Genomic DNA, 63,223 nt, shown 5'->3' on the forward strand with positions numbered 1-63,223 from the left:
CCTAACCCTAACCCTAACCCTAACCCTAACCCTAACCCTAACCCTAACCCTAACCCTAACCCTAACCCTAACCCTAACCCTAACCCTAACCCTAACCCTAACCCTAACCCTAACCCTAACCCTAACCCTAACCCTAACCCTAACCCTAACCCTAACCCTAACCCTAACCCTAACCCTAACCCTAACCCTAACCCTAACCCTAACCCTAACCCTAACCCTAACCCTAACCCTAACCCTAACCCTAACCCTAACCCTAACCCTAACCCTAACCCTAACCCTAACCCTAACCCTAACCCTAACCCTAACCCTAACCCTAACCCTAACCCTAACCCTAACCCTAACCCTAACCCTAACCCTAACCCTAACCCTAACCCTAACCCTAACCCTAACCCTAACCCTAACCCTAACCCTAACCCTAACCCTAACCCTAACCCTAACCCTAACCCTAACCCTAACCCTAACCCTAACCCTAACCCTAACCCTAACCCTAACCCTAACCCTAACCCTAACCCTAACCCTAACCCTAACCCTAACCCTAACCCTAACCCTAACCCTAACCCTAACCCTAACCCTAACCCTAACCCTAACCCTAACCCTAACCCTAACCCTAACCCTAACCCTAACCCTAACCCTAACCCTAACCCTAACCCTAACCCTAACCCTAACCCTAACCCTAACCCTAACCCTAACCCTAACCCTAACCCTAACCCTAACCCTAACCCTAACCCTAACCCTAACCCTAACCCTAACCCTAACCCTAACCCTAACCCTAACCCTAACCCTAACCCTAACCCTAACCCTAACCCTAACCCTAACCCTAACCCTAACCCTAACCCTAACCCTAACCCTAACCCTAACCCTAACCCTAACCCTAACCCTAACCCTAACCCTAACCCTAACCCTAACCCTAACCCTAACCCTAACCCTAACCCTAACCCTAACCCTAACCCTAACCCTAACCCTAACCCTAACCCTAACCCTAACCCTAACCCTAACCCTAACCCTAACCCTAACCCTAACCCTAACCCTAACCCTAACCCTAACCCTAACCCTAACCCTAACCCTAACCCTAACCCTAACCCTAACCCTAACCCTAACCCTAACCCTAACCCTAACCCTAACCCTAACCCTAACCCTAACCCTAACCCTAACCCTAACCCTAACCCTAACCCTAACCCTAACCCTAACCCTAACCCTAACCCTAACCCTAACCCTAACCCTAACCCTAACCCTAACCCTAACCCTAACCCTAACCCTAACCCTAACCCTAACCCTAACCCTAACCCTAACCCTAACCCTAACCCTAACCCTAACCCTAACCCTAACCCTAACCCTAACCCTAACCCTAACCCTAACCCTAACCCTAACCCTAACCCTAACCCTAACCCTAACCCTAACCCTAACCCTAACCCTAACCCTAACCCTAACCCTAACCCTAACCCTAACCCTAACCCTAACCCTAACCCTAACCCTAACCCTAACCCTAACCCTAACCCTAACCCTAACCCTAACCCTAACCCTAACCCTAACCCTAACCCTAACCCTAACCCTAACCCTAACCCTAACCCTAACCCTAACCCTAACCCTAACCCTAACCCTAACCCTAACCCTAACCCTAACCCTAACCCTAACCCTAACCCTAACCCTAACCCTAACCCTAACCCTAACCCTAACCCTAACCCTAACCCTAACCCTAACCCTAACCCTAACCCTAACCCTAACCCTAACCCTAACCCTAACCCTAACCCTAACCCTAACCCTAACCCTAACCCTAACCCTAACCCTAACCCTAACCCTAACCCTAACCCTAACCCTAACCCTAACCCTAACCCTAACCCTAACCCTAACCCTAACCCTAACCCTAACCCTAACCCTAACCCTAACCCTAACCCTAACCCTAACCCTAACCCTAACCCTAACCCTAACCCTAACCCTAACCCTAACCCTAACCCTAACCCTAACCCTAACCCTAACCCTAACCCTAACCCTAACCCTAAAGCCTAAGCCTAAAGCCTAAAGCCTAAAGCCTAAAGCCTAAAGCCTAAAGCCTAAAGCCTAAAGCCTAAAGCCTAAAGCCTAACCCCCAGTGTCTAAGTCTAAGTCTAACCCCCAGTGTCTAAGTCTAAGTCTAACCCCCAGTGTCTAAGTCTAAGTCTAACCCCCAGTGTCTAAGTCTAAGTCTAACCCCCAGTGTCTAAGTCTAAGTCTAACCCCCAGTGTCTAAGTCTAACCCTTAGTGTCTAAGTCTAAGTCTAACCCCCAGTGTCTAAGTCTAAGTCTAACCCCCAGTGTCTAAGTCTAAGTCTAACCCCCAGTGTCTAAGTCTAAGTCTAACCCCCAGTGTCTAAGTCTAAGTCTAAGTCTAACCCCCAGTGTCTAAGTCTAAGTCTAACCCCCAGTGTCTAAGTCTAATCCTTAGTGTCTAAGTCTAAGTCTAACCCCCAGTGTCTAAGTCTAAGTCTAACCCCCAGTGTCTAAGTCTAAGTCTAACCCCCAGTGTCTAAGTCTAAGTCTAACCCCCAGTGTCTAAGTCTAACCCCCAGTGTCTAAGTCTAAGTCTAACCCCCAGTGTCTAAGTCTAACCCCTTAGTGTCTAAGTCTAAGTCTAACCCCCAGTGTCTAAGTCTAAGTCTAATCCCCCAGTGTCTAAGTCTAAGTCTAACCCCCAGTGTCTAAGTCTAACCCCCAGTGTCTAAGTCTAAGTCTAACCCCCAGTGTCTAAGTCTAAGTCTAACCCCCAGTGTCTAAGTCTAAGTCTAACCCCCAGTGTCTAAGTCTAACCCCCAGTGTCTAAGTCTAAGTCTAACCCCCAGTGTCTAAGTCTAAGTCTAACCCCCAGTGTCTAAGTCTAACCCCCAGTGTCTAAGTCTAAGTCTAACCCCCATCTAAGTCTCAGTCTAAGTCTAACCCCCAGTGTCTAAGTCTAAGTCTAACCCCCAGTGTCTAAGTCTAAGTCTAAGTCTAACCCCCAGTGTCTAAGTCTAACCCCCAGTGTCTAAGTCTAAGTCTAACCCTTAAGTCTAAGTCTAAGTCTAAGTCTAACCCCCAGTGTCTAAGTCTAAGTCTAACCCCCAGTGTCTAAGTCTAAGTCTAACCCCCAGTGTCTAAGTCTAATCCTTAGTGTCTAAGTCTAAGTCTAACCCCCAGTGTCTAAGTCTAACCCCCATCTAAGTCTAAGTCTAAGTCTAACCCCCAGTGTCTAAGTCTAACCCCCAGTGTCTAAGTCTAAGTCTAACCCCCAGTGTCTAAGTCTAAGTCTAACCCCCAGTGTCTAAGTCTAAGTCTAACCCCCAGTGTCTAAGTCTAACCCCCAGTGTCTAAGTCTAACCCCCAGTGTCTAAGTCTAACCCCCAGTGTCTAAGTCTAAGTCTAACCCCCAGTGTCTAAGTCTAACCCTTAGTGTCTAAGTCTAAGTCTAACCCCCAGTGTCTAAGTCTAAGTCTAACCCCCATCTAAGTCTAAGTCTAAGTCTAACCCCCAGTGTCTAAGTCTAACCCCCAGTGTCTAAGTCTAAGTCTAACCCCCATCTAAGTCTCAGTCTAAGTCTAACCCTTAGTGTCTAAGTCTAAGTCTAACCCCCAGTGTCTAAGTCTAATGCCCAGTGTCTAAGTCTAACCCCCAGTGTCTAAGTCTAAGTCTAACCCCATCTAAGTCTCAGTCTAATCTAACCCCCAGTGTCTATGTCTAAGTCTAACCCCCGTCTACCACCCTCCACACCTACCTTTCTCACCTACCTTCCAGTGTCCTTCCAGTCGTTGCCGTGACAAAGCAAGACACACAACATACGTGCATTGTTTAACTGTTTGTTTATTACAGTGCTGTTTCCACAAGGCATGACTCATACAATCATATACATACGCGCTATACCAGCAACTACACATTGAGAAGCAGAACATGTCATGAATATGGGTCTCTGATTCCAAGACTTAGTTTATAGGCGCAGCATCCACACATTCTGTACATGGCACAACACAGTTTACAGGCGCAACTTAACACATATTGCATACATGGCACGACGCAATTTACAGGCGCAGCACACGCATACGCAGTACACTTTAAGACATGGTTCACATAGATGTCAGACCAACCAGAGAAAGGGTACAAAGCCTCCACACCCCATTAGTGACACCACACTTGTGAGAATGTTGCATAGTGCAACCACCTCAAAAGCAGTGCAGATCTCAGCCCACTCAAAGACATTGCAATTCTCAGAACGGCCACAAAGGGGCGCGAGTCTCAGACTGGCCGGGAAGGAACAAAATCGCCTCCGACGGCCCTTGGTTACGGGGTTGGGTTAGCCCTGCCTAGGAGCAAACAAAGCAAGGCTAGCCCAACCCCGTAACCAAGGCAAAGCTAAAGCCAATTTGGCTTACATTAATTGGATGTAAAGCTAAAGCCAATTTGGTTGAAGCCAATTGAATGCAAGGCTAAAGCCAATTTGGTTGAAGCCAATTGAATGCAAAACCAAAGCCAATTTGGTTCAAGTCAATTGAATGTAAAGCTAAAGCCAATTTGGTTGAAGCCAATTGAATGCACATGCTAAAGCCAATTCGGTTGAGATAAATTGAACGCAGATGCTGAAATCAGCACAACTCTCAAAATGGCCGCAATGGGGCGCGAGTCTCAGACTGGCCGGAAGGAACAAAATTGCCTCCAACGGCCCTTGGTTACGGGGTTGGGTTAGCCCTGCCTAGGAGCAAACAAAGCAAGGCTAGCCCAACCCCGTAACCAAGGCAAAGCTAAAGCCAATTTGGCTTACATTAATTGGATGTAAAACTAAAGCCAATTTGGTTGAAGTCAATTGAATGTAAAGCTAAAGCCAATTTGGTTTACATTAATTGAATGTAAAGCTAAAGCCATTTGGTTGAAGCCAATTGAATGCAAGGCTAAAGCCAATTTGGTTGAAGTCAATTGAATGCAAGGCCAAAGCCAATTTGGTTGATGCAAAATGATTGCAAGGCTAAAGCCAATTTGGTTGAGATAAATTGAACGCAGATGCTGAAATCAGCACAACTCTCAAAATGGCCGCAATGGGGCGCGAGTCTCAGACTGGCCGGAAGGAACAAAATCGCCTCCAACGGCCCTTGGTTACGGGGTTGGGTTAGCCCTGCCTAGGAGCAAACAAAGCAAGGCTAGCCCAACCCCGTAACCAAGGCAAAGCTAAAGCCAATTTGGCTTACATTAATTGGATGTAAAGCTAAAGCCAATTTGGATGAAGTCAATCGAATGTAAAGCTAAAGCCAATTTGGTTGAAGCCAATTGAATGTAAAGCTAAAGCAAATTTGGTTGAAGTCAATTGAATGCAAAGCTAAAGTCAATTTGGTTGAAGTCAATTGAATGCAAAGCCAAAGCCAATTTGGATTGAAGTCAATTGCATGTAAAGCTAAAGCCAATTTGGTTGATGCAAAATGATTGCAAGGCTAAAGCCAATTTGGTTGAGATAAATTGAACGCAGATGCTGAAATCAGCACAACTCTCAAAATGGCCGCAATGGGGCGCGAGTCTCAGACTGGCCGGGAAGGAACAAAATTGCCTCCAACGGCCCTTGGTTACGGGGTTGGGTTAGCCCTGCCTAGGAGCAAACAAAGCAAGGCTAGCCCAACCCCGTAACCAAGGCAAAGCTAAAGCCAATTTGGCTTACATTAATTGAATGTAAAGCTAAAGCCAATTTGGTTGAAGCCAATTGAATGTAAAACTAAAGCCAATTTGGTTGAAGTCAATTGAATGCAAGGCTAAAGCCAATTTGGTTGAAGTCAATTGAATGTAAAACTAAAGCCAATTTGGTTTACATTAATTGTATGTCAAGCTAAAGCCAATTTGGTTGAAGTCAATTGAATGCACATGCTGAAATCAGCACAACTCTCAAAATGGCCACAAAGGGGCACGAGCCTGAAAATGGCCTGGAAGGAACGCAGATGGCATCAGAAGGAAGCGTTGATTGGCCTGGGAGCAGAAGGGCCCTCAGGAAGGGTGCGGGTGGGTTGGATCGCTGGGCTGAGGCCGATGGGATGAACTGCAATGAGACCGAGCGCCGCATCCCACACGCTGCCTGCGATGACCTTGGTAGGGGCTTGTGGCAGAGTGACGGGAAGATCATGGAAAGGGAACGGAGCGGGGATTCGGGTAACGGTTGACCGAACCGAGCTGGCGGTGAGTGTGGGAGGCCTGGAAAGCCAATGGCGTCGCAGGGGGGAAGTCATCGACTGGAAGCGTCGAAGGCATCTTCACCTGTAATACAGAGACACGCTTTAGAAGGAGGAACGCCGAGACCCAAACTGTGCTCACCGTCAGCCCACCCCCACAAAATGTGGAAGCCAAACACCGCTTGAAGAAAAGGCTTCAGAGTAAGGTTAGGAGTATTTAACAGGAAAGGTGTTAGGGTTAGGTACATCAGGATTAGGGTTAGAGTGACCGTTAGGGAAGGCCAAGGCAAAGGCAGGAGCAAAAGGCAAGGAGAACAGCCGAGGGAACGCCAAAACAGAGGGCAAAGGGATGGGAAAGACATGGAGAACGCCAAAGGTCGCGTCAGAGGTCAGGCCCAAGGAGAAGGCCGCAGAGAACGCCAGAATGGAGACCAAAGAGATCAACGCAGAAGGCCAAAATGGAGGGCGAGGTCCGTGAGAACGCTGCAGGGAAGGCCGATGCAGAAGGTCAAGGGCAATGGCCAAAGAGAATGCGGCACAAAAGGCCAAAACCAAAGGCAAAGAGAATGCTGTAGGAGAAGACAAAACAAGAGGCCAAAGGGAATGGGCAAAGAAGGCCAGGAGCAATGGCCAAAAAGAACATGGAAGGGAACGCCAAAATAGAAGCCAAAGAGAACGCCGCAGGGAACGCCAGAACAGGAGGCCAAAGGGAATGGGGCAAAGAAGGCCGAGGGCAACGGCCAAAGAGAACGCAGCCAGGAACGCCAGAACTGAAGGCCAAAATAATGCTGTAGGGAACGCCAGAACGGGAGGGAAAGTGAACGTGGCAAAGAAGGCCAAGGACAAAGGCCAAGGGAATGTGGCACAGATGGCCAAAGCCGAAGGCCAAAGAAAACGCAGTGAAGGTGGCCAAGGGCAAACGGCCAAGAGAATGCCACAGGGAACGCCAAAACAGGAGGGCAAGAGAACGCAGCAGGGAAAGGCTGGAGGCGAGGAGAACACAGAAAGAAAAGGACAGGCAGCATCCAGGGCACCGTGAAGTGCAGAAATGAGCTCTGTGAACCCTACCTTGTGCCTCGCTAAGTAATGAGTAAACACCGGTGGGTGAGCATCGCCCTTACCTGCTGGGCAGACAATTACCGGCCAGCAAAGCGGGGTTCCGGGCATCCCAGGAAATGCAGATTCCGGTTCCTTGCTGCTGCCTGAAGAGCCGCGCATCTCCGTGCTGTCCTTACAGCGCTCAGGAGCAACGCAACTCTGCTGCCACCTGTGGGACACAACGCAGTAATGAAGGCGCTGCCCCGCATGTGTGGGGCTGCACCCTGAGCACAATGCTGTAATGATGACACAAGGGTTGTAATTAATTATAATTAACGTTAGGGATAGAATTAATGGTATTGATAGGGTTGAAGTTACAGATGGTCTAACATCAGTATTCTGCACTACAATTAGGGTTATTTGACAAAACATGGGGCATTATTTTTACAGCAGCATTCAGGGTAAGAGACATTTTCAACACTGGGTTAAGGGTTTGGTCTACAGATACGCTGCAGGTTAACAAAGTTATCGTTAGAACTCCCATTCAGCTGTGGGTTCAGGTTAATGTTAATGTTAATGTATCCTCGCAGCTAATCCCAGAGTGCCAAAGGCAAAGGAAAGCAGAACTCCCGTGGAAAGCCAAGGTAAATGCAAAGCAAACAGCCAAGCTAAGGCAAGGGCAAAAGCAAAGAGAGCACCAATGGAAAGCCAAGGGGAGGGCAAAGAGAACGCAACAGGAAAGGCCAAAATATACAGCCAAAGAGACCGCAGCAGGAAAGGCCAAGGGCAACGGCCAAAAGAACGCAGCACAAAATGCCAAAACAGAAGGCTGAGGGAGCACGGCATGGAATGCCCAGGAAAGGGCTAAGAAAACATGGCAGGAAGTGCCAGAACAGGAGGGCAAGAGAACGCTGCCGGGAACGCCAAAATCAAATGGTGAAGAGAATGTGGCTACAGAAAGCCAAGGGCAATGGCCAAGAGAACATAGCATGGGACACAATAACAGGGGGGCAAGGGAATGCCCAGACAAGGGCAAGGGCCAAGAGAACGTGGAAGGAAATGCCAAGGATGATGGCCAAGAGAACACGGCAAGAAACGCCAAAACAGGAGGGCAGGAGAACGCAGCAGGGAACGCCAAAACTGAATGCTGAAGTGAATATGGCAAAGAAAGCCAAGGGCAACGGCCAAGAGAACCCAGCATGGAACACAAAAACAGGAGGACAAGAGGATGCCCAACCAATGGCAACGGCTAAGAGAACATGGAAGGAAATGCCAGAACAGGAGGGCGAGAGAACGCGGCACGGAACGCCAAAACTGAATGCTGAAGTGAATGCGGCAAAGAAAGCCAAGGGCAGCGGCCAAGAGAACGTGGCATGGAACACAAAAACAGGAGGGCAAGAGAATGGAGTAGGGAACAGCAAGGGCAAAGGGAATGAAAACGCTGCAGTGAAAGGCCAGAGACAAGGAGAACACAGAAAGAAAAGGACAGGCAGCATCCAGGGCACCACGAAGTGCAATGAAGAGCTCTGGGAGCACCGTGCTGTGCCATGCTAGGGAATGGGTAAACACTGGTGGGTGTGCATTGCCCTTACCTGCTGGGCAGACAATTACCAGCCAGCAAAGCGGAGTTCCGGGCATCCCAGGAAATGCAGATTCCGGTTCCTTGCTGCTGCCTGAAGAGCCACGCATCTCCATGCGGTCGTTACGGCACTCGGGAGTGCCGCAGTCTGCTGCCACCTGTGGGACACAACGCAGTAATGAAGGCACTGCCCTGCAGATGTGCCTCTTTCACAAACCTGCACTCCTTTCTCTGATCAACGTGGCTGCGCTCTGCACACGATGCTGCTTACCAGCAGCACTGAGCTGGGAACAACAGACAAGGAGAAGGCTGAGGTACCCAACAACATCCATCTTCCATCTTCTCTGATAACTGCTCATTATACACCGCCCTCACCTTTGGTTTGGTAGGTGGGGATTGAGGAAGCAATGCTGGTCCCATAGACCCCTCCCTATCCCACACTGTGATGAGAGATCAGGTTCTGGACAACCTGAGGACCCGAGCATCCAGGAGTCTTTGGGTCCTGATGAGACGAGTCCCAGAGCTCTGAGGGAATTCAGTGCTGCAGTCACCGAGCCACTCTCAGTGGTATTTGAGAAGTCGAGGCAGTCAGGTGAAGTCCCTGGTGAGCAGAAAAAAGGTGACAGCACAGCTGTTACTGCAGATATAAAGTGTGACCCTGGGAACTGCCAACATGTCAGTCTCACCTCTGTGCTGCAAAAAGTCATGGAGCAGATCCTCCTGGAAAGGACTCTGAGGCACGTTCCAGTGCGTCAACACCCTCTGTATGAAAAGCTTCCTCCTAATAACCAACGTAAACCTCCCCTGTCTCAGTTTAAAACCATTCCCCCTTGTCCTATCACAATCCACCCTCGTAAACAGCCATTCCCCTTCCTGCTGTTCCCCCCTTCAAGTACTGTGAGGCTGCAATCAGGTCCCCCCCAAGCCTTCTCTTCTCCAGTCTCAACAAGCCCACTTCCCTCAACCTTTCCTTGTAGGAGAGCTGCTCCAACCATCTGATCATCTCAGTGCCTCCTCTGGACCCGCTCCGTGAGCTCCACGTCCTTCCTGTGCTGGGGGCCCCAGGCCTGGATGCAGCGCTGCAGATGGGGCCTCACAAGAGCAGAGCAGATGGGGACGATCACCTCCCTCTCCCTGCTGGCCGCTCCTCTTTTAATGCAGCCCAGAACACAGCTGGCCTTCCAGGCTGCAAGCCCGCTCTGCTGGCTGACGTCCAGCTTCTCACCCACCAGGATCTGCAAGTCCTTCTCTGTGGAGCTGCTCTCAAGGTGTTCTTTGCTGAGTTTGCACAAACATCTGGGATTGCCCCTTCATCAGCGACATTGACAGTAGGGTGGAGTGCACCCTAACGACACCAAGCTGTGGGGTGCGGTGACACACCAGAGGGACGGGATGCCATCCAGAGGGACCTCAACAGGCTGAGTAGTGGCACTCAGCAACGCGCCTTCCAGCCCAGAAAGCCAACCGTATGCTGGGCTCCAAAGATGTGCGGTCAGCAGGCGAAGGGAGGCGGTCCTGCCCCTCTGCTCTGCGCTGGGAGGCCTCACCTGCAGGTGCTGTGTGTGGATGTGGATGCCTACAGTGCAGGACAGACGTGGAGCTGTTGGAGCACATCCAGAGAATGGCCACAAACATGAACCGAGGGATGGAATGCCTTTCCTATAAAGACAGAGAGCTGGAGCTGTTCAGCCTGCAGAAGTGAAGGCTCCGAGGTGATCTGGTAACAGCCTTTCAACACCTGAAGGGAAGAACAAGGAAAGATTTAGCCTAGATATGAAGAAAATCTTGTACAGTGATGGTGGTGACACAGCAGAACAGATTACGCAGACACGATGGATGCCCTGTCCCTTCCAAGGTGACGCTGGGTCAGGCTCTGGGCACTGATCTGGCTGTGGATGTTCCTGTTCGTTGTGTGGCAGTTGGATGAGATCACCACCAATAGTACCAAGTACTCCAGCTGGGATAATCCACATCCATCAGAGCCTCTCTGGGCCAGTCCCAGTATTCAGCAGAGCAGGGGCTTCACTTCATCACACTGTTGGGAACCAGAGCTGCAGAGCATTGAATGCGGGTCAGGGGGTGGGAGGAAGAGGAATTGGGGTTTGGGTGTCATACAGATTAGGAAACTAACAGCATCTCCAGACAATTAGGATGGAGATATCTGGGGTGATGCTGAGTACAGCGGTCCAGAAGAGGACAAACCTTGGCTTCCTATAAAGATGAAGACTTATTACACCTAAGGGTGCACAGAATGCCCTCAAACAACTCTGCACGGTTGGAAGCAGTGCATAACAGCCCTGAAATAAAGGAAGAAGAAGTTACTCCATTCCAAAGATGAACACTCAGCCCACGCTGCCAGGGAAGCAGTCTCCAGGTAGAGATGCTGCCCTTATGGCTTCCACCCCTTAAATGGGGTCAGGATACTAAATTATAATAATAAAAAAAGAAAAGAAAAAATGGAGATTGCAGCCTGAAATAAAGAAAAAACAAAGAAACCACTTACACCCTTCTCAAAGGCCAAAACTCACCCATGCTCCACAGGAGACAGCCTCCAGAGATCAACGCTGCCCTTACATCTGCCAGCACTCAAATGTGGTCAGGATGCCCCAAAAACAGGAAAGATCACAGCCCTAAAACAAGAAGGAATCACTCATCCTTTCTCAAGGACCGGCCCTCACCCCACGCTCCCAAAGAGACAGTCTCTAAAGACAGATACCACCTTAAAGGCTGCCAGCCCTTAAGTGGGGGCAGGATCCCCCAAAAAACAAGATGTTGCAACCCTGGAATAAAGACTCACTCACCCCGTTTCAAGGGTTCACCCCACGCTCTGAAGGAAGCAGCCTCCAGGTGCAGTTGCTGCTCCTTCTGCTGACAGACCTTAAATGTGGTCAGCAGCCCCCAGAAAGTGAAATTACAATCCAGCAATACATAAGAAATCAATGACCCCATCCCAAAAACAAACACTCAGCCCACACCCCAAAGGAAGCAGCCTCCATACAGAGATGCTGCCCTTACAGCTTCCAGCCCTTAAAAGCAGTCAGGATCCCCAAAACCAGAAAGACCAGAGCCCTGCAACAAAGCATCAGTCACTCACCCCATTCCAACGAGCAGAACTGGCTCCCAATGCTCCCATGGAGGCAGATCCCAAGCTGAATGCTGCCCTGGCTGTTCCCAGCCCTTAAATATGGGCAGGGAGGGGGTGGAGCCAAGCTCAGCCCTATCCGGTCCCACAGGCAAATTGCTTCCACCTGTGCTGGCAGGGCTGCCCACACCCCTCACCAGGTGCTCCATCACTGCTTCAGGCTGTAAACAACAACAAAAGACTGATTACAAGCAGGTGATTGGGTCTGCCTGTCCGGCAAGGGGAGTTTGATCAAAGGATGAGCGACAATGGCACGCGGATTTTGATTGAAGTCTGTCCTCAAAGGCATTGGGTAAAATTGCTAATAGATAGGGGAGCACAAATTTCAGTACTGATAGAGTGACACTGAGGGTAACACTGAGCTGACCCTGGGATGATGTGGGGGGTGATGCTGGGGAGTGATGCTGGGGACTGATGTTGGAGCATCATGGGGGGACATCAGGGAGTGATGTTGGAGCGATACTGTTGGGGGGGGTAGCGGAAACCCGAAGTCGTGGCTTGAAACAATGATTGAGAAGGGACAAACCATAGAAGCTCAGGTGCATGAAACGCACCTGAGTGATGGAAGGGGGCGGAGCCAGGCTCCACCCACTTCCGGGTCTCATTTAAGCACTGGCATCAGAAGGGAGGGGGTTTTGGCTGGAGGTCTGTGCTTGCATGAGGTCTTCGAAAGGTAAGCAGGTTTTTGTTCTGTTGCTGTGTTTACGGCTGCTGTGTTTGAGCACATCCTGACTTACTACAGCCTGGGACTTTGATTCTCTGCTACTGTTGTTGCGTTTTCCATCATGCTGCAGGATTACAGTAGGTAATTAATGGTAAGGGGGATTTCTATTTCATAGAAATCCCAGTTTTTCTCCTTAAATATCGCTTACTTTCACAGAAATCCCTGTTTTTCCCCTGAAATATCGCTTATTTTCATACAAACCCCTGTTTTTCCCCTAAAACATCGCATATTTTCACAGAAATCCCTGGCTTTCCCCTAAAATATCCCTTATTTTCCATGAAATCCCTGTTTTTCCCCTAAAATATCGCTTATTTTCACAGAAATCCCTGTTTTTAACCATAAAATATCGCTTATTTTCACAGAAATCCCTGTTGTTCCCTTTCAATATTGCTTATTTTCATCGAAATCCCTGTTTTTCACCCCAAAATATCCCTTATTTTCACAGAAAACCCTTTTTTATTAACCCTAAAATATCGCTTATTTTCACAGAAATCCCTGTTCTTCCCCTAAAATACCCCTTATATTCACGGAATTCCCCGTTTTTCCCCTAAAATATCCCTTATTTTCATAGAAATCCCTGTTTTTCCCCTAAAATATCGCCTTATTTTCATAGAAATCCCCGTTTTTCCCCTAAAATATTGCTTATTTTCATGGAAATCCCTGTTTTTCCCCTAACATATCCCTTATTTTCATAGAAATCCCCGTTTTTAACCCTAAAATATCCCTTATTTTCACAGAAATCCCTGTTTTTAACCCCAAAATATCACTTATTTTCACAGAAATCCCTGTTCTTAACCGTAAAATATCGCTTATTTTCACAGAAATCCCTGTTTTTAACCCTAAAATATCCCTTATTTTCACAGAAATCCCTGTTCTTAACCCTAAAATATCGCTTATTTTCACAGAAATCCCTGTTTTTCCCCTAAAATATCGCTTATTTTCATAGAAATCCCTTTTTTTCCCCTAAAATATCGCTTATTTTCATAGAAATCCCTGATTTTCTCTTAAAATATCACTTATTTTCACAGACATCCGTGGTTTTCTCCTAAAATATCGCTTATTTTCACAGAAATCCCTGTTTTTCCCCTAAAATATCCCTTATTTTCATAGAAATCCCCATTTTTCCCCTAAAATATCCCTTATTTTCACAGAAATCCCTGTTTTTAACCCTAAAATATCGCACTTTTTCATGGAAATCCCTGTTTTTAACCCTAAAATATCCCTTATTCTCACGGAAATCCCTGTTTTTCCCCTGAAATATCGCTCATTTTCATAGAAATCCTTGTTTTTAACCTCAAACATCACTTATTTTCATAGAAAACCCAGTTTCTAACCTAATACATCGCTTATTTTCACATAAATCACTGTTTTCCCCATTAAATATCGCTTATTTTCATAGAAATCCCTGTTTTTCCCCTAAATATGGCTTATTTTCATAGAAATCCCTGTTTTTCCCCTAAATATCGCTTATTTTCACAGAAATCCCTGTTTTTCCCTCAAATCGCTTATTTTCATAGAAATCCCTGTTTTTCCCTCAAATATCGCTTATTTTCACAGAAATCCCTGTTTTTCCCCTAAATATCGCTTATTTTCACAGAAATCCCTGTTTTTCCCCTAAAATATCGCTTATTTTCATAGAAATCCCTGTTTTTCCCCTTTAATATCGCTTATTTTCATAGAAATCCCTGTTTTTCCCCTGAAATATCGCTTATTTTCATAGAAATCCCTGTTTTTCCCCTTTAATATCGCTTATTTTCATAGAAATCCCTGTTTTTCCCCTAAAATATCGCTTATTTTCACAGAAATCCCTGTTTTTCCCCTAAAATATCGCTTATTTTCACAGAAATCCCTGTTTTTCCCCTAAAATATCGCTTATTTTCACAGAAATCCCTGTTTTTCCCTTAAAATATCGCTTATTTTCACAGAAATCCCTGTTTTTCCCCTAAAATATCGCTTATTTTCACAGAAATCCCTGTTTTTCCCCTAAAATATCGCTTATTTTCACAGAAATCCCTGTTTTTCCCCTAAAATATCGCTTATTTTCACAGAAATCCCTGTTTTTCCCTAAAATATCGCTTATTTTCACAGAAATCCCTGTTTTTAACCTAAAATATCGCCTTATTTTCATGGAAATCCCTGTTTTTAACCCTAAAATATCGCTTATTTTCATAGAAATCCCTGTTTTTAACCCTAAAATATCGCTTTATTTTCATAGAAATCCCTGTTTTTCCCCTAAAATATCGCTTATTTTCATGGAAATCCCTGTTTTTCCCCTAAAATATCGCTTATTTTCATGGAAATCCCGGTTTTTAACCCTAAAATATCGCTTATTTTCCATGGAAATCCCTGTTTTTAACCTAAAATATCGCTTATTTTCACAGAAATCCCTGTTTTTCCCCTAAAATATCGCTTATTTTCATAGAAATCCCTGTTTTTCCCCTAAAATATCGCTTATTTTCATAGAAATCCCTGTTTTTAACCCTAAAATATCGCTTATTTTCATGGAAATCCCTGTTTTTAACCTAAAATATCCCTTATTTTCATAGAAATCCCTGTTTTTAACCCTAAAATATCGCATTATATTCACAGAAATCCCTGTTTTTAACGCTAAAATATCCCTTATTTTCATAGAAATCCCTGTTTTTCCCCTAAAATATCGCTTATTTTCATAGAATCCCTGTTTTTCCCCTAAAATATCCCTTATTTTCATAGAAATCCCTGTTTTTAACCTAAAATATCACTTATTTTCATGGAAATCCCTGTTTTTAACCATTAAAATATCCCTTATTTTCATAGAAATCCCTGTTTTTAACACTAAAATATCGCTTATTTTCATAGAAATCCCTGTTTTTCCCCTAAAATATCGCTTATTTTAATGGAAATGCCTGCTTTTAACCTAAAATATCCCTTATTTTCATAGAAATCCCTGTTTTTAACCCTAAAATATCAGTTATTTTCATAGAAATCCCTGTTTTTCCTCTAAAATATCGCTTATTTTCATAGAAATCCCTGTTTTTCCCCTTAAAATATCGCTTATTTTCATAGAAATCCCTGATTTTCCCCTTCAATATCGCTTATTTTCACTTAAATCCCTGTTTTTCGTCTAAAATATCCCTTATTTTCACAGAAATCCCTGTTTCTAACCCTAAAATATCCCTTATTTTCATAGAAATCCCTGTTTTTCCCCTAAAATATCGCTTATTTTCATAGAAATCCCTGTTTTTAACTTAAAATATCGCTTATTTTCACTTGGAAATCCCTGTTTTTAACCCTAAAATATCCCTTATTTTCACAGAAATCCCTGTTTCTAACCCTAAAATATCCCTTATTTTCATAGAAATCCCTGTTTTTCCCCTAAAATATCGCTTATTTTCATGGAAATCCCTGTTTTTAACCTAAAATATCCCTTATTTTTTCACAGAAATCCCTGTTTTAACCCTAAAATATCGCTTATTCTCATAGAAATCCCTGTTTCTAACCCTAAAATATCACTTATTTTCATAGAAATCCGTTTTTCCCCTAAAATATCGCTTATTTTAATGGAAATGCCTGTTTTTAACCTAAAATATCCCTTATTTTCATGGAAATCCCGGTTTTTAACCCTAAAATATCCCTTATTTTCACAGAAATCCCTGTTTTTCCCCAAAAATATCGCTTATTTTCATAGAAATCCCTGTTTTTCCCCTAAAATACCCCTTATATTCATGGAATTCCCCGTTTTTAACCCTAAAATATCCCTTATTTTCATGGAAATCCCTGTTTTTCCCCTAAAATATTGCTTATTTTCACAGAAATCCCTGTTTTTAACCCTAAAATATCGCTTATTTTCATAGAAATCCCTGTTTTTAACCCTAAAATATCGCTTATTTTCATAGAAATCCCTGTTTTTCCCCTAAAATACCCCTTATATTCATGGAATTCCCCGTTTTTAACCCTAAAATATCGCTTATTTTCATAGAAATCCCTGTTTTTAACCCTAAAATATTGCTTATTTTCACAGAAATCCCTGTTTTTAACCCTAAAATATCTTTTTTTTTCATGGAAATCCCTGTTTTTAACACTAAAATATCGCTTATTTTCATGGAAATGCCTGCTTTTAACCTAAAATATCCCTTATTTTCATGAAAATCCCTGTTTTTCACCTAAAATATCGCTTATTTTCATAGAAATCCCTGTTTTTAACCCTAAAATATCAGTTATTTTCACAGAAATCCCTGTTTTTCCCCTAAAATATCCCTTATTTTCACAGAAATCCCTGTTTTTCCCCTAAAATATCGCTTATTTTCACAGAAATCCCTGTTTTTCCCCTAAAATATCCTTATTTTCATAGAAATCCCTGTTTTTCACTAAAATATCGCTTATTTTCATAGAAATCCCTGTTTTTAACCCTAAAATATCGCTTATTTTCACAGAAATCCCTGTTTCTAACCCTAAAATATCGCTTATTTTCACAGAAATCCCCTGTTTTTCCCCTAAAATATCGCTTATTTTCATAGAAATCCCTGTTTTTCCCCTAAAATATCCCTTATTTTCATAGAAATCCCGTTTTTCCCCTAAAATATCCCTTATTTTCACAGAAATCCCTGTTTTTAACCCTAAAATATCCCTTATTTTCATAGAAATCCCTGTTTTTAACCCTAAAATATCGCTTATTTTCACAGAAATCCCTGTTTTTCCCCTAAAATATCGCTTATTTTCATAGAAATCCCTGTTTTTCCCCTAAAATATCGCTTATTTTCATAGAAATCCCTGTTTTTCCCCTAAAATATCACTTATTTTCACAGAAATCCCTGTTTTTCCCCTAAAATATCCCTTATTTTCATAGAAATCCCTGTTTTTCCCCTAAAATATCCCTTATTTTCATAGAAATCCCTGTTTTTCCCCTAAAATATCGCTTATTTTCATGGAAATCCCTGTTTTTAACCCTAAAATATCCCTTATTTTCATAGAAATCCCTGTTTTTAACCCTAAAATATCGCTTATTTTCATAGAAATCCCTGTTTTTCCCCTAAAATATCGCTTATTTTCATAGAAATCCCTGTTTTTCCCCTAAAATATCCCTTATTTTCATAGAAATCCCTGTTTTTAACCCTAAAATATCGCTTATTTTCATAGAAATCCCTGTTTTTCCCCTAAAATATCGCTTATTTTCATAGAAATCCCTGTTTTTCCCCTAAAATATCGCTTATTTTCACAGAAATCCCTGTTTTTAACCCTAAAATATCGCTTATTTTCATAGAAATCCCTGTTTTTAACCCTAAAATATCGCTTATTTTCACAGAAATCCCTGTTTTTCCCCTAAAATATCGCTTATTTTCATGGAAATCCCTGTTTTTCCCCTAAAATATCGCTTATTTTCACAGAAATCCCTGTTTTTAACCCTAAAATATCGCTTATTTTCATAGAAATCCCTGTTTTTCCCCTAAAATATCGCTTATTTTCATAGAAATCCCTGTTTTTCCCCTAAAATATCGCTTATTTTCATGGAAATCCCTGTTTTTAACCCTAAAATATCGCTTATTTTCATGGAAATCCCTGTTTTTCCCCTAAAATATCGCTTATTTTCATGAAATCCCTGTTTTTCCCCTAAAATATCGCTTATTTTCATAGAAATCCCTGTTTTTCCCCTAAAATATCCCTTATTTTCATAGAAATCCCTGTTTTTAACCCTAAAATATCGCTTATTTTCACAGAAATCCCTGTTTTTCCCTAAAATATCGCTTATTTTCATAGAAATCCCTGTTTTTCCCCTAAAATATCGCTTATTTTCATAGAAATCCCTGTTTTTCCCCTAAAATATCGCTTATTTTCATAGAAATCCCTGTTTTTCCCCTAAAATATCGCTTATTTTCACAGAAATCCCTGTTTTTCCCCTAAAATATCGCTTATTTTCATAGAAATCCCTGTTTTTCCCCTAAAATATCGCTTATTTTCATAGAAATCCCTGTTTTTCCCCTAAAATATCGCTTATTTTCATAGAAATCCCTGTTTTTAACCCTAAAATATCGCTTATTTTCATAGAAATCCCTGTTTTTCCCTAAAATATCGCTTATTTTCATAGAAATCCCTGTTTTTCCCCTAAAATATCGCTTATTTTCATGGAAATCCCTGTTTTTCCCCTAAAATATCGCTTATTTTCATAGAAATCCCTGTTTTTAACCCTAAAATATCGCTTATTTTCATGGAAATCCCTGTTTTTCCCCTAAAATATCGCTTATTTTCATAGAAATCCCTGTTTTTCCCCTAAAATATCGCTTATTTTCATAGAAATCCCTGTTTTTAACCCTAAAATATCGCTTATTTTCATAGAAATCCCTGTTTTTCCCCTAAAATATCGCTTATTTTCACAGAAATCCCTGTTTTTCCCCTAAAATATCGCTTATTTTCATAGAAATCCCTGTTTTTAACCCTAAAATATCGCTTATTTTCACAGAAATCCCTGTTTTTCCCCTAAAATATCGCTTATTTTCATAGAAATCCCTGTTTTTAACCCTAAAATATCGCTTATTTTCACAGAAATCCCTGTTTTTAACCCTAAAATATCGCTTATTTTCATAGAAATCCCTGTTTTTAACCCTAAAATATCGCTTATTTTCATGGAAATCCCTGTTTTTCCCCTAAAATATCGCTTATTTTCATAGAAATCCCTGTTTTTCCCCTAAAATATCGCTTATTTTCATAGAAATCCCTGTTTTTCCCCTAAAATATCGCTTATTTTCATAGAAATCCCTGTTTTTCCCCTAAAATATCGCTTATTTTCATAGAAATCCCTGTTTTTCCCCTAAAATATCGCTTATTTTCACAGAAATCCCTGTTTTTCCCCTAAAATATCGCTTATTTTCATAGAAATCCCTGTTTTTCCCCTAAAATATCGCTTATTTTCATAGAAATCCCTGTTTTTAACCCTAAAATATCGCTTATTTTCATAGAAATCCCTGTTTTTCCCCTAAAATATCGCTTATTTTCATGGAAATCCCTGTTTTTAACCCTAAAATATCGCTTATTTTCATAGAAATCCCTGTTTTTAACCCTAAAATATCCCTTATTTTCATAGAAATCCCTGTTTTTAACCCTAAAATATCGCTTATTTTCATGGAAATCCCTGTTTTTCCCCTAAAATATCCTTATTTTCACAGAAATCCCTGTTTTTAACCTAAAATATCCCTTATTTTCATAGAAATCCCTGTTTTTAACCCTAAAATATCGCTTATTTTCATAGAAATCCCTGTTTTTCCCCTAAAATATCGCTTATTTTCATGGAAATCCCTGTTTTTCCCCTAAAATATCGCTTATTTTCATAGAAATCCCTGTTTTTAACCCTAAAATATCGCTTATTTTCATGGAAATCCCTGTTTTTCCCCTAAAATATCCCTTATTTTCACAGAAATCCCTGTTTTTAACCCTAAAATATCGCTTATTTTCATAGAAATCCCTGTTTTTAACCCTAAAATATCGCTTATTTTCATAGAAATCCCTGTTTTTCCCCTAAAATATCGCTTATTTTCATGGAAATCCCTGTTTTTCCCCTAAAATATCGCTTATTTTCATAGAAATCCCTGTTTTTAACCTAAAATATCCCTTATTTTCATAGAAATCCCTGTTTTTCCCCTAAAATATCGCTTATTTTCATAGAAATCCCTGTTTTTCCCCTAAAATATCGCTTATTTTCATAGAAATCCCTGTTTTTCCCCTAAAATATCGCTTATTTTCATAGAAATCCCTGTTTTTCCCCTAAAATATCGCTTATTTTCATAGAAATCCCTGTTTTTCCCCTAAAATATCGCTTATTTTCATAGAAATCCCTGTTTTTCCCCTAAAATATCGCTTATTTTCATAGAAATCCCTGTTTTTCCCCTAAAATATCGCTTATTTTCATAGAAATCCCTGTTTTTCCCCTAAAATATCGCTTATTTTCACAGAAATCCCTGTTTTTCCCCTAAAATATCGCTTATTTTCATAGAAATCCCTGTTTTTAACCCTAAAATATCCCTTATTTTCATAGAAATCCCTGTTTTTCCCCTAAAATATCGCTTATTTTCATAGAAATCCCTGTTTTTAACCCTAAAATATCGCTTATTTTCATAGAAATCCCTGTTTTTCCCCTAAAATATCGCTTATTTTCATAGAAATCCCTGTTTTTCCCCTAAAATATCGCTTATTTTCATAGAAATCCCTGTTTTTAACCCTAAAATATCGCTTATTTTCATGGAAATCCCTGTTTTTCCCCTAAAATATCCCTTATTTTCATAGAAATCCCTGTTTTTAACCCTAAAATATCGCTTATTTTCATGGAAATCCCTGTTTTTAACCCCTAAAATATCGCTTATTTTCATGGAAATCCCTGTTTTTAACCCTAAAATATCCCTTATTTTCATGGAAATCCCTGTTTTTCCCCTAAAATATCGCTTATTTTCACAGAAATCCCTGTTTTTCCCCTAAAATATCGCTTATTTTCATAGAAATCCCTGTTTTTCCCCTAAAATATCGCTTATTTTCATAGAAATCCCTGTTTTTCCCTAAAATATCCCTTATTTTCATAGAAATCCCTGTTTTTCCCCTAAAATATCGCTTATTTTCACAGAAATCCCTGTTTTTCCCCTAAAATATCGCTTATTTTCACAGAAATCCCTGTTTTTAACCCTAAAATATCGCTTATTTTCATAGAAATCCCTGTTTTTCCCCTAAAATATCGCTTATTTTCATAGAAATCCCTGTTTTTCCCCTAAAATATCGCTTATTTTCATAGAAATCCCTGTTTTTCCCCTAAAATATCGCTTATTTTCACAGAAATCCCTGTTTTTCCCCTAAAATATCGCTTATTTTCATGGAAATCCCTGTTTTTCCCCTAAAATATCGCTTATTTTCACAGAAATCCCTGTTTTTAACCCTAAAATATCGCTTATTTTCATAGAAATCCCTGTTTTTAACCCTAAAATATCGCTTATTTTCATAGAAATCCCTGTTTTTCCCCTAAAATATCGCTTATTTTCACAGAAATCCCTGTTTTTCCCCTAAAATATCCCTTATTTTCACAGAAATCCCTGTTTTTAACCCTAAAATATCCCTTATTTTCACAGAAATCCCTGTTTTTCCCCTAAAATATCGCTTATTTTCATAGAAATCCCTGTTTTTCCCCTAAAATATCGCTTATTTTCATGGAAATCCCTGTTTTTCCCCTAAAATATCCTTATTTTCACAGAAATCCCTGTTTTTAACCCTAAAATATCGCTTATTTTCATAGAAATCCCTGTTTTTTCCCCTAAAATATCGCTTATTTTCATAGAAATCCCTGTTTTTCCCCTAAAATATCGCTTATTTTCATGGAAATCCCTGTTTTTCCCCTAAAATATCGCTTATTTTCATAGAAATCCCTGTTTTTCCCCTAAAATATCGCTTATTTTCATAGAAATCCCTGTTTTTCCCCTAAAATATCGCTTATTTTCATAGAAATCCCTGTTTTTCCCCTAAAATATCGCTTATTTTCATGGAAATCCCTGTTTTTCCCCTAAAATATCGCTTATTTTCATAGAAATCCCTGTTTTTCCCCTAAAATATCGCTTATTTTCATAGAAATCCCTGTTTTTCCCCTAAAATATCGCTTATTTTCATAGAAATCCCTGTTTTTCCCCTAAAATATCGCTTATTTTCACAGAAATCCCTGTTTTTCCCCTAAAATATCGCTTATTTTCATAGAAATCCCTGTTTTTCCCCTAAAATATCGCTTATTTTCATAGAAATCCCTGTTTTTCCCCTAAAATATCGCTTATTTTCATGGAAATCCCTGTTTTTAACCCTAAAATATCGCTTATTTTCATAGAAATCCCTGTTTTTAACCCTAAAATATCGCTTATTTTCATAGAAATCCCTGTTTTTCCCCTAAAATATCGCTTATTTTCACAGAAATCCCTGTTTTTAACCCTAAAATATCGCTTATTTTCATAGAAATCCCTGTTTTTCCCCTAAAATATCGCTTATTTTCACAGAAATCCCTGTTTTTCCCCTAAAATATCGCTTATTTTCATAGAAATCCCTGTTTTTCCCCTAAAATATCGCTTATTTTCATAGAAATCCCTGTTTTTACCCTAAAATATCGCTTATTTTCATAGAAATCCCTGTTTTTCCCTAAAATATCGCTTATTTTCACAGAAATCCCTGTTTTTCCCCTAAAATATCGCTTATTTTCACAGAAATCCCTGTTTTTCCCCTAAAATATCGCTTATTTTCATGAAATCCCTGTTTTTCCCCTAAAATATCGCTTATTTTCATGGAAATCCCTGTTTTTCCCCTAAAATATCGCTTATTTTCATGGAAATCCCTGTTTTTAACCCTAAAATATCGCTTATTTTCATAGAAATCCCTGTTTTTCCCCTAAAATATCCCTTATTTTCATGGAAATCCCTGTTTTTCCCCTAAAATATCGCTTATTTTCATAGAAATCCCTGTTTTTCCCCTAAAATATCGCTTATTTTCATAGAAATCCCTGTTTTTAACCCTAAAATATCGCTTATTTTCATAGAAATCCCTGTTTTTAACCCTAAAATATCGCTTATTTTCACAGAAATCCCTGTTTTTCCCCTAAAATATCGCTTATTTTCATAGAAATCCCTGTTTTTCCCCTAAAATATCGCTTATTTTCATAGAAATCCCTGTTTTTCCCCTAAAATATCGCTTATTTTCATAGAAATCCCTGTTTTTAACCCTAAAATATCGCTTATTTTCACAGAAATCCCTGTTTTTCCCCTAAAATATCGCTTATTTTCATAGAAATCCCTGTTTTTCCCCTAAAATATCGCTTATTTTCACAGAAATCCCTGTTTTTCCCCTAAAATATCGCTTATTTTCATAGAAATCCCTGTTTTTAACCTAAAATATCGCTTATTTTCACAGAAATCCCTGTTTTTAACCCTAAAATATCGCTTATTTTCATAGAAATCCCTGTTTTTCCCTAAAATATCGCTTATTTTCATGGAAATCCCTGTTTTTCCCCTAAAATATCGCTTATTTTCATAGAAATCCCTGTTTTTCCCTAAAATATCCCTTATTTTCATGGAAATCCCTGTTTTTCCCCTAAAATATCGCTTATTTTCATAGAAATCCCTGTTTTTCCCCTAAAATATCGCTTATTTTCATAGAAATCCCTGTTTTTAACCCTAAAATATCGCTTATTTTCATAGAAATCCCTGTTTTTAACCCTAAAATATCCTTATTTTCACAGAAATCCCTGTTTTTAACCCTAAAATATCCCTTATTTTCACAGAAATCCCTGTTTTTAACCCTAAAATATCGCTTATTTTCATAGAAATCCCTGTTTTTCCCCTAAAATATCGCTTATTTTCATAGAAATCCCTGTTTTTAACCCTAAAATATCGCTTATTTTCATAGAAATCCCTGTTTTTCCCCTAAAATATCGCTTATTTTCATAGAAATCCCTGTTTTTCCCCTAAAATATCGCTTATTTTCATGGAAATCCCTGTTTTTCCCCTAAAATATCGCTTATTTTCATAGAAATCCCTGTTTTTCCCCTAAAATATCGCTTATTTTCATAGAAATCCCTGTTTTTAACCCTAAAATATCGCTTATTTTCATAGAAATCCCTGTTTTTCCCCTAAAATATCGCTTATTTTCATAGAAATCCCTGTTTTTAACCCTAAAATATCGCTTATTTTCCATGAAATCCCTGTTTTTCCCTAAAATATCGCTTATTTTCATAGAAATCCCTGTTTTTCCCCTAAAATATCGCTTATTTTCATAGAAATCCCTGTTTTTAACCTAAAATATCGCTTATTTTCATGGAAATCCCTGTTTTTCCCTAAAATATCGCTTATTTTCATAGAAATCCCTGTTTTTAACCCCTAAAATATCGCTTATTTTCATGGAAATCCCTGTTTTTCCCCTAAAATATCGCTTATTTTCACAGAAATCCCTGTTTTTCCCCTAAAATATCGCTTATTTTCATAGAAATCCCTGTTTTTAACCCTAAAATATCGCTTATTTTCATAGAAATCCCTGTTTTTCCCCTAAAATATCGCTTATTTTCATAGAAATCCCTGTTTTTCCCCTAAAATATCGCTTATTTTCATAGAAATCCCTGTTTTTCCCCTAAAATATCGCTTATTTTCATAGAAATCCCTGTTTTTAACCCTAAAATATCGCTTATTTTCATAGAAATCCCTGTTTTTCCCCTAAAATATCGCTTATTTTCATAGAAATCCCTGTTTTTCCCCTAAAATATCCCTTATTTTCACAGAAATCCCTGTTTTTAACCCTAAAATATCGCTTATTTTCATAGAAATCCCTGTTTTTAACCCTAAAATATCCCTTATTTTCATAGAAATCCCTGTTTTTCCCCTAAAATATCGCTTATTTTCATAGAAATCCCTGTTTTTAACCCCTAAAATATCGCTTATTTTCACAGAAATCCCTGTTTTTCCCCTAAAATATCGCTTATTTTCATAGAAATCCCTGTTTTTCCCCTAAAATATCGCTTATTTTCATAGAAATCCCTGTTTTTAACCCTAAAATATCGCTTATTTTCATAGAAATCCCTGTTTTTAACCCTAAAATATCGCTTATTTTCATAGAAATCCCTGTTTTTCCCCTAAAATATCGCTTATTTTCACAGAAATCCCTGTTTTTCCCCTAAAATATCGCTTATTTTCACAGAAATCCCTGTTTTTCCCCTAAAATATCCCTTATTTTCACAGAAATCCCTGTTTTTCCCCTAAAATATCGCTTATTTTCACAGAAATCCCTGTTTTTAACCCTAAAATATCGCTTATTTTCATAGAAATCCCTGTTTTTCCCCTAAAATATCCCTTATTTTCATAGAAATCCCTGTTTTTAACCCTAAAATATCGCTTATTTTCATAGAAATCCCTGTTTTTAACCCTAAAATATCGCTTATTTTCATGGAAATCCCTGTTTTTCCCCTAAAATATCGCTTATTTTCACAGAAATCCCTGTTTTTAACCCTAAAATATCGCTTATTTTCATAGAAATCCCTGTTTTTCCCCTAAAATATCGCTTATTTTCACAGAAATCCCTGTTTTTCCCCTAAAATATCCCTTATTTTCACAGAAATCCCTGTTTTTCCCTAAAATATCGCTTATTTTCATAGAAATCCCTGTTTTTCCCCTAAAATATCGCTTATTTTCATAGAAATCCCTGTTTTTAACCCTAAAATATCGCTTATTTTCATAGAAATCCCTGTTTTTAACCCTAAAATATCGCTTATTTTCACAGAAATCCCTGTTTTTCCCCTAAAATATCGCTTATTTTCATAGAAATCCCTGTTTTTCCCCTAAAATATCGCTTATTTTCATAGAAATCCCTGTTTTTAACCCTAAAATATCGCTTATTTTCACAGAAATCCCTGTTTTTCCCCTAAAATATCGCTTATTTTCACAGAAATCCCTGTTTTTCCCCTAAAATATCGCTTATTTTCATGGAAATCCCTGTTTTTCCCCTAAAATATCGCTTATTTTAATGGAAATCCCTGTTTTTAACCCTAAAATATCGCTTATTTTCATGGAAATCCCTGTTTTTCCCCTAAAATATCGCTTATTTTCACAGAAATCCCTGTTTTTCCCCTAAAATATCGCTTATTTTCACAGAAATCCCTGTTTTTCCCCTAAAATATCGCTTATTTTCATAGAAATCCCTGTTTTTCCCCTAAAATATCGCTTATTTTCATGGAAATCCCTGTTTTTAACCCTAAAATATCGCTTATTTTCACAGAAATCCCTGTTTTTCCCCTAAAATATCGCTTATTTTCATAGAAATCCCTGTTTTTAACCCTAAAATATCGCTTATTTTCATAGAAATCCCTGTTTTTCCCCTAAAATATCGCTTATTTTCATAGAAATCCCTGTTTTTAACCCTAAAATATCGCTTATTTTCACAGAAATCCCTGTTTTTCCCCTAAAATATCCCTTATTTTCACAGAAATCCCTGTTTTTCCCCTAAAATATCGCTTATTTTCACAGAAATCCCTGTTTTTAACCCTAAAATATCGCTTATTTTCATAGAAATCCCTGTTTTTCCCCTAAAATATCCCTTATTTTCATGGAAATCCCTGTTTTTCCCCTAAAATATCGCTTATTTTCACAGAAATCCCTGTTTTTCCCCTAAAATATCCTTATTTTCATAGAAATCCCTGTTTTTCCCCTAAAATATCGCTTATTTTCATAGAAATCCCTGTTTTTAACCCTAAAATATCGCTTATTTTCACAGAAATCCCTGTTTTTCCCCTAAAATATCGCTTATTTTCATAGAAATCCCTGTTTTTCCCCTAAAATATCGCTTATTTTCACAGAAATCCCTGTTTTTAACCCTAAAATATCGCTTATTTTCATAGAAATCCCTGTTTTTCCCCTAAAATATCCCTTATTTTCATAGAAATCCCTGTTTTTAACCCTAAAATATCGCTTATTTTCATGGAAATCCCTGTTTTTCCCCTAAAATATCGCTTATTTTCACAGAAATCCCTGTTTTTAACCCTAAAATATCCCTTATTTTCATAGAAATCCCTGTTTTTAACCCTAAAATATCCCTTATTTTCACAGAAATCCCTGTTTTTCCCCTAAAATATCGCTTATTTTCATAGAAATCCCTGTTTTTAACCCTAAAATATCCCTTATTTTCATAGAAATCCCTGTTTTTCCCCTAAAATATCCCTTATTTTCACAGAAATCCCTGTTTTTCCCCTAAAATATCGCTTATTTTCACAGAAATCCCTGTTTTTAACCCTAAAATATCGCTTATTTTCACAGAAATCCCTGTTTTTAACCCTAAAATATCCCTTATTTTCATAGAAATCCCTGTTTTTAACCCTAAAATATCGCTTATTTTCATGGAAATCCCTGTTTTTCCCCTAAAATATCGCTTATTTTCATAGAAATCCCTGTTTTTCCCCTAAAATATCGCTTATTTTCACAGAAATCCCTGTTTTTCCCCTAAAATATCGCTTATTTTCATGGAAATCCCTGTTTTTCCCCTAAAATATCGCTTATTTTCATAGAAATCCCTGTTTTTCCCCTAAAATATCGCTTATTTTCACAGAAATCCCTGTTTTTCCCCTAAAATATCGCTTATTTTCATAGAAATCCCTGTTTTTCCCCTAAAATATCGCTTATTTTCATAGAAATCCCTGTTTTTCCCCTAAAATATCGCTTATTTTCATAGAAATCCCTGTTTTTCCCCTAAAATATCGCTTATTTTCATAGAAATCCCTGTTTTTAACCCTAAAATATCCCTTATTTTCATAGAAATCCCTGTTTTTCCCCTAAAATATCGCTTATTTTCATAGAAATCCCTGTTTTTCCCCTAAAATATCGCTTATTTTCACAGAAATCCCTGTTTTTCCCCTAAAATATCGCTTATTTTCATAGAAATCCCTGTTTTTAACCCTAAAATATCGCTTATTTTCACAGAAATCCCTGTTTTTCCCCTAAAATATCCCTTATTTTCACAGAAATCCCTGTTTTTCCCCTAAAATATCGCTTATTTTCATAGAAATCCCTGTTTTTCCCCTAAAATATCCCTTATTTTCATAGAAATCCCTGTTTTTAACCCTAAAATATCCCTTATTTTCACAGAAATCCCTGTTTTTAACCCTAAAATATCGCTTATTTTCACAGAAATCCCTGTTTTTCCCCTAAAATATCGCTTATTTTCACAGAAATCCCTGTTTTTAACCCTAAAATATCGCTTATTTTCATAGAAATCCCTGTTTTTCCCCTAAAATATCCCTTATTTTCACAGAAATCCCTGTTTTTCCCCTAAAATATCGCTTATTTTCACAGAAATCCCTGTTTTTCCCCTAAAATATCGCTTATTTTCATCAGAAATCCCTGTTTTTCCCCTAAAATATCGCTTATTTTCACAGAAATCCCTGTTTTTAACCCTAAAATATCGCTTATTTTCACAGAAATCCCTGTTTTTCCCCTAAAATATCGCTTATTTTCATAGAAATCCCTGTTTTTCCCCTAAAATATCGCTTATTTTCACAGAAATCCCTGTTTTTAACCCTAAAATATCCTTATTTTCACAGAAATCCCTGTTTTTCCCCTAAAATATCGCTTATTTTCACAGAAATCCCTGTTTTTCCCCTAAAATATCGCTTATTTTCACAGAAATCCCTGTTTTTAACCCTAAAATATCGCTTATTTTCACAGAAATCCCTGTTTTTCCCCTAAAATATCGCTTATTTTCATGGAAATCCCTGTTTTTCCCCTAAAATATCGCTTATTTTCATAGAAATCCCTGTTTTTAACCCTAAAATATCGCTTATTTTCATAGAAATCCCTGTTTTTCCCCTAAAATATCGCTTATTTTCATAGAAATCCCTGTTTTTAACCCTAAAATATCGCTTATTTTCATAGAAATCCCTGTTTTTCCCCTAAAATATCGCTTATTTTCACAGAAATCCCTGTTTTTCCCCTAAAATATCGCTTATTTTCACAGAAATCCCTGTTTTTCCCCTAAAATATCGCTTATTTTCCATGGAAATCCCTGTTTTTATCCCTAAAATATCGCTGATTTTCACAGAAATCCCTGTTTTTAACCCTAAAATATCCTTATTTTCACAGAAATCCCTGTTTTTAACCCTAAAATATCGCTTATTTTCATAGAAATCCCTGTTTTTAACCCTAAAATATCGCTTATTCTCATGGAAATCCCTGTTTTTAACCCTAAAATATCGCTTATTTTCATAGAAATCCCTGTTTTTCCCCTAAAATATCACTTATTTTCATAGAAATCCCTGTTTTTCCCCTAAAATATCGCTTATTTTCATGGAAATCCCTGTTTTTTCCCCTAAAATATCGCTTATTTTCATAGAAATCCCTGTTTTTCCCCTAAAATATCGCTTATTTTCACAGAAATCCCTGTTTTTCCCCTAAAATATCGCTTATTTTCACAGAAATCCCTGTTTTTCCCCTAAAATATCCCTTATTTTCACAGAAATCCCTGTTTTTCCCCTAAAATATCGCTTATTTTCATAGAAATCCCTGTTTTTCCCCTAAAATATCGCTTATTTTCACAGAAATCCCTGTTTTTAACCCTAAAATATCGCTTATTTTCACAGAAATCCCTGTTTTTCCCCTAAAATATCGCTTATTTTCACGGAAATCCCTGTTTTTAACCCTAAAATATCCTTATTTTCACAGAAATCCCTGTTTTTAACCCTAAAATATCGCTTATTTTCATAGAAATCCCTGTTTTTAACCCTAAAATATCGCTTATTTTCATAGAAATCCCTGTTTTTCCCCTAAAATATCGCTTATTTTCACAGAAATCCCTGTTTTTAACCCTAAAATATCGCTCATTTTCACAGAAATCCCTGTTTTTCCCCTAAAATATCGCTTATTTTCACAGAAATCCCTGTTTTTCCCCTAAAATATCGCTTATTTTCATAGAAATCCCTGTTTTTAACACTAAAATATCACTTATTTTCACTAGAAATCCCTGTTTTTAACCCTAAAATATCGCTTATTTTCACAGAAATCCCTGTTTTTCCCCTAAAATATCGCTTATTTTCACAGAAATCCCTGTTTTTCCCCTAAAATATCGCTTATTTTCACAGAAATCCCTGTTTTTCCCCTAAAATATCCCTTATTTTCACAGAAATCCCTGTTTTTCCCCTAAAATATCGCTTATTTTCACAGAAATCCCTGTTTTTCCCCTAAAATATCGCTTATTTTCACAGAAATCCCTGTTTTTCCCCTAAAATATCACTTATTTTCACAGAAATCCCTGTTTTTAACCCTAAAATATCCCTTATTTTCATAGAAATCCCTGTTTTTCCCCTAAAATATCGCTTATTTTCATGGAAATCCCTGTTTTTCCCCTAAAATATCCCTTATTTTCACAGAAATCCCTGTTTTTAACCCTAAAATATCGCTTATTTTCATAGAAATCCCTGTTTTTCCCCTAAAATATCGCTTATTTTCACAGAAATCCCTGTTTTTCCCCTGAAATATCCCTTATTTTCACAGAAATCCCTGTTTTTAACCCTAAAATATCCCTTATTTTCATGGAAATCCCTGTTTTTCCCCTAAAATATCGCTTATTTTCATAGAAATCCCTGTTTTTAACCCTAAAATATCGCTTATTTTCACAGAAATCCCTGTTTTTAACCCTAAAATATCGCTTATTTTCACAGAAATCCCTGTTTTTCCCCTAAAATATCCCTTATTTTCACAGAAATCCCTGTTTTTCCCCTAAAATATCGCTTATTTTCACAGAAATCCCTGTTTTTAACCCTAAAATATCGCTTATTTTCACAGAAATCCCTGTTTTTCCCCTAAAATATCCCTTATTTTCACAGAAATCCCTGTTTTTAACCCTAAAATATCGCTTATTTTCACAGAAATCCCTGTTTTTCCCTAAAATATCGCTTATTTTCACAGAAATCCCTGTTTTTCCCCTAAAATATCGCTTATTTTCACAGAAATCCCTGTTTTTCCCCTAAAATATCGCTTATTTTCACAGAAATCCCTGTTTTTCCCCTAAAATATCCGCTTATTTTCATAGAAATCCCTGTTTTTAACCCTAAAATATCGCTTATTTTCACAGAAATCCCTGTTTTTCCCCTAAAATATCCCTTATTTTCACAGAAATCCCTTTTTTAACCCTAAAATATCGCTTATTTTCACAGAAATCCCTGTTTTTCCCCTAAAATATCGCTTATTTTCACGGAAATCCCTGTTTTTAACCCTAAAATATCCCTTATTTTCACAGAAATCCCTGTTTTTCCCCTAAAATATCCTTATTTTCATAGAAATCCCTGTTTTTAACCCTAAAATATCCTTTATTTTCATAGAAATCCCTGTTTTTCCCCTAAAATATCGCTTATTTTCATAGAAATCCCTGTTTTTCCCCTAAAATATTGCTTATTTTCACAGAAATCCCTGTTTTTCCCCTAAAATATCCCTTATTTTCACAGAAATCCCTGTTTTTCCCCTAAAATATCACTTATTTTCACAGAAATCCCTGTTTTTAACCCTAAAATATCGCTTATTTTCACAGAAATCCCTGTTTTTAACCCTAAAATATCGCTTATTTTCATGGAAATCCCTGTTTTTATCCTAAAATATCGCTTATTTTCACAGAAATCCCTGTTTTTAACCCTAAAATATCCCTTATTTTCACAGAAATCCCTGTTTTTCCCCTAAAATATCCTTTATTTTCATAGAAATCCCTGTTTTTCCCCTAAAATATCGCTTATTTTCATGGAAATCCCTGTTTTTAACCCTAAAATATCGCTTATTTTCACAGAAATCCCTGTTTTTCCCCTAAAATATCGCTTATTTTCATAGAAATCCCTGTTTTTCCCCTAAAATATCGCTTATTTTCATAGAAATCCCTGTTTTTAACCCTAAAATATCGCTGATTTTCATGGAAATCCCTGTTTTTATCCTAAAATATTGCTTATTTTCACAGAAATCCCAGTTTTTCCCCTAAAATATCGCTTATTTTCACAGAAATCCCTGTTTTTCCCCTAAAATATCCTTTATTTTCATAGAAATCCCTGTTTTTCCCCTAAAATATCGCTTATTTTCACAGAAATCCCTGTTTTTATCCTAAAATATTGCTTATTTTCACAGAAAACCCTGTTTTTCCACTAAAATATCGCTTGTTTTCACATAAATCCCTGTTTTTAACCCTGAAATATTGCTTATTTTCACAGAAATCCCTGTTTTTCCCCTAAAATATCGCTTATTTTCACAGAAATCTCTGGTTTTAACCCTAAAATATCGCTTATTCTCATGGAAATCCCTGTTTTTAACCCTAAAATATCGCTTATTTTCATAGAAATCCCTGTTTTTCCCCTAAAATATCACTTATTTTCATAGAAATCCCTGTTTTTATCCTAAAATATTGCTTATTTTCACAGAAATCCCAGTTTTTCCCCTAAAATATCCCTTATTTTCTTGGAAATCCCTGTTTTTCCCGTAAAATATTGCTTGTTTTCACAGAATTCCCTGTTTTTAACCCTAAAATATCGCTTATTTTCACAGAAATCCCTGTTTTTCCCCTAAAATAGCACTTATTTTCACAGAAATCCCTGTTTTTAACCCTAAAATATCGCTTATTTTCACAGAAGTCCCAGTTTTTAACCCTAATATATTGCTTATTTTCACGGAAATCCCTGTTTTTAACCCTAAAATATCCCTTATTTTCACAGAAATCCCTGTTTTTCCCCTAAAATATCGCTTATTTTCATAGAAATCCCTGTTTTTAACCCTAAAATATCCCTTATTTTCACAGAAATCCCTGTTTTTCCCCTAAAATATCGCTTATTTTCACAGAAATTTCTGTTTTTCCCCTAAAATATCCCTTATTTTCACAGAAATCCCTGTTTTTAACCCTAAAATATCGCTTGTTTTCATAGAAATCCCTGTTTTTCCCCTAAAATATCGCTTATTTTCACAGAAATCCCTGTTTTTAACCCTAAAATATCCCTTATTTTCACCGAAATCCCTGTTTTTAACCCTAAAATAACGCTGATTTTCATAGAAATCCCTGTTTTTAACCCTAAAATATCACTTATTTTCACAGAAATCCCTGTTTTTCCACTAAAATATCGCTTATTTTCACAGAAATCCCTGTTTTTCCCCTAAAATATCACCTATTTTCATAGAAATCCCGGTTTGTAACCTTGAATATCCCTTATTTTCATAGAAATCCCTGTATTAACCTTAAATATTGCTTATTTTCATAGAAATCCATGTTTTTCTACTGAAATATCGCTTATTTTCACAGAAATCCCTGTTTTTCCCCTAGAATATCCCTTATTTTCACAGAAATCCCTGTTTTTCACCTCAAATATCGCTTATTTTCATAGAAATCCCTGTTTTTAACCTTCAATATCGCTTCGTATCGTGCGCTTGCGCCAATCTGGCACCCTCTTGCGCATGTGCAGGGTAGGCACCGTGCTGCGCTTGCGCCGTGTTTGCACTATTCTGCGCATGCGCTGCACTGGCTCCTTCCTGCACATGCGCCTTTGTGGCACATTGCTGCGCACGCGTTGTGTACGCACCGTGCTGCGAATGCACCTGGTAGGTACCGTGCTGCGCATGCGCCTCGCTGGCAATCTGTTGCGCATGCTTTGTATTGGCGCCGTGCTGCGCATGCGCTTGCTTGGCGCCCTGATGCGCATGCACCTGCTGTCATTGTTTTGCGCATGCGCCAGGCTGGTATCCTACTACGCATGCGCTTAGCTGGTGTCCTACTGCGCATGCGCCTTCAGGCGTCGTGCTGCGCATGCACCTGGTCGGCGTCGTGGTGCGCATGCGCCCGGCTGGCACACTTTTGCGCATGCTTCGTATTGGTATCGTTCTGCGCATGCGGTATGTTGACACCCTTCTGCGCATGCACCTGGCTGGCATTGTTTTGCGCATGCGCTAGGCTCCTGTCCTTCTTCGCATGCGCTTAGCTGGTGTGCTACTGCGCATGCGCCAGGTAGCCATCTTGCTGCGCATGCGCTGAGTAGGCACCGTGCTGCGCATGCCCCTGCGTGGCACCCTGTTGCGCATGCTTCGGATTGGCACCGTTCTGCGCATGCGGTATCTTGGCACCCTGCTGCACATGCACCTGGCTGGCATTGTTCTGCGCATGCGCCATGCTGGGGTCCTACTGCGCATGCGCCAGGTTGTATGTTGCGCATGCGTCCGGCTGGCACTGTGCTGCGCATGCGCCTTGATGACACCCTGCTGCACATGCGCCCGGCTTGGGCTTTCCTGCGCAGGTGCCAGGTTGGCATCGTTCTGCGCATGCGCCTGACTGGCATTCTGCTGCGCATGCGGCAGGTGGTACCCTACTGCCCATGCGCAGGATGTTGGTACAATGCTGCGCATGCGTAAGTCGCTTGCACGGTGCTGCGCATGCTCCTCTTTCGCCCCCTGTTGCGCAGGCGTCACGAATGGGAAAGGGGACAGCATTGCTGAGCTCGCGGCCCAAGAATTGGCTGCTCTCCCGCCCGTTAATAGAAATGGGTGCGATTGATGTTTCTGGGGGCTTGCGCCCTGTTGCCTGGAGGTCTAAGCATAACAAAGACTGGCAGATTCGCTGCGCAGACTTGTCAGAACTCAGATTCGCCACTTCCGCATTTCTGCGCGCATGCGTTGTGCTGCCTGTGGGAGCAACAGCGGCAGCTACACTTCCGCTGCTTGGCCACGCGGCGGCAGTAGGGACCGCAAAAAGAACAACCGCCATTGACTGGGGTTGGCGGAGCAGCGCCCGGGAGTCTCCGTTCTCTCTTTGATTAGAGAAGTTTGGAGGAGGGGGGGAACAAAGCAAAGAAAGGAAAACTTCTCCAAACCCAGGAAAACTGTGCAAAATGTTTATGAATATCTGTAAAAAATGATCCAATTGCTGTTGCTTTTCATTTTTGCCACTGTCCGTTACATTCTTTCTAAATATTCACATACCAAAATCTAACTACCAAGCAATTTCAATGTTAACTGAAACAAGACACCATCATTTAATACCAACATTTAATACCATCAAGGCCTGAGGCCTTCGTCTTGACAATGAACAAAACTCCTGCTACTTTGAAATAGACCTTCATGAAACCTCTGAGGTACACCACTGCAGTGTATAGTTGCGTATAATGGAAAAGAATGTTGTAGAGAAAAGCAGTAGCAGACACAGCTGCTTTAAACCAGCTAAATCACTCATGAAAGGAACAGGGCACAATGTGGTAAACAAAGAATTGCTTACTGACATGGGGTCAGGCTGGATGTGGCTCTGGGCAGCCTGGTCTGCTGGTTGGCAGCCCCTGTACATAAGAGGGAGGTTGAAACCAGATGAGCATTGTGGTACTTTTCAACCCAGGCCATTCTAAGATTCTACGAGGACAAGTGGGACCCTGAGGACAGATCCTGATGTAGGTGGGGGGTGAATTGGGGTGGGGGGGTTATTGGAGCAGAGGGTCCAGAGGGAGACCCTCAGTCCTCCAGGTTGCGGAAGGCTGCCTGCATCTCCTCGTTGAGCTGTGTGAAGGCAGCCGTGATGTTGGCTTCGCCGTCCTTCACTGGATCCTGGGGGGGAGGGGGCAGCATCAGTGTCACTCTGTGGGTCCCCTGCTTCCCTATGAGTGACCTCTAAACCCTCTATAAATGCCCCTAACTCCCTATAAGCATACTCCCAATTACCTATAAGTAACGCTTCTGACCCCCTATAAGTGTCCCACCTATTCCCTACAAGTGACTCCCAGTAAGCATCCCTCAACCCCTATAAGTGACATCCTAGAGGTGTCCCCAGACCTCCTGTAAGTGTCCCCCAGCCCCCTATAAATGCCCTCCTGACACCCTATAAGTGACCCTCCCCCCTGCCCCTTTTAATTCCCACCATGAACTTCATGGCACTCAGCCGGTGCAGGATGTCCCCGAGGTTCTCACGGATGGTTGCCCAAGTGACACGGCGCTCTCCAGACCCAGTGGCCTCCACGGCATGTCGGGCGAGCTCATAGAAGGTGACGATGTTTTGCAGCATCCCCACTGTCTTGTAGAAGGGGCAGAACCTGGGGGCGGTGGGGGGACCCCAAGGGGAGACAGGGGTGGTGTGGGGGTGTGGGGACACGGGGGGTGTCATGGGGAAATGGGGACTTGGAGGTGGCATGGGAATGTGCGAACACGGGGACATGATGTGTTCGACATGAGGGTATGGAGATGGCATAGGATGTCACCCGGTATGGGGATGTGGGGAATGCCATGAGGACACGGGGATGTGGAGATGGTATGGGGACATGGGGGTGGCATGGGAACAACATGGGGTCATCGAGGTGGCTTGGGGTTGCGGAGGTGGTGTGGGTACATGGGAGTGGTGTAGAGACATCGGAGCAGTATGGGAATGTTGGGACACAGGGTACGTGGAGGCACAGTACCTGTCATAGGAGGAGTAGCCATTCTGCTGCAGGAAGTCATCCTTGAGGAGTTTGGCTACCTCCAGTGTCACCTTGTCAGCCTCAGCAAGGGACGCCTGTGAGGAAGGCAACATCCCCATCCCATAGATCTCATCCCCACGCCGCAGCTCTCCCCATTCCATTCTATCCTCATCCCCATCCCCATACTATCTCCATCCCCATTCCATCCCTGTCCTATCCCCATCTCATGCCACCTCCATCCCTTTCCCAGCCCATCCCTGTCCCAATTTCACACCATACCACCCCATTTCCATCCTATCCCCATCCCAATTCAATCCCATACAATTCTTACCCAATTCCATCCCCCTCCCAATCCTACATCCAGCCCATTCAAATTCTCTTCCCCTTCTCTCCATATCCCCACCCCATCCCAATCCCCACCACATCCCCACCCAGTCCTACCCCCCACCTTCCCCACGAGCTGCACAATCTCAGCCAGATCCTCCTCCTCCTGCAGGATCTCCCTGGCACGGGTGCGCAGTGCGGGGAAGTCAGGGTGCAGCCGCTCGTAGTGGGGCTCCAGCGCCCGCAAGTATTTGCTGTAACTGATCAGCCAGTTCACCGACGGGAAGTGCTTGCGCTGTGCCAGCTTCTTGTCCAGACCCCAGAACACCTGTGGGACCGGGGGGGGTTGGCATGAGAGTCCATAGGGGATCCGTGGGAACCCAAATATGGGACCTATGAGAAACCCAAATACGGGATCTGTGGGAACCCCAAGTGCAGGAGCCATGAGGAAAACCAAATATGGAATCCACTGAGAACCCCAGATATGAGAAACATGTGAACCCTAAACATGGGATCCACAGGGACTCCAAATATGGATCCATCAGGAATCCCAAATACAGGACCCATGAGGAAAACAAAACGGGACATCCATTTGGGGAACCCCAAATATATGATCCATGGGGAACCCAAATATGGGATCCGTGGGCACCTCAAAGCTCACCTGCACGATGCCCAGCGTGGCTGAGGTGACAGGGTCTGAGAAGTCCCCTCCGGGAGGTGACACCCTGTGGGGTGCAGCACACTCAGTGGGGTGGGATGGTCCCACGTTGTTCCCTCCTGGTGACACTCACGCTCCAACGATGCTGACGCTGCCCTCGCGGAGGGGGGAGCCGAGGCAGCGCGCCCGCCCCGCACGCTCATAGAAGGAGGCCAGGCGAGCGCCCAGGTACGCGGGGTACCCGCTGTCTGCAGGGCGTGGGGTGGCACGGTGAGCCGGCGCCCACGTCCAGTGACAACGGGATGACGCGGGGGACGCTCAGTTTCTCACCCGCCGGCATCTCAGCCAAGCGCCCTGAAATCTCTCGCAGCGCCTCGGCCCAGCGGGAGGTGGAGTCGGCCATCATGCTGACGTTGAACCCCATGTCGCGGAAGTACTCAGACAGCGTGATGCCTGTGTGGAGGGGGCGCAGGATGGCACCAGCGGCAGAGCCACTGCCGTAACCGTCATCGTCCCCTGTTGCCTACCAGTGTAGATGGAGGCTTCGCGGGCAGCCACTGGCATGTTGGAGGTGTTGGCCACCAGCGTGGTGCGCTTCATGATACTCTCTGTCCTCCCATCCACCTCCATGGTGAGCTGAGGGAGAAACCATTAGCACCGTCGGTCCCCTTGGCCTCAGTAGCTCTGCTGGCCCTTCTGCTGGCACCACTGCTGGCACCGCCCAGCCTGCTGTCCCCTCAGTGTCCCCCTGAGTTGCTGCTCTCACCTCGGGGAAGTCCCGCAGCACTTCGGACATCTCATTGCCGCGCTCCCCGCAGCCCACGTAGACGATGATGTCGCTGTTGGAGTACTTGGACAGGGACTGCGAGATGACGGTTTTGCCGCAGCCAAAAGCACCGGGGATGGCTGTGGTTCCACCCTGCACGCATCTGGGGACGGTCCCTCGCATGGCCACTCCTGTCCACACTCGTTCCCACCCCAACTCCATTCTGCTTCCATCTGTCCCCATGCTGATCTCCACCCTCAGTTTGTCTCCTATCCCTCATCTCTGTCCTCCTTGTCCCCTATCCCATACCCTATTCCCACACCCATTGCTGTCCACCACCCCCCTCTCTTCCCAGCTCAATCCCATACTCCTATTCCCTCTTCTCACATCCCCCATCCCAAATCCCTATCTCCATCCCTGTCCCGTCACCATTCTCTGTCCCCACTTCTCTCCCTCTTGCCATTATCATCTCCACTCCTGTTCCTATTCTTTACCCCCACCCCCCGATCCCTACCCGCATCCCCTATTCATGTCTCCAGTTCCCACCTACGTGAGTCCGCCATCCTCATCCCTCGACCCCCCCCCCCAATCTATATCCCCACTTTTATCCCCAATCCGTATCCCCTTCCCATTCCCATCCACACTTCATTTCATCCCCATCAAAGTTCATTTCAAACTCATCTTCATCCCCAACCCATTCCTAACCCCATCCCAATCGCATTCCCATCCCCACACCATTCTGTCCCCAAACCCATCCCAATCCCATCCCATCCCAATCCCTACGGGAAAAGCGCATCCAGCACGCGCTGTCCTGTCAGCAGTGGGTGATTTGCTGTCAGCTTCTCCACCACGGGCCGGGTCTGCCGCACTGGCCACACCTGCATCATGGTCAGCTGCTCGGCCACACCCTCGAAGTCCAGCTCCAGCACCACATCCTTGAGGACGTTTGGGGACATGTAGGGACAGCAGTGCCTTGGGATGCCACCACCACGTCCTCGGGGACATTTGTGGACAGTGGTGCCATGGAATGACATGCCCACCACCACTACATCCTCAGGGACATTTGGGGACAGCAGGATGCCATCACTCCACTGCCATGCCGTTGGGGACGTTTTGGGACAGCGGTGCCATGCAATGCCATGTAATGCCACCACCACGTCAGCCACCCCTTACCGAGATGCTGTAGTGTCCTGGTGGTGCGATGTGGGTGACGGTGCCACAGCTGCGGGGTGGCACCATGATCTTGTGTTGGATGAGTGAGTTCTCCGTCACTGTCCCATAGATGTCCCCACCAGTGACATGGCTGCCAACCTGGCACGGTGCGATCACAAGGGTAACCGGGTGGCAATGGGATTGTGCAGCCCCCCCAGTGAGAGCAGAAGGGTGTCCCCATGTTCCCACTTGGATGCTCTTGCTGGGGACAAAAGCGCCATATCCCCATGTCCCACCGATGTCCCCATGTTCCCACCAGAATTCTCTTACTGGAGATGGAGTCCCAATGTCCCTCTGTCCCCATATCTTCATGCCCCTGTGTTCTTCCAATGTTCCCATGTCCTCACCTGGATGCTCTTGCTGGGGACAAAGTCCCAGGTGAGGTGCCGTGGCAGCGGGGGGACGTTGACACCCCGTGGGATGTAGATGCCACCCGTCAGCTGTGCGATGTCCCGCAGCGGGCGCTGGATGCCGTCGAAGATGGAGCCCAGGATGCCAGGACCGAGCTCCACCGAGAGCGGCTGACCCGTGCGCAGCACCGGGTCCCCCACCCGCACCCCCGCTGCGTGCTGAGCTCAGGAGTGGGCACACAGAGCAGGAGGGGGACGTGAGATGGGGGGTGTGGGGTAGAGGACGGGGATAGAGACATGAGGTGGGGAACACGGGGTGGGAACGTGGGTGATGGGGATAGGGATGTGGGGTGAGGTGGGGGATGTTGGGATGGGGACAGGACAGGAACCGCAGACAGATGAGGACAAGAAAACTAGAGGGGACAGGGGACACGGGAACAGGAACGGGGAGAGTGGATGGGATGGGGACAGGTAGGACACCGCAGAGACAATACATGGGGACAGGAGAGGGGACAAGGGAACTGGAGGGGACAGAACCAGACAGAGGAGACAGGACAGGGTGACTGGAGAGGATAAGGAGGACAGAGTGGATGGGGGAACGGGAGGGGATGAGGTCACTGGACAGATCAGAGTGATGAGGAGACAGGAGAGGACAGAAGGGAACAAGGTCACTCACAGAAGGCAAGAAGGTCACTGAAAGGGTCAGGGGGACAAGAGGAGTCAGGAGGGGACAAGGGAAGGACAGGCAAGGCCACAAGGATACAGGTCTCCTCATACACCTGCAGCGTGGCCATGTCCCCCTCCAGGCGAATGATCTCCCCCACCAGCTCTGCGTGCCCCACACGCACCAGTTCATACATGGCTGCCCCTGCCATGCGTATGGCCGTCACCACTGCAGGGACATTGCACCGTCACCCCCTTGTCTGCCCCAAGTGTCCCCACTGTCCCCGACACGCAGCCATACCGGGCCCCGAGACGCCGTGCACAGCACCCAGCAGGCTCTCCTTCTCAATGTCAGCCATCCGTGTCCCCACGTCCCCCTCCATGGTGGTGGCACTGATGGCACAGCTGGTGGCACGCACATTATATGGGGACAGTCACCGCAGGGGACTGGGGGGAACCGGCTGCACCCAGTGTGACTGTGGGTGTGGGCTGTGTACAGTCAACAGCACGTCCCCTCCTGTCCCCACCCCACACCGGCACACACCAGCCCTCACCCAGCTCATAGGGACAGCAGACAACCCTGACCACCACCACTGCTACCCCACGTCCCCTCCCACTGCTCACCATGCAATCCCCCATATCCCCAGGGGGGATGTGCAACCCCCCTACCAGCTCCAGTTCTGGGACCACACATCCCCCCCAGTCGCGTGCCCCCACGTCTCCCAGCCCATCTCCATGTCCCCGTGCCATTACCAGCATCCCCTACCCTCTGTTGTCCTCGTGTCTTCCAACATCCGTGTCCCCCATGCCACCCCCAGCATCTCCATGACCCTATGTTCTCAGATCCCCCAGTGCCAGGCCATGTCTCTGCATCCCCGTGCCACTGTGTGTGCCCAAGGCCCCCAGCATCTTCACGTCCCCCAGTGTCCCCATGTCTCCCAGTGTCAGCCCTGTCTAACCCCCACTGATCTCCCCACATCCCCTCTGCCAGAGGAACAGACTTTTGGAAGAGTAACAGCAAGAGAGGGTCACAGCGATCGAGTGACATTCTGGGGACAACATCCAGGTGGCTTTTTGTCGACTGTACCCCCAGCAGAAGTGACACCTGTGTGTGCCCCTCCTCCCCCACAGCCAGGACACAACAGGAACACGGTACAGGAAAGCGGCGGCTGACGGCAGTCACAGGTGAACGGGCAGCTCAAGGGCGTCCTCAAAGTGCCACTGCTGTCACCGCCCACAGTGCCACCTCCCAGGGCTTCTGTCACCTCCATTATTCCATAACTAGAGAACACTTATGGCCCAAAATCCCCACATCTATTTAACAAAACCGCTAAACAAGGGGAGGGAGGACAGGTGACAGCAGGGGACCACAAGGCTAGGACACGAGGACACCAGCGGCGCTGCCCTTGCCCCCCTCGGTGCCATCCTTGGGGGGCTGCCGGGGGTCATCCTCGCCCACCAGGCGGATGTTGTGCTTCTCGCGGAACTCGTTCAGTTCGCGACCCTTGCTCTGCAGCTGCTGGCTCAGCGTCTCGATGATTTTGCTGATCTTGGGGGAGAAAAAGGGGAGAGGGGTTTTAGGGCGGTTGGGGGGGGGGGGGAGGGCCTGTAGGTGAAGGGGGGTCTGACCAGGAGTCACCTGCTCGCGGTTGCCCTCCAGTGCGGGCAGCACTTCCTTGACAGTGCGCTCTACCAGGATGCCCCCCACCATGCGGTAACACTTCCGTGTGGGGTCCACCTCGCGCAGCGTCTCAATCACCAGGCTGTCGGGCAGGGGAGGCCCTGTCACCCCCACATCACCCTGCATTGCTCCCGGTGACAACCCAGCGTTCCTCGTTTTGTTGCTGTGGCACTCTCGGTGTCAACGCCCACCATCCTTCAGTGTTCCTCCTCGTCCCAGGGGTACCCCCCCAAGCACCTTCACTGCCCCCTGTGCCCTCCACATCCCCGCTGTCATTCCTATATCCAACAATATCTTTCCACAACCCTCCAGCAGCACCTCCACACCCGATGGCCCCCCTCACGGTCCCCCTCATATCCCCAAGTGCTTCCCACATCCCCAGTGACACCTCTATACCCCCAGTGCCACCCCAGCGTCCTCCCCACCCCCACCACACACCATTTGTGTCCCTTCCACGTCCCCACTTCCTCACGGTGTTCTCCACATGTCTCTAAGCAGCACTCCCAGAGTCCACGTGCCGACCCCCAGGGGTTCCCTCTATCCCAGTGCCTCCCCATTCGCTGTTACTCTCCCAATACCTTGGCCCGTCTGCCCCCATGTCCCCGTGCCCCCCCATTCCTCAGTATGCTCCCCAACCCATCCCTCGGTACACCCTCACTCTCTGGTACCCCCCGACGTCCCCATGCTCCCCACCATTCCCCACCTGCCCCCCCATCCTTGTGTTCCCCTTTTTTTCCGTCCTCCCTCGCCCCATTCCCCAGTGCGCCCCCAACTCACTGCTACCCATGTCCCCATGCCCTCACCCCCCTTGTCCCGTTACGCTTTCCTGTCCCTCTGTCCTCCACCCCACCGGTGTTCGTTGAGATCCAACTCCAGCTCCGCCACCTTGGAAGCCAGGCCGCGCTGCTCCTGCCGTAACCGATTGAACCGAGCCACCACCTGCGTGGACAACCGCGGGGTGTCATCAAGGGATCCCGGGACCCTCCCTCATCCATCCCCAAGCCCCGCCCTGCACCTGCTCTGCCGTCAGCACCTTCCCGGCCGGCCCCGCCGCCGCGGGACGCCCCTTCACGCCATCCGCCATCTTTCCCCCTCCACTTTGCGCCTCTTCCGGCGCACACCGGAAATTGGGCAGGCTCTTTTCCGGCGCAGACCTACACCGTGATTGCGCTCTTCCGGTGTATACCGGAGACAACTTGGGCGCCATCTTGGTGAAGGTCAAGCCTGGCAGCGGTGCTGTATGGTGAGGTAGTGCTGGGCGCCATCTTGGTTGTGGGCAGTGGTGTCGGGGACTTTGCCCGTTGCCCCGATCACCGCCTCCCGCTTCGGTGCTGTCGGCGCGACATGTACGGGCCGGGGGCAGTCTGGGGGGGGGGGAGGGGGTTCTGTGGGCAGTTTGAAAGTGTTGGTGGGGTACCAGGGGCAGTCTGAGAGTGCCGGGGGCAGTTCGGGGGGGGTCCTGAGCCAGTTTGGGGGCCTGGGAGCAGTTTGGAGAAATATGTGGGGCCCTTGAGGCAGTTTGGGATTCTAAGGGCCGTTTGAAGTGTGCTGGAGCAGTTTGGTGGCGCTGGGAGCAATTCTGAGACGTGTTGGGGGCAGCTTGGAGGGTCCTAGGGCCAACTGGGTGTGCTGGGGACAACTGTGGAAAAGGTCAGAATGTGAGGAGGGGTCTGGGGCACTTTGGGGTATCCCGGGGGCAGGGGTTTTTTTGGGGGGTGGGGGGTTGGGGGCAGGATGGAAGGGTCCTTGGGGCAATGTGGGGCAGTTTGGGTTAGGGTTAGGGTTGGGGACAGGCTGAGGGACTCTAGAGGCAAATCGTGGTGGTCCTGGGACAGTTTGGGTGCCGCTAGGGGCTCTAAGAGGCAATATGGGGCTGCTTGGGAGCAGCCTGAGGGTCCTGGGGACAAACTGGGGGGCTTTCCGGTGCAGTTTGTGGCTTGGAGGCAGTCTGGAGATCTTGGTGGCAACTTGAGTGGGGTGCTAGGAGCATTATGGGGCAGCTTGGGGGTGGATTGAGGGTTTAGGAGCAGCCTGAGAGTCCTGGGGACAAACTGGGGGTGTCCTAGGGCAGTTTCAGCTTTGAGGAGGGGCTCACTCTGTGCCCCCCCCCCACCCAGGCTGAGTGCAGTGCTCCGTTTCCCACTGCACCGCTTATGCCCAGGCCCCTGGAGCCACCTGGGCAGGTACTCACATGTGGGTGGCAGTGGGTGGGGACACACAACCATGGTGACCGCATCCCTGGCGCTGACCCACGCTGTGTCACAGCCACCAAGCCATGGCGGCATCCCTGGGACCGAAGCCGCTGGTGGCCGTGGGCCAGGTGACCTCCACTCCTGACAAGGAGCAGAACTTCTCTAGCTGTGCAGCGCTGGTGCGGGCGGCAGCACGGCGGGGTGCGTGCCTTGTCTTCCTCCCCGAAGGCTTCGACTACATTGGCCGCGACTCTGCGCAAACGCTCAGCCTGGCTGAGAGCCTGGACGGTGAGCTGATGGCACGCTACTCCACGCTGGCCAGGTAATGGTGCCATGGGAACGCCCAGGGTGGCTCCGCTCATCCTGGTGACACTGCTTGTTTTGATGACACTGCTCATCCCAGTGACAGCGCTCATCCCAACAGCGCACTGTTTGTCCTGGTGACAACACTTCTCAGTAGCACCACTCATCCTGGTGTCATCGGTTGTCCTGGTGGCACTACTCATCCCAGTGACATCACTCACCCTGGTGGTGCCTGTTGTCCCCGCAACAATTCTTGTCCTAGTGACATCACTTGTTTTGCAGTGACACCACATTGCTCCCCACAGGGACTGTGGTGTGTGGCTGTCCCTGGGTGGTTTTCACGAGCGCAGTGCAGACTGGCCAAGCACGCAGCGCATCTACAACTGCCATGTGCTGCTGGACCAAACAGGTGAGCCCCCCCGGCCCTGCACTATCGAGGGCCCTGTCACACATCGGCCTGCTCCCGGTGCTCCCTTGTCGCTCGCAGGCCGTTTGGCAGCAGCCTACAGAAAGACCCACCTGTGTGACGTGGAGCTGGAGGGCCGAGTCACCATGAAAGAGAGCAGCTTCACCAACCCCGGCACCGAAATCGTGCCTCCCATCAGCACTCCAGCGGGAATGGTACGGGGTGGCCATTCCCATCTTCATCCCATGCCACGTCCCGTGCCTGTTCTGATGTCCCCTTGTCCCCGACCAGCTCGGACTCTCCATCTGCTATGACCTGCGTTTCCCTGAAATCTCACTGGCGCTGCGGCATGCCGGTGCTGAGATTCTCACCTACCCCTCTGCCTTCACCTTCCCCACAGGTTCCGCACACTGGGAGGTGAGCATTAACCACTCCTCCAACCCCCCCCACCCAAAAAACCCCCACCTCTTTTTCTCTCTATTTCTGGGATGACCCTCATCCTCACTGTGGCCCCACAGGTGCTGCTGCGAGCACGTGCCATCGAGACCCAGTGCTATGTGGTGGCAGCAGCGCAGACAGGTCGGAACCACGAGGGCCGCGTGTCCTACGGCCACACGCTGGTGGCAGACCCCTGGGGGACAGTGGTGGCACAGTGCAGCGAGGGACCGGGGCTCTGTTATGCCGAGATTGACCTCGAGTACCTGCGCCGCGTGCGCCGCGAGATCCCGGTGCAGAGTCACCGCCGTGCTGATCTCTATGGGACTGTAGGGCTGCAGGCAGCACTCTCAGCCCCATAGCAACCCACAGCCGGGCTGGATCCTATGTTTGTCTCACAAAATACGGGTGGGGACATGCACCTGGGGCTCTGTGGTGTTCCCGGTGCTGGGGGTGTCACTGGAGAGACAAAGGAAAGAGCCGTGCACTGCTGTAGATGTTTATTTCAAGAAAACCGAAAGCTACACAGGGAATATGACCGTTATATTGAAGTTTTTAAAAAATACAGAAGTCACAGAAATTACACCACGTTGTGCCAAAGTTGGCTGTCACCTGGGGGGGAGGGGGGAAGTGCTACACATCCCCCTCTCCAGCTGTGGAGTCAGTGCCCGCCCCATGGTGGGGGGACAGCTTGGGGGATGGGGAGAAAACCACAAAGTTGGGGGTGGAGAGGGGAACATTCCCCCCCGTTCCCCCCAGGACCTTCAGAAGGGGGACAGCAGAGGTGACAGGCCCGCTAGAACACAGCCATGGGGCCAACTCCCCCTATCCCAGTTTGTCCCAGCTCATCCCAACTGCAATAAGAGGACGGGACAGGCAGAGATCTCACTGTGTCCCTCAGCACTGTTCCCCCCCCCCCCCAGGCCCCATAAGGGAGGGGGACATAAAGGCACATGGTCCTGGGGACAGCATGGGGACACCTTGGACACCTCCAGAGCTGCTCCTGAGGACCCCAGAGAGGAGGCAGTGGAGTGGGGGGTCGGGGCTCTGGTATCAGGGACAATAGGGCCACCCCAGTGCCAGGCCCGTAGGGATGCTGACAAAAGGGCAGGAGAGGAGCACAGCCACCTCACAGCTCCCAGTACAACCCCCACCCTGTCCCATCTCTGCCCATTGCTGACCCACCCCGGGCGGAGCTTTTTACTTTTTTGGGTTGATTTTTCTTTTTTTAATGGATACAAAACAAAAGAGAAAAAGAAAACAAAGCAAGAAAGAAGGTGACAGGACAGAAGGGTGAGAGAACACGTAAGCCTCCGGCGCTCCCTGCAGCAAACCGGGTCCCACAGCTCAGCACCCCATGGGAGTCCAGCAGGGCTTTAGATCTTTTCTTTTAGAAAAAAAAAAAAAAAAAAAAAGACAGAAAAAAAAAAAAAGAGCTTGAATCCCACCGGGCGTCAGGGGGCCGTCTGCAGCATCAAGTTCCTCAGGAGTTTCTGGCGCCCAACCTCGTAATCCTCCTCGTCCACATTGACCAGCAGTTTGATGGCTTCGTGGCCCACGGCTTGCTTGAGCGAGTCCGTGATGAAGACGCCCTTGAGGGCCTCCAGCAAAGAGCCGTTGATGTAATCACGCCAGAACGCGTCGAGGTAGGTGAGCTCTGAGAATTTTATGTCACAGATGATGGAGCCCAGGTCCCGGGACTTCAGGATGGTGTTGGCTTGGTTGAAGCGCTCAAACTGGCGCTCCAGCGGGTCCTGCTTGTTGGAGAAGACGTTGCCCTGGAGCGCCGTCTCGTGCTGGCAGTACTCGGCTCGGACTCGCAAGCGGATGTCTGCAGGGAGCAGGGCACTCAGCGTGCTGTCCCCATTCTCTTGGGGGTGTCAGGACCCCCTCTGTCCCCCCCGGCCCCCCACGCATCTTACCGCATGTCTGCTTCTCCTTGGGGTCTGGAGTCACTGACTTCCTGCGCTTGCGCTGGCTGCTGAGGAGGGCCCTGCCACGGCCAGGCCTCTTGGTGCAGATCTGCGGCCCCGCCGAGGAGCAGCAGACCATGGGGTGCTGGGGAGGCACTGGCCAGAGGACGAACAGGTGAGGAGCCGGGACGGGGAGGGCGCCTCAAAGCAGGGACCCGGAGTCGTGTGCTGCCCCACGGTGCCCAAGCCTGGGGCTGGAGGCTTCGCTCCCTCCGCAGCCCACAGAGTTGCTGACCAGGGGCAGCTCCAAAAGCACCTCTCCCACAGGGAGCAGAACAGCCCCCCAGCTCTGTGGAAATCTTTTGGTGCATTCTAAAGCTTTGATTTCATCCTAGGGTGAACCTGGAGGATGGCCTGACTGGAGCTGCTCTCCAAAACGGAAAGGGACACCAAAATCCTCATTTGGTCGAACCCCGGTCGCTCAATGTGTCACTTGAGCACTGCTAAAACTTGCAGTCAGCACCAGGCTGTCCTCAGCCTACATCACTGGGATGAGGTGACAGTGACAGGTGGGGAAAGGCACCACTAATGTGAAGGGACACAATCACATCAGGGCCAGATTCTGCTGGGACAGCACTGCAGAGAGCCCGTATGCGAGCTATGGGTTGGGGTGGGGGCGCTTCTCGGGCGGGCACAGCCCTTTTGTAATCGGTGCCACAACTCGTGCCAGCTTCTGCTCCATTATCAGGGAAACGGGAATTCAGACACAGAGATCCTGGTGCGTTCCCAAGCCCCAGGTCCTCACCTGATTTGTGGGGGTGGCCGAGGCCGTGTTCCGCAGCGCTGTGAGCCCGCGGCGTCACGTAGCGGATGGAGGTCTCCTCCAAGTACTTGTCCACCAGGTCCGGGCACACTGCCGCAGAGGGAGCGAGGGTCTCGTTAGGACAGACCCAGAGAGCAGCAGCACAAAGCGCCGCACGCGCAGATCCCCACTGCACACACATCCCCGATGACTTCCACTGGTGACTTCTCACAGGTGATTTCCCCACAGCATCTTTTTAAGCCTAAGAACCTCACAACCGCTTCCTTTCCAAAACAAAGCAAAACAAACAAACAAAAAAAGCACCCCCAAAGTCACAGCCATGTAGTTCCCAGCCCCAGCAGTGGCACTCGAGGTCTCTCCGGTACCCCACTGCAAAGAGCTGTTCCTCAGATATTGGGAAATAAACTCATTTCAGAGCTCAGAAATAACACTGCTGTGTGGGAAAGGCCCACTCCACAGCTACAGGCACTGCCCGTATCATTCCGACACCGTCAGTCCCCAGGACAGCCCCATGCCGATGCCCCTGCCTACATCTCCAAGCTGCAATAGCAGGCAGCGTTATCTGCATGACTTTGTTATCTGCATGGCTTCAGAACAGAGCTCTGAAGCAGCGTGATGCGCCCTGCCGGGGCTCCGAAGTCACACTGATAAGGAGGAGCAGAGAGCAAAGATGATGGGGAAAGCGAGATCACAGCTCCCATCCTTCCCCCAGCTCTGAGCTAACTCAGGGCTGAGGCTTTGCTCCTCTGCAGAGAAACAGCTAAGAAAGTGGAACAAAGAGATGAGGTTGCAGTGCGGCGCAGCTCTGGAAGGAGGCAGGGACCCGAGCAGCCCGCTCCTCTAGCCCATCAACCCGCTCCCCCTCAATGCAAAGCACACTGTAAACCTCGTTCAGCTGCAGCTCTCGGCACTTTTCTGAACTGTTTTGGGGTATTTCTTAAACTGCTGCCATTAGAATGTGGCTGGTCAGGATCTCACACCTCCATGATTTCTGCCTCCTGATGCTGCCTCCTCCAGCACAGGACAGATGCCATCGCCAGGACAGGGGGGTGACAACCCCAGGTTAAAGGATTTCTTGTGGTCTCTGTGCTCCTCTGTCAGCCCCCCCACATCTCACCCCAAAAAAGGGGAAGGTTTCGTGCCTGCCCATACTTGTTTTCACCACTTTCCCAAGCGCTGGCATAACAGTTGTGAGCAGAAAGTTGAGAGCGCAGCCCAGAACGGCCATGAAAGCACAATTAACCTCATTTCATGAGAAAAATGCAAATTTCTGAGGCTGGAGCCTGCCAAAGCGGCCACCTCCCCGCTCCTGCAACAAGTGAGCTCCTCAGCCCTGGGTGAGGTTCCCCGAATGGCGAATTGGCACAGAGCTGGGCCTACAGTGACAAAAACCCAACTGATTTACCCCAGTCTGAATGTCCTGGTAACAATGCTCAGGTCTGCACCCAGAGCAAAAGCAGGCTGCTGAAACAGGAGAGGTTGGGGCACTCTGCTCAAACAGCACGGTCTCCTGGAATGTGCCACAGTGTGCTGCACAGCAGTATGCTCAGGGAGGACATCAGTCACCTCCGGAGCCTTGTGCCCCTTCTGAAAAGGCGAGCACGCTGTCCCTGGAGCTCCTCCTTGCCCTACCCAAAGGCCACTTGAAGGAATCTCCCCAAAAACAGGGCCTTTGGGCCAGAATAAACTCTCCCTAAAGCCCCAGAGAGTCTCAGTGGAAAAGAAAGAGGAGAATCTTAGAACCATGGGATCACAGCACAGCCGAGTGGGGGGGGGATCCTATAGATAACAGAACCGTGGGATCACTCGGTTCTCTGGCGTCGAAAGGCACTCAAAGACCACAGAATCACAGTTCGCTGTCGCCCTGCTCTGCCACCACCCCCCTCAGGCCACAGTAGGAGCACCGGGCACTCACCAGCCCGCCGCCTCTTGAGGGTGACGTAGGGCAGCAGGTCGTGGCGCGTGATGATCCGCAGCAGCTGCAGCACCTGCCTGAAGTTGGTCTCATCGCAGCGGCCCTGCCGCTCCAGCGCCAGCAAGAAGTCCCTGCCGCTGCGGATCATGCCCCGCTCGTAGTCATCGATGACGTCCACGAAGAGGAAGGAGAGGACGCGCACGTCGCGGTGCGTCAGGTGAGTGCCCACGATGTCGAACATGCGGTGCAGGCTGTACAGCCCGTGCTCGCGGTCGCCCTGCTCCTCGGGCCAGGCCTGCGCGCGGCTGCGTTTCAGGGCTGCCATCTCCGCCTGGCACGCTGTTCCTGCAAGGCAAAAAGAGGCCATTGGGTTTGAACACGGGTCCTGTCGCTCTCTCTCTGTGAAAATCCCACTCTCGGATCCTCCAAGCTGAGCTTCGCCATCCAGGGATGTTCCCACCGCTGTGCCACTCCCCTCTGGTGCGGTGCGACCCCCAAATCTCAGCCACATGCCCCTTCTCCGCCAGGATCCCAAACCAGAGCTGGGGCAACAGCCTCAAACCGCGCTGTCCCATTACAGCGGGCTCCAAATCCTTGAGGTGCCACCACCAGTGGGACAGGCAGGACGGTGTCCCTCCTGTCACAGCTGGCACGCGCTGTGCTGCTCAGCTCCAGGCCCCGTCAGACCGGCTCCAGGCTCTCCCTCCCCGTGCTGGCAGGTCTGTGGCCAGGGAAGCCCCAGGATGGGTGATTTTACTTCATCCGAGGCCACTCCACCTCTAGACTTTGTTCATTGACATTTGTCAGCATGGTCACCCCCAAGATTCAACTAAGTATTAAATCACACTGGGGACAACGCTGAGTTTTACAGCAAGACCAGCTAGCAGCTCAACAACTCTGTGCTTCCAAAGGCAATGCTGCAGCAGCACTGCTGTGCCTCAAAGCACACTCTGAGAGCTCAGCTGTCCCAAACCGTGCCCACAAGCAATTGGGAACCCAAATGCCACATCCCAGCAGGAATTGAGGAAAGGAGAACTTGGAGTGGTGGCACCTGGAGAGAGAAGAGATTCCTCCAAGCTTTGCAAAACCTTTAAGTGCAGAGGTCATGAAGCCATCACAAACTCTAATTGTTTTGTTGCCATTTCACTGCTGCTGTTGGGTTTTGCAACCTGACCTATAAATACTTTGGCACAGGGCGAGCTGCAGCTCTCTATGAAATCCTGCCTGGAAACGCCAAGTTTGCTTCACCCCACATCCCCCCTCCTGGCAGGGAACCCACAAACCTCAGTCCACACAAAACTGGGGAGGGGGGGGAAGTGCTCAAGTCCCAAGCAGTTCCAGCAGCAATCCCATTCTCTAATTTGTTTCTGGGTCTTTGTTTTTAGAGCAAACTTCAAACCTTTCCCCAGGAATCGCTCGTTTTCCTGCTGCCAAATTGTTTCAAAGCCAAAGCAGAAATTAAGCAGATGCTGTCTTTGGGTTATTTAGCACTGGTCACCCGGGAAATGCAAAGAAAAAAAAGCAGTTCTACGTCACACTGCTTAGACTGAAGGAGGAGAAATTCAGCAGAAAAAGCCTCATTCTGAGCAGGGAGTCCCGAGGGGCAGCTCCTCACAGCTGCACCACCCAAAACCGCAGTGTGCTGTCACATTTGTTTTCAAACCAGGGGTTCCAGGAGCCATGACTTGGGAGAGATCCCTCCCTGCCTCCCCTCCCACCTCACACCCACAGGACGGGCATCTGGGGCTGCAAGAAACCTCAAACCCTCCCAGGAAGAGCGCCCAGTGCCAGGACCAGGACTGAGACGGATTCCGGGGGGCCGCAACTTCAGGTCACCTCCCAGCAGAGAGGCGTGGGGGTCTCAGTTCTCTGCTGCTTTGGGGGCGGTTCACACCACAGAGCCACCTGGGGAGCAAACAGATGTGTGCACTGCACGCCAGCGTCACCCCCAGGACCCAGCCCACACACTGTGCAGGCAGAAGGAGGCTGTCGAGCACAGAATCATTAAAATAATTTGTGGTGAACAGGAAAAACGAGCTCCCGGTGCCTACAGCACACTCTGCAGTTGCTCACCCCAAGCCTGGCTCATCCATCCTCCTGTTCACCCTGCTGATTTCAGGGAAGTTAATGCCTTGCCACAAAAACCACCTCTCAGCATCGCAGCCTTGCAGAAGTCACGCAGGGAAAAGCGATAGAAATCAGCTCCCCAAAGGAGTTTTGCTGGAGGTAATATCACAGCATCACAACCTCCCATGTCCCATCATGGTGGCACTCGAGTGGAAGCAAATGGGGACACCTGGCAGAGCACGTGGGGGGGTCGGAGCTGCTCCTTCCTTCGAGGCGCAGACACCTTTGGAAGATTTGGGGCTGGAAGCAAAGCAGGCTGCCAGGCTCCCAAATACACCCACTCCAAAGCAACCCAGCAGCCCATTCCTCACATGTCCAAAACTGCACTGCCCCAGACAGCAGCAGGAGGGCAAGCACTGAGCAGGACTCACAGGGATTAAGGTTCAACTCCAAATGGAATTAGGAAAACACAGACATGGTTTATCAGCTCCTGATAAACCAAGCGGAGAGAGGAGACTGAGCTACGGCCACTCTCTGTGGGTTTCCTCACCTCTACCCCACAACATTCTGCACCCATGTGCAGGTTGACAGGAGAGCGAGCCTAAGCCTGTCTGCAGGTCTTGAAATGATCTCAAAACCACAGCTCCAAAACTACAGCAAGCAGAACGGATCCCAGCCCCGTGAAGAACCGCAGCCACACTGCCATCCCTGCGAGTGCCACCGGAGGGCCACAAAACCACTGGCCCATGCCAGGTCACAGGGCTCGCTGTCAGCATCACTGCTTGGGGAAGAACTGATTTCAGGTCGTTTGACTGTAATTAAATCCCCCTAAGCATAGGCAGTGATGCGAGGAATGCTGGAGAAGGGACAGCCGCAGGATTTCACGCACTGCTGCAGCACGGGGCCGCTGGGGCTGTGCAGCATCACAGCGCTCCGTGTGTCCCCAGGATGGGAACTGACCCCAGCATCGAGGCAGACCCTGAGGGAGGGACTGAAGCTTAAGATGAGGCCAGCCCTGAGGGAGGGAAGGACCCCAACAGAGAGGCACTAAAGGCTCAGCATGGCATGCATGACCACAGCACAGAGCAGAAGGGGTGGAACCACTTGGAACCAACACGGGCAAAGTCTGTGACAGCTAACATCTGGAAGGCACAGCCTCTGCACACGCAGTTATCTTAGGCAGAACTGAAACCAGAATCGAAAGAACCAGAACATTCACCTTTTTTTTTTTTTTTTTTTTTTTTTTTTTTTTTTTTTTTTTTTACCCTCTTTTTTTGGAAGAAGGAAGCCCCACAAGCACACAGTGGTGTGCAACAGCTTCAGCCATGCAAACCTGAGCTGGAGCCAGGGCCTGGCTCACATCCAGGCACCCCAATTTGGCCAATTTTGGCAATTCTATCAGCAAAAAACACACTGGGTTTGGAGGAGCCTCTTCCAGGCTTCTTCCACCTCTCCCCAGACTTCATACCCAGACCGACAGCCACAGGATCTCAATGTCAAGGACCAACAAAAGAATCTTCTGGACAGGACGTGACACCCAACACCATCGTTCCGTGCAGCTGAGGGATAGGTGACTCATAGGATCATTAAGAAATTAAACCCGTGCACGAAAAACCAACCTTAATGAGGAGCTCCTCTGCTCTGCGTGTATCCACTCCGAACCCGAGCACGGATTGCTCCGAAGTCCTCTATCCCCTTTTCTCTCAGATTTCTTCAGCACAGTACCCCAGCGGGGCCACCTATGTCCCTACAGCGTGGCCCTCGTTTGGCTCTTGTTACAGGAAGCCACACTTCCAGCTTTGGTGGCCCTCTTGCCACGGTGGACTTTCCAGAAGCCACCAAACAGTCTTTTTCTCTTTTTTTTTTTTAAGCAGCTCCGATGCCTAAACTTTTTTTTTTTAATCCCTACTTCACTCTGTAATAATTTACTGATGTCTTGAATCAACCCTGTGCTCCCTACGCTGCTCCTTCAGACATATTCTCAACGCCAAATCCCCGTTCCTCCCTCAGTAGCACAACTAAGTGAGGGGAAGGCTGTTTTAAACCTGTTTGTTCCCCAAGAGCTCCTCCAGAAAACTGGCTTTGCTCACAAAATTTGCAAAAGAAAAAAAAAAAAAAAAAGCCAACAAAATGGATTCTGGATGGAACTACAGGCCCGGAGCCAGGCTCACGCCGTCCCCACAGCCTCTAACACCTCCCCGGCGCCCTTTTACTTGGAGAGGGGCCCCCTCGAGAACTCAGCCCCAAAGGGAGCTCTGTGCCCCCCTTACAGCGGCCCCCCGGCACCCCCACGGGGCTGAGTGGCGTACGCAGACCCACTACGTCCAACCTCGTCCCACCCCGTGCCTCAGTTTCCCCCTGAGACCTCAGCCCCGCCCCCAGGCCCCGCGGCCGCCTCACGACGCAGCTACGAGGGCCGGGCCCCGTTAGGCCCCCATCCCCCGGGCACCCGGCCGAGGCCTCTCGAGCGCTGCCTCCCACCGCTACAGGGCTGTGCTGAGCGGAGAGGCGGCCCAGGTAACGCCGAGGCTCCCCCTAGGCCGCCCCCGCCATGCCCGGCCCCGCGCTCCCTCCCCTCACGGCCGGGCCTCGCTCGGCGCCGCCATGTTGGCTCCGTCCGCTCCTCTCCCCGCTTGCAGGCGGCTGACGGAGCGACGTCACTTCCGGCGCGACGTCACATTCCGGGCTCCCCTCCCTCCTCAAGCACCGCCCACATCCGGGCCACGCTCACCTCGCCGCCTTCACGCCTGTAGAGACAGACGGGCGGCGCGGAGCCATATTGGATATGGGCAAGAGGATGAGCGCTTCCGGAGTACGGGGCGTCGGCTTCATCGCTATTTTGGAACATATGGGACTGCCGCCATGTTGGGTGAGGGCGGGAGGGGTGTGAGGAGGCGCCGCCATCTTGAGTGGGGACAGAGAAACAGTGAGGGGACAGCGAAGAGATAGGAGGGGATCACGGGGGTAACGGGGGGGAAGAGTCTCAGTTTTTGGGGAGGCCTTTGGGGAGTGGGGGTGAGATGTGGAGAATGGGGACCATTTGGGGTAGGGAAGGGCTGGCCCTGGGGGCAGGGCGGGGGCTGAGAACTGGGAGGGCCCCAAGAAGGCCCCGTTTCCTTCAGGGCTTTTTTTTTTTTAGGGGGGGGGGGGGGGGGAAGGGATTAGGGCAACCCCCCGGTAATTAGCTACACTAATTGTCACACGCGCTGCGTGGGCAGCGATGGCAGAGTGCCTGCTGGGCACTGCCAGGCACCAGCTGCAATCAGTAGTAACAAAGGGCATGTGCGACCTCAATGGGGGAGGAAGCTGTCCTCAAAGGGATCGGAGCCGTCACTGTCCCCATGTGCGGCCCTGTCCCTGTGGTGGCGCTGTCCTACAGGTGACCCTGACACCAGCTGTGGTCCTGTCCTCAGAGATGGATCTGCCCACAAGTGTGGCCGCATCCCCAAAGACAGTCATGTCTCCAAATATAGCCTTGTCCCCAAAAAGGGTGGCCATGTCCCCAAAGAAAGCCATGTCCCTAAGCACGTTCCTGTCCCCAAAGGTGTCTTTGACCCTAAGGATGGCTCTGTCCCCAGGAGTGGCCATGGCCCCTGAGGTGGTCCTGTTCCCAAGCATGGCCCTGTCCCTAGGGTTAGGGCCACATTTAGGGACCTGGCTCAGGGATGTGGCCCTCACCCTGGGGATGGCCCCGTACCCGAAGGTGGCCTTGTCCCCAAGGTCAGTTCTGTCCAGAGCTGTCCCCATCCCAGGAGTGTCACGAGGAGAGGAATGGCGTTCAGGTGACACATGGGGGGGGGCAGAGGGCAGGAAGGGGTTAAGGCGCAGCGCTGCGGGCGGGAGCAGCTGAGTCAGCCGGGCCCCCCCCGGGTCCCCCCCCCGGGCTGTCCCGCCCCCTCCGTGCCTATCCCGGGCGGTGCCATCGCCCCGCAGTGCCCAGATCTGCGCTGCGCGGTGAGTACCGACCCTCCCCCGGACCGAGGGGATCCCCCCGGCTCTACATCCTCCAGCGGACCTCCCCGTTGGACCCCCTCCCTTGGCAACCCAGCCCCCCCCAGGCATTGACCCACACAGGGGTGAGGGCCCCCTCTTATAGAGGACCTCCCTACACACTTAGAGAGGACGCCCATTCATAGAGGTTACCCCCATCCCACCCCCTGCATAGGAGTACCCCACTCCATCATCATCTCCATCCAGAGGGGGGGGGTCCCATCCTGCACTCCTCTTAGAAGAGCTTGGCTCTTTCCCTCCCCCCGCCCCCCCATCACCCCATAAAGTTTGGGGTCCCCCTCACTCCCTCCCCTTCACTCCATAAACTTTGAAGGCTCCTCACACCCCGCACATTGCCCCATGAAGTTTGCCTCCCTCCCTATATGCTCTCCCATCACCCCATAAACTTTAAGATCCCCCCAGAGATGCTGCAGCTTTTTTTTTTTTGGTTGGGGGGGGGGGGGAAATTCAGTGCAAAGGGTGGGACTCCCCCATTATTTTCCCTTTAGGGTGGGATGCCCCCATTTTCCCACTTTCCTCCCCCTCCCTTCCCCCCCATTTTTTTTTCCCTTTACAACGCACAGAAGAGCGGTCCCCAAAATTGAACTGTATCCCCCCCCTCCCCAAAGCACCAACGCTGAGCCGGAGGGACACCCCCGTGCCCCCCCCCCCCCCCCCAGGGTGGAGTCTCCCTTCCTGAAATGGAGTCGGGGGGTGGGCACGGGGAAGCAGCTCTGGGATGTGCCCCCCTCCCCACTGTTGTAGGGAATCCAGGAGGGCCCCACCCTGGGAGGAGGGCCGTGACTCAGTGTGCCCAGGGCGGGGGGGGTCCCGAGGGTGTCCATAGGGAAGACCGAGGCGGGGCGGGGTGGGGGGGTCAGAGGGGGGACACGGCAGCACATCCCGCCCCGCCCTGCGGCCGTTGCCCGGAGCTGAGTCACCGCGATGGGACAGAGGGTGTGGGGCAGGCGCTGAGCCCCACACACCGCATGGAGCCCCACACTCCCCACGGAGATGCTCCAGAGCCCCATGGAGCCCCACAAATCCCCTCTGACCCTGCATCCCCACCAAGTCCCATGCACCCCGCAGAGACCTGCAGACCCTATGAGCTTTTAGCCCCATACGCCCCACTAAACCATGTAGACCGCAGGGAGATCCAGAGACCCCACTGTACCCTTCCAACTCTGCAGACCCCACTGGATCCCCTCTGGCCCCATTGAGCCTCACACAGCTTTTGACCCCACAGACCTCACTGACTCCCATAGATCCCACTGTACCCTTCCAACCCTGCAGATCAAACCAAGATCCTCTGACTTCACAGGACCCCAGTAGCTCCCACAGACCCCACTAAGCCTTTCTGGCCCCACAGACCCCACAGCTGCTGCCATGCCGTCCCAGATGGAGCACGCCATGGAGACGCTGATGTTCACCTTCCACAAATATGCGGGTGACAAGAACTACCTGAGCAAGGAGGACCTGCGTGCACTGATGGAGAAGGAGTTCCCTGGATTCCTGGAGGTGAGGGGTTGGACAGTGGGGTCACACCCACCCCACGGCCCTATAACCGCTGGATTCCATTAGGTGGTAGGGGACAGAGCAGGGACACACCTACCCCACGGTCATATAACCTGGAGGGGGGCAGAGTGGGGTCACACCTACCCACAGCCCCATAATCCCACTGTGAGGTGCTGACAAGCTTCTGCCCCCAGAACCAGCGTGATCCCATGGCTCTGGATAAGATCATGAAGGACCTGGACCAGTGCCGGGATGGCAAAGTGGGCTTCCAGAGCTTCTTCTCGCTGGTGGCCGGACTGACCATCGCCTGCAATGACTACTTCGTGGTGCACATGAAGCAGAAGGGGAGGAAGTGAGAAAGGGCCCTGCAGCCCCAATAAAGTGTTTTGTATGACTCTGCTGTGGCCTCTGCCTTGGGGTGGGTCCCCTCAGGTTCTCTTCTCTATGGGGTTTTCACCCCCATATCCCCATCGGCATTGGGTCTCCATCTCCATGGGGTTCTCATCCCCAAAATCTCTTCACTGTGGGGTTCCCAGCGCCATATCCCCTTCCCTATGGGGTTCCCATCACCTCATGTCCACATTTCCGTGCTTCCACCATTATGGGATCCCTGTTCCCATGTCCCCGTAGTTCCCATCATCATGGGGTTCTCTCTTTCTTGTTCCCATCATTCTGGGCTGCCCATCTTTGTGTCCCGGTCTCCACATTGCTATCACTCCGAGGTCCCCGGCCCCATATCCTCACCGCGGGGTTCCCATCTCCACATCGCCATCAACGCCGGCTCACCTGAAGAGCCTCCAGGGGCCCTTTGGGGGCAGCATGGAGCTGCATGAAGGCTGTGCGAGTCTCCATGAGCGCTGCGCGGCGGTATAGGGCTGGCGTGGGCCCGTGCGGTGGTTTATGGGGACCTATGGGCTGCTTATGGGGATCACGGGGCTCTGCAGCGTTCCGCAGGGGATGTGTGGGGTGGCACAGCGCGGTGTGAAGGAGATCAGCGGGGGTAGCGCGGGGCTGATCGGGGGTCTGCGGTGTGTCATGGAGTTTGGTGCTGCGGGCGGCTGCACGGTGCTCCACAGGAGCTCTGTGGGTCTTTACGGGTTCCTACGGGGTTCTGCTGGGCCCCGCGGGCCCCGCGCTCTCTGTGGGGCGGGGCCGAGCCCCGCGCTCACCGGAAGCGGCCGAACGGAGGCTCCGCCCCCATCCCCGCCCGCGGCACCTCCCGCGCGGGGTCGGCGTCGCGGTTCGCAGCGCTGCGGTGGGGCGGGGCGCGGCAGGGGGCGCCGGGGGGGACGCAGTGGTGCGCGGAGATCCCTGACCTCGGGGCCCGGCGCGTCGTTGTGACGTAATCGCTGCGCGACAGCGGCGAGGAGCGGGGTCACGCGGAAGGCGGAGTGACGTCAGCGCCGGAGTGACGTCGTCACGGGAGTTGCGTCATCTCGGTGACGTCACCTCGCGCCATGTGGCGGAGCTGCGGGGCGGGGGTGCGCGCGGTGGTGGCCCACGGGTTGTGCCGGGTCCCCCCCACGGTGAGTGCGGGGTGGGGGGTCCTCGGTGGGACGTGGGAACATCATGGGGAGATGGGGACATTGCAGGGATGTGGGGGCATCGTAGGGATATGGGGACAGGTGGTGGTGGCATCGGGTAGAGGCATGGGGACATCAGGGGCAGAAATGGGGACACAGAGCGAGGACATGGGGACGTAGAGCAGTGACACGGGGACAACACAGGGACAAGGGGATGTGGAGTAGGGACACCAGGACATGGAGCAGCAACATAGGGACCCAGGGACACAGAGCGGTGGTGTTGGGTAGTGGCACAGGGACATGGGTCAACGACACAGAAACAGCATAGTGACATGGGGACATGGAGTAGGGACACCAGGACATCAAGCAGTGACACTGGGACATGGGGCGGGGCATGAGGACATGAGGCAGCGACACAGACGCTGTGTCACGCAGTGACATGGGGGTATTGTTTGGTGACATGAGGACATTGGCTGATGACATGGGGACAAGGGGAGGTGACGCAGGGATGTGGGGCAGTGACATGGGGATAGGGGTGGGAACATGAGGACATAGGGCACTCCAGGGCAGTGACGGGCCCAGGCTCGCTGTGGGTGTTGTGACACATGGGGATGACATGGCATAAATGTCCCAACCCTGGGAACCTGGTGACATAAGAGGGCCACTGGTGGGAGGCAGGGGCAGGAGGGAACAGAGAGGGATGGGCGGGATTGGGACTGGTGATCCAAACCCCAAATGTCCCCAATGATGTCAACCTCCCACAGCTGTGCCACCAAACCCCCGGTGTCCCCACTGCTGTCCTTGTCCCCCCACCACACGGTGCCACCGTGGTCCCACATCGCACTGCCATGACTGTCTGTGTCCCCCCCCGTCCCCGTTGCCGTGTGTCCCTGCAGGCTCTGTGCTCGGTGTCCCCGCAGGACTTGGCTGTCCCCAATGCTGGGTGGAGCGTGGCCATGCGTGAGCAGTTCCAGCATCTGCTGCGCCGTGCTGCTGACGGCTCCTGGCGCCGCATCCCCTCCTACCGCCGCGGCCTCGACCACCTCCCAGGTGACCACGGTTGTCCCTTGTGCTGTGTCAGCACGCTGTGTTGTCGGCACCGTCACCGGTGCGGTGGGCACCAACACCGTGTCACCAACATGGTGCCACCCACACCACGCCCTCAGCAGTGTCACCCACACTGTGTCACCAACTCCACGTCCTGTTGGCAGAGGTGCTGCAGATGGTGGTGGGGCCGGTGACGGGACCGGGGCCACGGCTGTTCCTGCGCAACCTGGACGCAGAGGGTGCTGGCTTTGAGTACGCCATCTTCCTGCACGCCTCCGGCCACCGCACGCAGTGCCTGTGCCAGCTGGGACCCTACCTGGAAGGCCACCATGGGTAGGTGACGCCGTGTCCCCATTCCCGTCCTCATCCCTGTCCCTGTCTGCTCACCGTGTCCCCCCAGCTTCGCACACGGTGGTGCCATCGCCACTCTCATTGACACCACGGTGGGGACGTGCGCACTGGCGGTGGCCAAAACATCGGTGGTGACGGCCAAGCTGAGCATCAGCTACCTGGCGTGAGTGGCACTGTGTGGAGACACCACTTCAGAGTGTCCCCACGCTTTGCAGGACTCTGCGTCATTGTCCCCCCGCCCCATTCCCATCCCTTTCCCCATCCCTATCCTTGTCCCCATTCCCAGCTGTCCTTACCCTGCTCCTCTTTCTGCCTCCAACCCTATCTCTGTTCCCAGCCCCACACGTTTGTCCCCTCCTTGTCCCTCAGCCCCATGCCAGTGGGTGCTGTGGTAGTGGCCGACAGCTGCATGGAGCGGCACGAGGGACGCAAGATCTTCCTTTCCTGCCATGTGCGTGACACCAAAGGGGACACGCTGTACGCCGAGGCCACTGGTGAGGAGCTGTGATGCTGCAGGGACGGGGCCAGGGACACTGAGACCATCCCAGAGATGTGCTTCTGGGTGACATGGGGGCTCCCCATAGCACGTGGCACTTGGCAGAGGGCACTGTGAGCCTGCTGCCACGTGTTCACATCGTCACATGGCGTCACTCCTCTTTTTCTTCCAGCGCTCTTCATCCAGGTGGAGGACACCAAGCCCTCCCTGGCTGCCTGTCCCTAGCAGTGACGCTGTAACGCTGGAGGGGGGTGGCAGTGTGGTGTCCCTGTGTCACCTTCTGGGATCAGAGCGTGGCACTGCAGTGACATCGGTGTCCTGTGATGGTTTTTTGGGGTTTGGCTGCGTCTGGGGGTGGTGTCTCCTTGGTGTGTGTTCCTGTCCCCATCCCTGTCCCCAGTCCCACTGCTTTCTGCCTCTGTCCCATCCCTGTCCCCAGCTGCAGCCCCCTCCCCTTGTGCTGTAGGCAGGAGGGGATGTGGAGGGGGGGGGTCCAAGAGTGTGGGCGGAGCGAAAGGAACCGGGAGGGGTGGGGGAGCTGTGGCTGCGTGGGCGGGGCCATGGGGTGGGCGGGGCCATGAGGCAGGAGAGTCTCCCCGCCCCACCCCTCCCGAATGTCACCAGGTCCTGGGGATGTGGGGACCTGGGGACACAGGGATGTGGGACACAGGTATAGGGGGGACATGAGGGGGGACACAGCCCCAAGCACACTGCACTCAGGCATTCCTAAGGCTGTGCCCTCCCATCCCACCCCTTGGGGTCCCTGGGGAACCCCATGTCTGTCCCTGTAGCTCACCCATGGATTTGCCTCATGGCTGACCCCATGGCTGCCCCATTACTGACCCCATGGCCTTGTGGCTGCCCTGTAGCCGACCCCATGGCTGACCCCATTGCCAGCCCATGAGCGAGTCCCTGACCCTATGGCTTGCACCAGTGCCAGCCCTATAGCTGCCCCACAGGCACCGGGGGTCTCATTGGTGCCCCCATCCCTGCACAATAGGGGACTGCAGAGCCCACATGTGGGGGTCCGACCCCTCCCTCTGCCACCACAATCCTATGGATCCCATCCCCCCCATAGTTCTGCAGCCCGCAGCTTGGTGACCCCTCACCCTCCAAGGGCTGCAGCCCCCCCCTCCACAACACCCTGGAGACAGCAGGGAGGCAAAGCGGGGTCAGCAGGGTCACACGGGGGAGGGAGGGGGTCACTCTACATCCCCCCTGGTTCCGTGCCTCAGTTCCCCCCCCACTGTCACCGTGGAAAGTCGGAAATTTCCAGTGCGTGGGGCCGGGGGGGGCAGGATGCTGGGGGGGGGGGGGCAGGATGCTGGGGGGGCCCCGCGCCCTTATAACGCCCGGCCGCACCACCGCGCCCCACACACCACAATGCGAGGTACGGGGCAGGCGTGCAAGGGGAGGGGTTGTGCAAGGGGTGGGGGGGTGCACGGGGCTGTGAGCACGCGAAGGGCCCGCGAGGTGGGGGGCAGAAGTGCAAACGGCCGGGGTGGGATGCGTGGTGGGTGGGAGCGTGCGGGGGAAGGGCAGGAGTGTGCAAGGACTGTGTGAGTGTCTGTGCAAGTGTGTAAGGTGTAAGGGCAGGCAGGGGGCGTGCAGTCCTGCAGAAGTGAGGGGGGGGGGGTGCAAGGTGCGGCTGCTGCAGGTGTGCGAGGTGTGAGTGCAACGTGTGGGGAGTGCATCCATCTGCAAGTGCGGGAGGCATGCGAGGGTGTGTGCAAGCAGTGGGTGCCGGTGAGTACAGAGGTGTGTGCGTGGCGTCCTGCAGAGCGAGGGTGAGCATGCAATGCGTGCACACGGTGTGTAATGAGGGGAGAGCATCTGCGTGTGGGAGTGTGCAAGCGTTTATGCAAGTGCACAAGCAGAGGCGGATCAGGAGAGTGGAGGCGTGTGCATGCAAGCTCACAAGAGCAAGGATGATTGTGCAAATGTGGCTGATGTGCATGCGCACAGTGTGAGTGTGCAACCTATGTGTCTCTGCAGATATGGAAACGTAGGTGTGTGTGTGTGTAAATGTGTGAGTGTGCAAGCAGTCGATGCTGCCGAGCGTAGAGGTGTGTGCACC

At 48.4% G+C, this 63,223-nt stretch overlaps 6 protein-coding genes and 2 long non-coding RNA genes across 17 annotated transcripts; 3 read left to right on the forward strand and 5 right to left on the reverse strand.

Moving 5' to 3' along the window:
• Positions 1-5,366: 5,366 nt before the first annotated feature.
• Positions 5,367-9,165, reverse strand: LOC128071907 (uncharacterized). The gene is made up of 3 exons (XR_008202041.1): positions 8,774-9,165; positions 7,265-7,410; positions 5,367-6,228 (listed from the first exon to the last, which is right to left on the reverse strand). It is a non-coding gene; the product is annotated as an uncharacterized LOC128071907 (long non-coding RNA).
• A 36-nt stretch (positions 9,166-9,201) lies between these two features.
• LOC128071890 (uncharacterized) lies at positions 9,202-11,842 on the reverse strand. 3 transcript variants are annotated; one of them, XR_008202032.1, is made up of 4 exons: positions 11,562-11,842; positions 11,289-11,390; positions 10,706-10,811; positions 9,202-9,361 (listed from the first exon to the last, which is right to left on the reverse strand). It is a non-coding gene; the product is annotated as an uncharacterized LOC128071890 (long non-coding RNA). The 3 variants fall into 3 exon arrangements; XR_008202030.1 differs by lacking the exon at positions 9,202-9,361 and having other exon boundaries at positions 10,612-10,811; XR_008202031.1 differs by lacking the exons at positions 9,202-9,361; positions 10,706-10,811 and adding an exon at positions 10,820-11,057.
• Positions 11,843-34,959: 23,117 nt separating this feature from the next.
• LOC128071879 (V-type proton ATPase catalytic subunit A-like) lies at positions 34,960-41,174 on the reverse strand. The gene is made up of 14 exons (XM_052665025.1): positions 40,791-41,174; positions 40,590-40,718; positions 39,824-40,038; positions 39,438-39,575; positions 39,048-39,199; positions 38,265-38,427; positions 38,026-38,134; positions 37,829-37,951; positions 37,632-37,746; positions 37,502-37,565; positions 36,965-37,168; positions 36,517-36,611; positions 35,982-36,153; positions 34,960-35,671 (listed from the first exon to the last, which is right to left on the reverse strand). The coding sequence occupies exons 1-14, from the start codon at positions 40,870-40,872 to the stop codon at positions 35,579-35,581; spliced, it is 1,854 nt and encodes a 617-aa protein (XP_052520985.1). The 5' UTR covers positions 40,873-41,174; the 3' UTR covers positions 34,960-35,578.
• Positions 41,175-41,781: 607 nt separating this feature from the next.
• Positions 41,782-43,392, reverse strand: PFDN2 (prefoldin subunit 2). Its single transcript, XM_052665039.1, has 4 exons — positions 43,186-43,392; positions 43,021-43,109; positions 42,129-42,252; positions 41,782-42,038 (listed from the first exon to the last, which is right to left on the reverse strand). The coding sequence occupies exons 1-4, from the start codon at positions 43,375-43,377 to the stop codon at positions 41,865-41,867; spliced, it is 579 nt and encodes a 192-aa protein (XP_052520999.1). The 5' UTR covers positions 43,378-43,392; the 3' UTR covers positions 41,782-41,864.
• NIT1 (nitrilase 1) lies at positions 43,309-46,091 on the forward strand. Of its 4 annotated transcripts, XM_052665026.1 has the most exons (7): positions 43,423-43,516; positions 44,288-44,353; positions 44,436-44,684; positions 44,971-45,074; positions 45,153-45,286; positions 45,363-45,488; positions 45,590-46,091. In XM_052665026.1, coding segments are annotated over exons 1-7 (960 nt in total). In that variant the 5' UTR covers positions 43,423-43,514; the 3' UTR covers positions 45,869-46,091. The 4 variants fall into 4 exon arrangements, with proteins under 4 accessions (XP_052520987.1, XP_052520989.1, XP_052520988.1 ...); XM_052665027.1 differs by lacking the exons at positions 43,423-43,516; positions 44,288-44,353 and adding an exon at positions 43,309-43,418; XM_052665029.1 differs by lacking the exons at positions 43,423-43,516; positions 44,288-44,353 and adding an exon at positions 43,326-43,413.
• Positions 46,092-46,889: 798 nt separating this feature from the next.
• DEDD (death effector domain containing) lies at positions 46,890-54,870 on the reverse strand. Of its 2 annotated transcripts, XM_052665030.1 has the most exons (5): positions 53,844-54,870; positions 50,158-50,502; positions 48,225-48,332; positions 47,429-47,575; positions 46,890-47,337 (listed from the first exon to the last, which is right to left on the reverse strand). In XM_052665030.1, exons 2-5 carry the CDS (start codon positions 50,480-50,482, stop codon positions 46,961-46,963), a joined length of 957 nt encoding a protein of 318 aa, XP_052520990.1. In that variant the 5' UTR covers positions 50,483-50,502; positions 53,844-54,870; the 3' UTR covers positions 46,890-46,960. The 2 variants fall into 2 exon arrangements, with proteins under 2 accessions (XP_052520990.1, XP_052520991.1); XM_052665031.1 differs by lacking the exon at positions 53,844-54,870 and having other exon boundaries at positions 50,158-50,504.
• A 1,210-nt stretch (positions 54,871-56,080) lies between these two features.
• Positions 56,081-58,123, forward strand: S100A10 (S100 calcium binding protein A10). Its single transcript, XM_052665040.1, has 3 exons — positions 56,081-56,178; positions 57,584-57,732; positions 57,924-58,123. The coding sequence occupies exons 2-3, from the start codon at positions 57,601-57,603 to the stop codon at positions 58,083-58,085; spliced, it is 294 nt and encodes a 97-aa protein (XP_052521000.1). The 5' UTR covers positions 56,081-56,178; positions 57,584-57,600; the 3' UTR covers positions 58,086-58,123.
• Positions 58,124-58,971: 848 nt separating this feature from the next.
• LOC128071884 (acyl-coenzyme A thioesterase THEM4-like) lies at positions 58,972-61,454 on the forward strand. 4 transcript variants are annotated; one of them, XR_008202029.1, is made up of 6 exons: positions 58,972-59,255; positions 60,149-60,302; positions 60,464-60,632; positions 60,700-60,813; positions 60,988-61,144; positions 61,319-61,454. XR_008202029.1 is itself a non-coding variant. In XM_052665036.1 (6 exons), exons 1-6 carry the CDS (start codon positions 59,187-59,189, stop codon positions 61,369-61,371), a joined length of 684 nt encoding a protein of 227 aa, XP_052520996.1. In that variant the 5' UTR covers positions 58,989-59,186; the 3' UTR covers positions 61,372-61,454. The 4 variants fall into 4 exon arrangements, 3 of the variants coding, with proteins under 3 accessions (XP_052520996.1, XP_052520997.1, XP_052520998.1); XM_052665036.1 differs by having other exon boundaries at positions 58,989-59,255; positions 61,020-61,144; XM_052665037.1 differs by having other exon boundaries at positions 58,989-59,255; positions 60,173-60,302; positions 61,020-61,144.
• The last annotated feature ends 1,769 nt before the right edge of the window (positions 61,455-63,223 follow it).

This window comes from Tympanuchus pallidicinctus, unplaced genomic scaffold, assembly GCF_026119805.1.
Source record: "Tympanuchus pallidicinctus isolate F22 unplaced genomic scaffold, pur_lepc_1.0 scaffold61, whole genome shotgun sequence".
Classification (NCBI taxonomy): domain Eukaryota; kingdom Metazoa; phylum Chordata; class Aves; order Galliformes; family Phasianidae; genus Tympanuchus; species Tympanuchus pallidicinctus.

Coding starts and splice junctions, on each gene's coding strand:
- LOC128071879 (XM_052665025.1), bottom strand. CDS start 40,872: ATGGAGGGGGACGTGGGGACACGGATGGCTGACATTGAGAAGGAGAGC. Junction 40,719..40,790: donor GCACGGCGTCTCGGGGCCCG/GTATGGCTGCGT, acceptor ATGTCCCTGCAG/TGGTGACGGCCATACGCATG. Junction 35,672..35,981: donor TGAGTGCCATGAAGTTCATG/GTGGGAATTAAA, acceptor CCTCCCCCCCAG/GATCCAGTGAAGGACGGCGA.
- PFDN2 (XM_052665039.1), bottom strand. CDS start 43,377: ATGGCGCCCAAGTTGTCTCCGGTATACACCGGAAGAGCGCAATCACGG. Junction 42,253..43,020: donor TTGGATCTCAACGAACACCG/GTGGGGTGGAGG, acceptor CCTGCCCGACAG/CCTGGTGATTGAGACGCTGC. Junction 42,039..42,128: donor TGGAGGGCAACCGCGAGCAG/GTGACTCCTGGT, acceptor TTCTCCCCCAAG/ATCAGCAAAATCATCGAGAC.
- NIT1 (XM_052665026.1), top strand. Junction 44,685..44,970: donor CGCTACTCCACGCTGGCCAG/GTAATGGTGCCA, acceptor TGCTCCCCACAG/GGACTGTGGTGTGTGGCTGT. Junction 45,075..45,152: donor TGTGCTGCTGGACCAAACAG/GTGAGCCCCCCC, acceptor TGTCGCTCGCAG/GCCGTTTGGCAGCAGCCTAC.
- DEDD (XM_052665030.1), bottom strand. CDS start 50,482: ATGGCAGCCCTGAAACGCAGCCGCGCGCAGGCCTGGCCCGAGGAGCAG. Junction 47,576..48,224: donor CGGCCACCCCCACAAATCAG/GTGAGGACCTGG, acceptor TCCTCTGGCCAG/TGCCTCCCCAGCACCCCATG. Junction 47,338..47,428: donor CAAGGAGAAGCAGACATGCG/GTAAGATGCGTG, acceptor TGCTCCCTGCAG/ACATCCGCTTGCGAGTCCGA.
- S100A10 (XM_052665040.1), top strand. CDS start 57,601: ATGCCGTCCCAGATGGAGCACGCCATGGAGACGCTGATGTTCACCTTC. Junction 57,733..57,923: donor AGTTCCCTGGATTCCTGGAG/GTGAGGGGTTGG, acceptor TTCTGCCCCCAG/AACCAGCGTGATCCCATGGC.
- LOC128071884 (XM_052665036.1), top strand. CDS start 59,187: ATGTGGCGGAGCTGCGGGGCGGGGGTGCGCGCGGTGGTGGCCCACGGG. Junction 59,256..60,148: donor TGTGCCGGGTCCCCCCCACG/GTGAGTGCGGGG, acceptor GTGTCCCTGCAG/GCTCTGTGCTCGGTGTCCCC. Junction 60,303..60,463: donor CGGCCTCGACCACCTCCCAG/GTGACCACGGTT, acceptor TCCTGTTGGCAG/AGGTGCTGCAGATGGTGGTG.